This window comes from Hibiscus syriacus, unplaced genomic scaffold (assembly GCF_006381635.1).
Source record: "Hibiscus syriacus cultivar Baekdansim isolate YM2019G1 unplaced genomic scaffold, ASM638163v2 tig00001818_pilon, whole genome shotgun sequence".
NCBI classification, from domain to species: Eukaryota; Viridiplantae; Streptophyta; class Magnoliopsida; order Malvales; family Malvaceae; genus Hibiscus; species Hibiscus syriacus.
The window spans coordinates 1224412-1296500 of NW_024061892.1; the positions used below are offsets into that span (position 1 = coordinate 1224412).

The 72089-nt window shown below is 34.0% G+C and overlaps 4 protein-coding genes, 2 non-coding genes and 1 pseudogene across 6 annotated transcripts; 5 read left to right on the forward strand and 2 right to left on the reverse strand.

Annotated features, from left to right (window-relative positions):
- Positions 1 to 11895: 11895 nt before the first annotated feature.
- On the forward strand, positions 11896 to 13219 carry LOC120134548. Its single transcript, XM_039150982.1, has 4 exons — positions 11896 to 12350; positions 12466 to 12537; positions 12622 to 12775; positions 12884 to 13219. The coding sequence occupies exons 1-4, from the start codon at positions 11896 to 11898 to the stop codon at positions 13217 to 13219; spliced, it is 1017 nt and encodes a 338-aa protein (XP_039006913.1).
- An 8566-nt stretch (positions 13220 to 21785) lies between these two features.
- LOC120135060 lies at positions 21786 to 21873 on the reverse strand. Its single transcript, XR_005517220.1, has one exon. It is a non-coding gene; the product is annotated as a small nucleolar RNA snoR53Y (small nucleolar RNA).
- Positions 21874 to 22069: 196 nt separating this feature from the next.
- LOC120135052 lies at positions 22070 to 22173 on the reverse strand. Its single transcript, XR_005517219.1, has one exon. It is a non-coding gene; the product is annotated as a small nucleolar RNA snoR69Y (small nucleolar RNA).
- A 27123-nt stretch (positions 22174 to 49296) lies between these two features.
- On the forward strand, positions 49297 to 49908 carry LOC120134556 (putative pectinesterase/pectinesterase inhibitor 28). The gene has a single exon (XM_039150995.1). The coding sequence runs from the start codon at positions 49297 to 49299 to the stop codon at positions 49906 to 49908; it is 612 nt and encodes a 203-aa protein (XP_039006926.1).
- Positions 49909 to 49982: 74 nt separating this feature from the next.
- LOC120134564 (probable pectinesterase/pectinesterase inhibitor 23) lies at positions 49983 to 51166 on the forward strand. The gene is made up of 2 exons (XM_039151006.1): positions 49983 to 50092; positions 50560 to 51166. The coding sequence occupies exons 1-2, from the start codon at positions 49983 to 49985 to the stop codon at positions 51164 to 51166; spliced, it is 717 nt and encodes a 238-aa protein (XP_039006937.1).
- Positions 51167 to 63634: 12468 nt separating this feature from the next.
- On the forward strand, positions 63635 to 65629 carry LOC120134573 (annotated as a pseudogene).
- Positions 65630 to 68841: 3212 nt separating this feature from the next.
- LOC120134735 (rapid alkalinization factor-like) lies at positions 68842 to 69341 on the forward strand. The gene has a single exon (XM_039151174.1). It carries the CDS (start codon positions 68940 to 68942, stop codon positions 69306 to 69308), a length of 369 nt encoding a protein of 122 aa, XP_039007105.1. The 5' UTR covers positions 68842 to 68939; the 3' UTR covers positions 69309 to 69341.
- The last annotated feature ends 2748 nt before the right edge of the window (positions 69342 to 72089 follow it).

The following is a 72089-nucleotide window of genomic DNA, read 5'->3' on the forward strand; positions in this document are numbered from 1 at the left end:
TTATCAACTATATTCCTTCCCTTAATAAAAACAGTTTGATTAAATAAAACCATGCCAGAGAAAACAGTAGATAACCGAATAACAAGGATTTTAGTCACTGTCTTGTAGATAATCGAGCAGAGCGAAATAGGTCTAAAATCTGTGATAGAACTGGGATTAGGGATCTTAGGCACAAGGACTATAGCAGTAGCATTAAAAGAAGAGAGAATAAAGGATTTATTGAAACAAAACATAATTGTGTTCTTGAAGTCCTCACCAACAATTGACCATGCAGCCTTGAAGAAAAAGGGGTTGTAGCCGTCAGGGCCAGGGAATTTATCATTCCCTTGCCCCCAAATAGCATCCTTGATTTCCAAGTCAGAGACCTCACTGCAGAGAAAACCAGCAACCTCCAAAGGGAGCGAATAACCAAGAAGATTTCTAATGGTGCTGACACTTGAACCAATGACACATGAGTCTGCCATACCCAGCTGATTTTTAAAAAACCTAACCACCTCATTAGCCATGTCCTCGAAAGTATCCAGTCTGGTTCCATTTTGATCATAAAGCATTCTAATGGTGTTACTCTTCCTTCTACTAGACACCATGGAATGGAAGAATTTGGTTCCTGGGTCACCCTCCTTGAGCCAATTTACCTTTGTTTTCTGTTTGTAAAAGAGCAATTCAGCATTTTCAAGGGCTTTCAATTCTTTTTCAGTCTCCAATTCCAAACTAACATCCTGGCCAGAGGCACCAGGATCTAAATTGGCCAATTGAATATTTTGGAGTTATTCCCTCTTTTCCTTGACCAAACCAGAAATGTCACTGAAATGAGATCTATTAAGGTCTTTGAGACAGCGCTTCAATCTCTTGAGCTTCAAAAATAGAACCTGAGCTGGGTTTCCTGAAGAAGGAACCTGCCAAGATTCTTCAACAACATCCATAAACCGAGGGTGGAGAGTCCAAAAATTAAAAAACTTGAAGGGCTTCGGTCTAGAGAATGGTGCAGACTTATATACCAGGCAAAGGCAGGGCAGTGGTCAGAGTCTCCAGGAGCTAGAAATTCAACCTCCGAGTCAACAAAAGAACCAAACCAAACCGATTGATAAGGACACGATCGAGCTTCCGGGCTAAAAACGAACTCTGCTGCTTGTTAGACCATGTAAATAAGGGGCCATAAAAGGATGGTTAGAGAGGCCTAACACATCCACACAATTTTGAAAATCGGAGATGTCCCCTCTCGCAGCTGCATTAACAGGAATAGAGCTTTCATAGGAATTGAGAGTGACATTAAAGTCACCACCTATCAACCATGGCTCATTTCCAACTATACTTTCCATAAGCCTTAGCTGATCCCATAGGTGCTTTCGAAGACTACCTTCATCGAAACCGTAAACTGCAGTAATGCAAAAGGACTTACCCCCAAAGGTTGATCTAATGGAAACACTCTGATCATAACATGAAATGACAGAACAACTAATGCTTTTGTTCCATAGAACCCAAATACGACCATTGGTTGCATGGTTGTAGTTACATCAAAAATCCCAGTCTCAAAATTTTTAATTAATCTTTCTAAAACTTTTTCTTTAAATTTCGGCCATGAATGGTTTGAGTGAGAAAAATTATGGAAAAATTATATAGTTGGAAATGATGAAGGAAGTATTCTATATGCCTTAGAAAAATTTGGGGACCATTTCGTAAGTTTTGAAAATTTGGGGATAAATTCATAAATTTTGGAAAATTGATGAAGAACCTAGGGATGAAGTTAAAAGAAACAGTTAGATTCTGAATTTGGCAGTAGGTTCGAAAATTCACCAGAAATTATATAAAAATAATTTGGAGATTATTTTTATATATTTGTGTTTATATATCGATCTAGTTTTGTTTAAAATAAATGGGGATCAATTTCAAGGTGAATAAAAATGAATTTTTAACCAAGGAAAGGTCAGAAAAATCGGACAGCAGATTCTGCAAAACATATTATGTTGGTCAACTTTCAAAATTCATCATAAATTGTACAAGATGAATTAGAAGGAGTTCTTTATATGGATAGATTCGTATTCGAGTCTAGTTTTCAACGGAATAAACGGAATTGAATTAAAGTGTGTATATTAGTACAGAATATTGATTCTTTAAAGGTAGTGCAAGTTGTCAGAATATGGAAATTTTAGAAAGTTTGGTGATTGTAATAAAAATTTCAAATTGTTGGGAGTGTTATTGTAATTATTCCTTTGTGTACTTGGTTGATAATAATTTCAATACTGGAATTTTTGTATTGAAATTCTAAGTGATAAAATGGTGAAGGACCATTTTGTGTAAATTGAAAAAGTTGGTTCCAATGTTAAAAGGAAATTATTAAGTATTAAGTATTTTGATAGTTAATGAGTATCAAATATACTATGGAATTATTTTGGGATATTTTATGTTAATACAATATTAACATATGTATTGTTATAAATTTGTGATTTATACAGATCATGGTTGATTTGCAATCGAAGCAAGTCAAGTATAAAAAGGGTATATTGTGGACAATAGTGAGGCACAAATATTTTGTAAGATATAAAGTGTCAAGGTGAGTGCAATACATGCATGAAATTATACATGGATGTTTTATACATCATAAGGAAGACTTGCGATAAGTCGACCTTGTTTATATCGGCATGATTTTATATCATTTTTTATAAATTGACATTGATATGTCAGAGTATGAAATTAAAATGCATTGATCATGAAAAATATGATATTTTACCATGAATATTTTCGGGTATGAACTGCCCAATGTTAAATTTGATAATATACTTTGCCATGGATGGATCGAATAAAGTAGACTATATGCCCAAATAAGTCATTGAGGGACAGGGTTTAGTTGGCATGCCATAGAGTATAGCAGCTGCAGGTTTATAATACACTTCGGTGTATATGGTGGGCACGACCTTATGTGTAATACACTTCGGTGTATATGGTGGGCACGACCTTATGTGTAGCACTACGATGCAAATATTACTTGAATACCCAAGGTCCTTCAGGTTTAATATTGGGCTATTGGCTATGGATTATGTTTTATTGGTTAATAAATGGTAACCATGCAAATAAGCTTATGAGCTTACGGAATAATGGCAAGTATATTGGAAAAATAAACTTACGAGCTTATGGAATTTAAATGGTAAGTATTTTGGTAAAATAAGCTTACGAGCTTATGGGATAAATGGTAAGAGATTTTATATTATTTTGATCATGGTAAAATATTGGATATGTTAGTAAAATGATTTTATGGAAATTTGATTTTTGATATTGAAAATCATGCATGAATTGTATTGCACTGTTAAATGTTTTAATTGCCTCACTAAGTATATACTTAACGTGTGATGATTTTCACGCGTAGGTAAAAAGCGGAATAAAGAGTTCAAAGTGATATCAAGCATCGAGAGGTATATTTCAATATTAGTAAGACATCCTAAGATGGAATTTGATTTTAGATAGTGGCATGTAATTTGATAATGTTAAATTTATTTTGTTGAATAAATTTTGGAAATTGTTATAGTGATAAAGGTTAATTTTTATGAATTTATATGTATTTTCGGAAGTTAATGTAGCATGAACAGTAACAACATTTTAAAGCAAAATTTCCCGAATGATTTTGGGTACCGATTCCCCCCAACAGGGAACCGATTCCCCCACTGTTCATCGCCACTATTCACTATTCATAAAAAAATCTTTCGAATTAAATTGGTTACAACGAAATATGAGTTATATGATATGATATTTTTATAATATCATTTACCATTTTAAGAAAATAAATTTTAAATCGCGAACAAATTGAGAAATGGTTTTTAGAAATTTGGATAACATCTATAATCTATATAGGTAAAATTATACGGGTTATGGGTGTTACAAAAGTAAGACAAAACAAGGTTTTCATGATAAACGTAGTAGGTAGTACCATTTTTATGTCAACGGTTTAAGCTATCTTGTGAGAATATTCAAAAGTTTGTTTCTTTGTAATTTCTTCTTAAGAAACGTTGTACACTTGAGACTTTCGGGTATAAGTCTAAGTGTGTTGTAAGGTTACACCTTATCGTAAAAAGTTAGAACAAATTAGTGGACTTGTTGAAATCCTTAGTGTGGAATCTAAGGTAGTAGATGTAGACTTCATTGAAGAAGTTGAACCACTCTAAAATTACTTGTGTCAATTTTTATTTTCTTGCAAAAAACTTCCATCATTTTTTTAATTGCCAATTCACCCCTCTCATGACTATTCCATTGATTCGATTGACTTAACAATTGGTATCAGAGTCAGATTCATTGGAAAGTTTTAACACCTCTTGAGAAGATCCTAGAAGAGTCAAGTCATTATTCAAGTCATCCATGACCTTTACACCAAGCTTTGAAGACATCAATGATTCTCAACCTATCAGCAAGCCTTTTTTCTTCAATGGAGTCAACTATGCTTATTGGAAGAATAGGATGATGCTTTTCATCCAAGCTAGTGATTTGGGAGCCTAGAGCATCATCTTGAGTGGACATTCTACTCTAACTAGACCGATAACTTAATGGAGTGAGGAATAGAGAAGATTGTTCCAACTCAATGCAAAGACGATTTACATTCTATTTTGTTTACTTGGCCCGATGAATATTGGAGAGTTTCATCTTGTTCCAATGTTAAAGATATTTGAGACAAACTTGAAGTTTCTCATGAATGAACTAACGAGGTAAGAGAAATTAAGATTAGTCTTCTCAATCATAATTATGAAAACTTCAATATGAGATTGAATAAGGATATTAATATCATGTCCTGTCAATTTTTGGTTATTGTCAATGGTCTCAAAGGCCTTGGAGAAATCATTCCTAATGAGAACCTTCTTAGGAAGATGATCTATAGTCTTCCCATCCAAGAAGATCGATATTGTTGAAGAAAATAATCTAAAGAGTCTCAATCTAGATTAGCTCATTGGTCTTTGCTTACTCATGGGATGATGGTGAAGAAAAAAGAAGAACAAGAGAATAAAGACGAGGAAAAGAAGGAATTATAAAAGAAGAAAAATGTTAGTGTTGCTCTCAAATCTATAAAAGAAGAGAGTGACTCAAATGAAGATGAAGAAATAAAAATGTTTGCCAAAAGATTCAAGAGATTCATTAAGTCTAACAAAAGAATGACGGCTTCAAAAATAAATCCAAGGAGAATGATCCCATTATTTTCTATGAGTGCAAAAATCTCAGGCATGTCAAGTGTGAATGCCCACAATTTAATAAGAAAATATCCTCCAAGAAGAAACACAAGGCACATGTAGCTACATGGAGTGATGATAAGTCCTCTAATGATGAAGATGAAGAAGAAACCAACTTGTGTCTCATGGCCATAGAGGATGATTCTAAGGTGGAGCATTGCTACAAGGCACAAAAAAAGTTTAAATTCATGGTACCTTGATAGTGGATGCTCAAGATACATGATTGATGATAAGAGTCGGTTCTTGGAGCTTAAAGCTAAAAGTGGATGAGTAGTAATCTTTGGAGACAACTCAAAATGTCACGTTAAAGGAATTGGTTCTATTGGTAATAACTCTTTCATACTTATTGAAAATGTTTTGTATGTTAATGGGTTAAAACATAATCTACTTAGTATTAGTCAATTATATGATAAGGGATACAATGTCTTATTTGAGTCTAATGGTTGCAAAATTGTTGACATTGCATCTAATAAGATTATGTTTGTTGGTTATAGGATAGGAAATATCTACATAGTGAATTTAGATAATATTGATATTTCAAATGTTTGTTTGGTTGCTAAGGATGAGCATGATTGTTGGTTATGGCATAGGAAACTTGGACATGCTAGTATGAGTGTTTTACAAAAATATGTTCAAGGTAATCTAGTAAGAGGTTTGCCTAAGATAAAATTTGATCTTGATAAAATTTGTGATGCATGTGCTAAGGGAAAACACAAAAGAACTTCTTTTAAACCTATTAATGATGTATCATCTAGAAGGTCTTCCACGGAAGCTGCTCTCAGCCTGGCGTTGGGGGCTAGCCTACTATTCTACCTCACCCCATTACATATGGGAATAAGGTCAGCTAAATGATGTATCATCTAGTAGAGTTTACAATTGATCCATATAGATCTTTTTGGACCTATTAAAGCTACTAGCTTGGGTGGAAAACAATATGCATTTGTCTTGGTAGATGATTATTCTAGATACACATGGGTTATTTTCTTAAGTACAAAAGATGAAACTTTGGAAAATTTCATCACACTTTCTCTAAAACAAACCAAAATGAAAAAGGTTGCTCATTTTCAAGTGTTAGGAATGACCATGGAACCGAATTTGAAAATCTTGGTTTTGGTGAATTTTGTAATTCTAATGGAATTAGCCATAATTTTTCAGCCCCTAGAACCCCTCAAGAAAATGGAGTTGTTGAGAGGAAAAATAAAACTTTAGAAGAAATGGCGAGGACCATGCTTTGTGAAAACAATTTGCCAAAGTATTTTTGGGTGAAAGCCATAAATACCGCTTGTTATGGGATTAATAGAGTAATGATTAGGCATATTTTAAAGAAAATGCATATGAACTTTTCAAAAATAAAAAGCCTAACATTAGTTATTTTCATCCTTTTGGATGCAAGTGTTTTGTTTTAAATAATGGAAAATATAATTTTGGCAAATTTGATGCAAAAAGTGATAAACTAATTTTTCTTGGCTATTATTCAAATTCTAAAGCTTATCAAGTCTTTAATAAAAGAACTCTAGTAGTATAAGAGTCCATACATGTTGTTTTTTACGATAATCCCCTTCCGAAGAAAGATTCTTGTGTTGATGATGATGCATGTATCCTAAATTCAAATGAAGTTGGTGAATCATCATTAAAAGAAATAAAGAATGAGGAAACTCAAGAAGCCCTTAAGAATTTAACTCTAGAGGAAAGAGGGTCTCATATTCAAGGGAGTACAACTATGTCAAAGGTGGTGAAATTTTGGGTGATCCATCCAAAGGGGTAACAACTAGATCTTCTCTTGAAAATTTTGTAGTTTTGTTGCATTTATCTTATGCATAGAGCCTAAGAATGTTAAAGAAGCATTAAATGAAGAACATTGGATTATGACTATGCAAAAAGAGTTAAATCAATTTGAGAGAAGTAAATTATGGACATTAGTTAAAAGGCCTAGTAATAAGTCTACTATATATACTAAATGGGTTTATAGAAACAAACTAGATGAGAGTGGTAACATAGTGAGAAATAAAGCTAGACTAGTTGCTCAAGATTACATTCAAAAAGAGGGAAATGATTTTGATGAGCTATATGCTCCCGTAGCTAGAATGGAAGCCATTAGATTATTACTTACTTTTGCATGTTTTAATAATTTTAAGCTTTATCGAATAGATGTCAAATGTGATTTTCTAAATGGATTTATTAATGAAGAAGTGTATCTTAAACAACCTCCTAGTTTTGAAGATTCAAAATTTCCAAACCAAGTTTTCATACTTTCAAAAGCTTTATATGGTTTGAAACAAGCTCCTAGAGCTTGGTGTGAAAGACTATCAAATTTTTTAATTGAAAAAAGGTTCTTCTAAGGGGAATGTTGATACTACACTTTTCATTAAAATAACAAAGAATGACATGTTAGTAGTACAAATTTATGTTGATGATATTATATTTGGTGCTACTAATGATCTTCTTTGACAAGAATTTTCTACGTTGATGCAAGTTGAATTTGAGATGAGCATGATGGGGGAGCTCTCATTCTTCTTGGGACTCCAAATCAATCAAAGGATGGTATCTTCATCAATAAAGCTAAGTATATAAGGGACAAGCTCAAGAAGTTTGGCTTGGAGAATGTGAAACCTCAAGCCACTCCCCTGAGTCAACAAAGTTTAACAAAGATGAGGAAGGTAAATGTGTAGATGTTAAATTATCTAGGTCAATGATTGGTTCTTTGCGTTATCTTACCACAAATAGACAGAATGTTATGTTTAGTGTCTGATTGTGTGCTATATATCAATCTTGTCATAAGGAATCTCATTTACATGCCATTAAGAGAATCTTTAGATACCTTAAAAATACTCCTACTTTAGGACTTTGGTATCCTAGAGACTCTAACTTTAGCTTGCATGCCTTCTCAGATGCGGATTTTGGAAGTTTCAAATTGGACAGAAAAAGCACCTCTGGTGCATGTCAATTACTAGGAAATATGATAATTTCATGGTTTTCTAAGAAACAAAATAGCGTTGCATTATCAACCACTAAGGCAGAATACATTTCGGCCGGTAGTTGTTGTGCACAAGTTTTATGCATGAAACAACAACTTTTAGACTATGGAATTGATGTTGGTATCATTTCAATTAAGTGTGACAATACTAGTGCAATTTGTCTCACTAAAAATCCAATCCAACACTCTAGAACTAAACATATTGAAATTATGAATCATTTAATTAGAGATCATACACTTAAGGAAGATTTAGTTCTGGAATATGTTGATACTTTGTATCAAATAGTTGATATTTTCACCAATACTTTATATAAAGAAAGATTTTTGGAGACTTAGGAGAGAGCTAGGACTTTCTAGCATTCCCTAGGCCTTAGTTCAAGTTTTTGAGTTTTTATGATTTTAATTAAGTTTTTAGCTTAAAATTGCTTTTTATACATGTTTGAGTGATTTTATATGGTTATCCAATGCAAAAATTAAGGGGGAGATATATATGTCATTTCATGACCTTTTTAGGGTTGCTTTGTACTCCTTAAATTTGACTATGCATGCAAATTTGTGAGTTAATGTGTTCATGCATATGAAGATAGTGCTTAAATCTATGTCATATAGCTTCTATTGGGGTTCTATATGTTTTCTAACTTTTCAATGCTTTCATTTATGTTAGAATTATATTTTGGTTGAAATTAGGACTTTAAATTAGCAAAATTGCATTTTTTGCATGATTAGATTCAAAACTTATATTAAAGTATCAAAACTTTTCATAAAGTTTCAAAACTCCCGAAGAGTATCCAAACTGTCCAAAAAAGATTGCTAAAAAGTATCGAAACTTTTCATAAAGTTTCGAAACTCCTAAAGAGTATCAAAACTGTCCAAAAAAATTGCTAAAAAGTATCAAAACTTTTCAAAAGTTTCGAAACTACCTCCAAAGTATCGAAACTCCTTAAGAGTATCGAAACTTGTCACGCAACCTCGTTTTAAAATATTTTAAACCTATTTTTTCAAAACCCTTTATGTTTCTAACTCAAGTTTCTCGTCCCTCTCCTTCAAATCCCAAAAACCCTTCATCCCTGTCACTCGCCGTCGTTCCTAGTGGTCTCCGTCCGTTCGCCGGTAGTTGTGGTGTCTTCGGTAATCATCCATTGTCTTTCTTTTGTTTTATTTACCCTTTGAATCATATTTTTTTGCATGAACCCATTTTGTTCCAAAATATTTTCTTAAACCTTTTAAGTATAATTATTCTTTCACTCAAAATTAAGTTAGTTTATATTGATTATATGCCTTTCCCATAGATTATCTTGATTATTTCATGATTTTCGTCAAAATTTTTTAAAAAATGTGTAAAGTACGATTTCAAATTTTTTGAGTAAATATATGAAAATTACTTGAATTTTGCTGGAATTGGGTTGTTAATTGGTATTATATATATGTGTGTTTTACTTGCAGGAAGGCTATTAATTCATTTTTTTGTTAGAATCCTCGTTTTTAAGTGTGTCTACAACCTGTTTGACAAAATTCCTGAACAAAATCTACCTTCCTTACCCACTGTTTTTGTCTCCAAAAAATGGCTCCCAAAACTTCCCTTAAGCGCCCTAGAAGTTGTACTTCATCCTCTTCGCCGAACTACTTTTAGTCCTTTTACTTTGAATCCAATGAAAATCGTCGTAAGTTCCACCAACATTACCGTAAAAGACAAATTCGACCGGAACGTAAATTTGATGAAGAATTTCTCAAACATTTATAATTTTAGTTTTCTTCAGCCCTTTACTCTTGGTAATGCATGATCTTATGCATATTCTTAATGTCATCTATCATAATCTTGTTCAAGCCTTCTTCTATAAAGCTGCTCTTAGTCATGAAGAACCTAATCCAAATCTTCCTCCTCGATGTTAAACCCAAAAGTCATTACCATGCAATCCTATCTCATGGGTCAAATTATCGAGCTTATCGTTCAATCCATAGCCAATGATTTAGGAATTCCTTGTGATGATCCTTGCGATGAGAATGCTCACATCTACATTGCTCCTCTTCAAGGTCACAATCCCACTATTTTATCCTTTGAATAATGCCTCTTGCACCTTCTTGTCATTTGGTTTCTCCGCCTTCGGGTAGAAAAGCCACTCGTATGTGCAACTTAGACTATTGGTGGATTTATCATTTTCGTTCTCAAGCTTGTCCTCACCTCACTCATATCATTTTTACTGAGCTTGTCAATACCATCTCCAAAGGTCTATGGTCTAAATGATCCTTACCTTACGCTTGTATGCTTAGTCACACCATCACCAAGTGTCGGGTTAACCTTTCTTATGACACCGACTTTCGAGCAATATCAACTTTACCTCCGCTCATAAAATCATGTATGACTTTATCAGAGGTGAATGGGTTTGAATACGTCAAGATCAAGCCGGAGAAGACCCCAGAGTTGATGTCGCCCATGGGATTATTGCTCGTCCTCCCGTCATTATGGAGATGCTTTACGACTACATAGTCGATCAATTCGTTGATATCCGTCACCACTTTTATGACATGACTGCTCATCTTGGTGTCATGGATGCTCATCTTGGCGCCTTGGAGGCTCGTTTCCTGAATCTTCATCCCTTCCCGGTCCTTCTTCTTATCCAAAGAATGATGATGATGAGATTAGTGATGATGATGGGATTGATTATTTTACTTTATGTTGCGTTTAGGATAGTTGGTTTTCCTATTTTTGCATTTGGATGCTTATGATTATCTTGGATTATCTTGGATTTTCTTTTGGATTTCATATTTTGGGATGATTTGATTATGTCGGATACTCTAGTTATATTGGATATTTTGGATTTCATATTTATGCTTATACTGAATATTTTTGGTTATTTTTCAATGGATATATTTTGGCCTATTATGTTGGATATATGTTGGATCATTATTTCGTATATTTTGGCTTATTATGCTCTAATCTTCTCTTCTATTTTGTAGCTAAATGGTTCTATCTAACAAAAAAGGGGAGAATAATATCAAAAACTTGTCATTTTTTATATCAATTTTTGGTTAAAATTTTATATCCTCAAATTGTTTTTCAAAGGGGGAGTTAAATGAAAATTTGAATGATATATAATTTGAAAATTTTATGACAAATTTTGAATCAAGAAAATTTTTACAAAAATGTTTTGTTATATCAAAAAGGGGAGATTGATAAATATAAATGATTTTGATATAAAATTAAATATAATATTTTTTGTAAAATTAATTTTAAGTCCCTAAAATTTGTCAAATCTTTAAAATGAATCTTTTAAGTTCAAATTATATTAAAATACATTCAAATACTTTAGAATAATTTTCAAAGTCTTATATTTCTCAAAATGTCAAAAACTATCCATTTAAACAAGTATTGACCAAAAGTTTCAAAACTTCTACAAGAGTTTCAAAACTTTCCCAGACGCTCAAAAAGTTTCGAAACTTTCCTTAAATTTTCGATACTTTGAAAACATATTCAATATCTTCTTTTTCTAAATTTCAAATCATATTCAATATCTCAATTCAACCAACCCAATAAAAATTTGAAATATCTTCTTTTTCTTATTCTTGATAAAAAAAATATTTGACCTAAAGTTGTACTGATAACAATAATAAAAACATTTGTTAGGAAAATAACCAGTGATCAAATTTGTCCCTTTTATTGGTAATTAAAATAACCAGTAAACTTTTTTCGACAGTTGTTTGTTTCTGAGCCTCATCAGAATGCTACAGCAGAATTTCGTAGGGGGTTTTAAACAGTTTGCTGCGGATCACCTTAATGTGGTAACAAGCTCAGTTAGCTCCGAGGAAGTTCGTAGTACACTTTTCATGATGGACCCGTTGAAAGCTCCAGGGGTTGATGTTTACCAAGCAGGTTTCTTTCAGCAGAATTGGAGTACAATGGAAGAAGATGTCGTTCGCTTTGTTAAAGAGTTCTTCGAAAACGGAATTTTACCAGATGGGGCGAAAAGAACTCTTTTAGTGCTTATCCCTAAAATTGAGTTGCCTGAAAAATTTTCTCAGTTCCGCCCGATCAGTCTGTGCTTGGTCCCGTATAAGATTATCACCAAGATTCTGGTTAAACATTTGAAGCCCTTTTTGCCAGAGTGGGTGTCCGAGAATCAGGTCAGCTTTGTTCAGGGCAGGAATATAACTGATAACGTTATCTTGGCAAAGAAGTAATCCATTCTATGAACTGTAAGAATGATAGGCAGACATGGATGGCTATCAAGGTGGACCTCGAAAAAGCCTATGATAGACAGTGGAACTTAATGGAAACTCTTATGGATGCAGGATTGCCTATCCACTTTGTAAGATGGATTATGGCATGTGTTACTTCCATGTCTATGCAGTTGTTGTGGAATGGTAATGTTTCAGTCTTTCTCACCAACGAGAGGTACTCGCCAGGGGACCCCTCTCTCCTTATATTTTTGTTCTTTGTATGAAGAGGTTGTCTCATGCAATCAACCATCGAGTTGCTAATAGTTTGTGGAAGCAGATTCATCTGTCTAAAAATGGCCCTGGAATCTCTCACCTCTTCTTTTCAGATGACCTAGTGCTCTTTGCCGTAGCATCTTTAGATCAAGTAGTGGTTATTAAGGAGGTGATGGAATGATTTTGTGCTTTCTCGGGACATGGAGTTAGTATTGCTAAAACGTAAATTTACTTCTCTAAGAACTGTGAATCTAATATGAGAAGTATGATTGCTCAGGGATTTGGGTTTGAGGAGGTAACGAATCTTGGTAAGTACATTGGAGTTCCACTTTTGCATGGACGGATGACAAAGGAAACGCACAAATACTTGATTGAGAAAGTTGAGAAACGTTTAGTAGGTTGGGTGGCGAAGACTCTTTCTATTGCGGGCCGTATTACACTGGCTAAGGTAGTCCTTCAGGTAATACTGTACTATGCAATGCAATCAACTTGGCTGCTAGAAGGTGTTTTTAATGCTTTGGAGCATGGTTTTCAGAACAGGTTAGCGAACCGGTTCATTGGTTCAACCGGTCGAACCGGTCCTACCGGTCGGAAAAACCGGACGACGTCATAATTATTTAAAAAATTAAATAAAAATATAAAAAATATTTAATAAAAAATAATTTTTTATATTACAATTCATATTCAAAGCAAGTCATAACATATATAAATTAAAAATCATAAAATCAAGTGAAACAAAATGATTCAAATTAACTACAACATAATATTTAAGGTAAAACATATTAAATAATAAATATAATTATATAACTATAATTAAAAAATAAATTTGGGGCTAAAAAATCATAAAAAAATGATATTGTTTGGTTTAATTTTTTTTTTTAAACAATCACACGTGGCTAAGAAACATAGAAGATCATCCAACTAACTTCTATAAATAATAGAGATAATTTGACATTCAAAATCATGGAACCTTTTGGTAAGCATTGAGTAAACTATTCTTTCACTTCAATCAAGCTCGAATTTTAGGCTTCAATCGAGCTTCTAAATTTTTTTTGAGTTCAAGCCTTTTTGAGTTCAAGTTTCAATATTATATTTCGAGTTCGAGTTAAACTTCATAATTTTTAGCTCGTGAGTTTGAATCGAGTTGAGCTTACTTTTAAATTGGCGGTTGAAGTTGACTTGAACTTAAAGAGGGTCTCATATTCAAGGGAGTACAACTATGTCAAAGGTGGTGAAATTTTGGGTGATCCATCCAAAGGGGTAACAACTAGATCTTCTCTTGAAAATGTTTGTAGTTTTGTTGCATTTATCTTATGCATAGAGCCTAAGAATGTTAAAGAAGCATTAAATGAAGAACATTGGATTATGACTATGCAAAAAGAGTTAAATCAATTTGAGAAAAGTAAATTATGGACATTAGTTAAAAGGCCTAGTAATAAGTCTACTATATATACTAAATGGGTTTATAGAAACAAACTAGATGAGAGTGGTAACATAGTGAGAAATAAAGCTAGACTAGTTGCTCAAGATTACATTCAAGAAGAGGGAAATGATTTTGATGAGCTATATGCTCCCGTAGCTAGAATGGAAGCCATTAGATTATTACTTACTTTTGCATGTTTTAATAATTTTAAGTTTTATCGAATAGATGTCAAATGTGATTTTCTAAATGGATTTATTAATGAAGAAGTGTATCTTAAACAACCTCCTAGTTTTGAAGATTCAAAATTTCCAAACCAAGTTTTCATACTTTCAAAAGCTTTATATGGTTTGAAACAAGCTCTAGAGCTTGGTGTGAAAGACTATCAAATTTTTTAATTGAAAAAAGGTTCTTCTAAGGGGAATGTTGATACTACACTTTTCATTAAAATAACAAAGAATGACATGTTAGTAGTACAAATTTATGTTGATGATATTATATTTGGTGCTACTAATGATCTTCTTTGACAAGAATTTTCTACGTTGATGCAAGTTGAATTTAAGATGAGCATGATGGGGGAGCTCTCATTCTTCTTGGGACTCCAAATCAATCAAAGGATGGTATCTTCATCAATAAAGCTAAGTATATAAGGGACATGCTCAAGAAGTTTGGCTTGGAGAATGTGAAACCTCAAGCCACTCCTCTAAGAATGTTATGTTTAGTGTCTGATTGTGTGCTATATATCAATCTTGTCATAAGGAATCTCATTTACATGCCATTAAGAGAATCTTTAGATACCTTAAAAATACTCCTACTTTAGGACTTTGGTATCCTAGAGACTCTAACTTTAGCTTGCATGCCTTCTCAGATGCGGATTTTGGAAGTTTCAAATTGGACAGAAAAAGCACCTCTGGTGCATGTCAATTACTAGGAAATATGATAATTTCATGGTTTTCTAAGAAACAAAATAGCGTTGCATTATCAACCACTAAGGCAGAATACATTTCGGCCGGTAGTTGTTGTGGACAAGTTTTATGCATGAAACAACAACTTTTAGACTATGGAATTGATGTTGGTATCATTCAATTAAGTGTGACAATACTAGTGCAATTTGTCTCACTAAAAATCCAATCCAACACTCTAGAACTAAACATATTGAAATTATGAATCATTTAATTAGAGATCATACACTTAAGGAAGATTTAGTTCTGGAATATGTTGATACTTTGTATCAAATAGTTGATATTTTCACCAATACTTTATATAAAGAAAGATTTTTGGAGACTTAGGAGAGAGCTAGGGCTTTCTAGCATTCCCTAGGCCTTAGTTCAAGTTTTTGAGTTTTTATGATTTTAATTAAGTTTTTAGCTTAAAATTGCTTTTTATACATGTTTGAGTGATTTTATATGGTTATCCAATGCAAAAATTAAGGGGGAGTTATATATGTCATTTCATGACCTTTTTAGGGTTGCTTTGTACTCCTTAAATTTGACTATGCATGCAAATTTGTGAGTTAATGTGTTCATGCATATGAAGATAGTGCTTAAATCTATGTCATATAGCTTCTATTGGGGTTCTATATGTTTTCTAACTTTTCAATGCTTTCATTTATGTTAGAATTATATTTTGGTTGAAATTAGGACTTTAAATTAGCAAAATTGCATTTTTTGCATGATTAGATTCAAAACTTATATTAAAGTATCAAAACTTTTCATAAAGTTTTAAAACTCCCGAAGAGTATCGAAACTGTCTAAAACAGATTGCTAAAAAGTATCGAAACTTTTCATAAAGTTTCGAAACTCCTAAAGAGTATCAAAACTGTCCAAAAAATTGCTAAAAAGTATCAAAACTTTTCAAAAGTTTCGAAACTACCTCCAAAGTATCGAAACTCCTTAAGAGTATCGAAACTTGTCACGCAGCCTCGTTTTAAAATAGATTTTAAACCTATTTTTTCAAAACCCTTTATGTTTCTAACTCAAGTTTCTCATCCCTCTCCTTCAAATCCCGAAAACCCTTCATCCCTGTCACTCACCTGTCGTTCCTAGTGGTCTCCGTCCGTTCGCCGGTAATTGTGGTGTCTTCGGTAATCATCCATTGTCTTTCTTTTGTTTTATTTACCCTTTGAATCATATTTTTTTCGCATGAACCCATTTTGTTCCAAAATATTTTCTTAAACCTTTTAAGTATAATTATTCTTTCACTCAAAATCAAGTTAGTTTATATTGATTAAATGCCTTGCCCATAGATTATCTTGATTATTTCATGATTTTCGTCAAAATTTTTTAAAAAATGTGTAAAGTACGATTTCAAATTTTTTGAGTAAATATATGAAAATTACTTGAATTTTGCTGGAATTGGGTTGTTAATTGGTATTATATATATGTGTGTTTTACTTGCAGGAAGGCTATTAATTTGTATTTTTGTTAGAATCCTCGTTTTTAAGTGTGTCTATAACCTGTTTGACAAAATTCCTGAACAAAACTCTACCTTCCTTACCCACTGTTTTTGTCTCCAAAAAATGGCTCCCAAAACTTCCCTTAAGCGCCCTAGAAGTTGTACTTCATCCTCTTCGCCGAACTCCTTTTAGTCCTTTTGCTTTGAATCCAATGAAAATCGTCGTAAGTTCCACCAACATTACCGTAAAAGAAAAATTCGACCGGAACGTAAATTTGATGAAGAATTTCTCAAACATTTATAATTTTAGTTTTCTTCAGCCCTTTACTCTTGGTAATGGCATGATCTTATGCATATTCTTAATGTTCATCTATCATAATCTTGTTCGAGCCTTCTTCTATAAAGCTGCTCTTAGTCATGAAGAACCTAATCCAAATCTTCCTCCTCGATGTTAAACCCAAAAGTCATTACCATGCAATCCTATCTCATGGGTCAAATTATCGAGCTTATCGTTCAATCCATAGCCAATGATTTAGGAATTCCTTGTGATGATCCTTGCGATGAGAATGCTCACATCTACATTGCTCCTCTTCAAGGTCACAATCCCACTATTTTATCCTTTGAATAATGCCTCTTGCACCTTCTTGTCATTTGGTTTCTCCGCCTTCGGGTAGAAAAGCCACTCGTATGTGCAACTTAGACTATTGGTGGATTTATCATTTTCGTTCTCAAGCTTGTCCTCACCTCACTCATATCATTTTTACTGAGCTTGTCAATACCATCTCCAAAGGTCTATGGTCTAAATGATCCTTACCTTACGCTTGTATGCTTAGTCACACCATCACCAAGTGTCGGGTTAACCTTTCTTATGACACCGACTTTCGAGCAATATCAACTTTACCTCCGCTCATAAAATCATGTATGACTTTATCAGAGGTGAATGGGTTTGAATACGTCAAGATCAAGCCGGAGAAGACCCCAGAGTTGATGTCGCCCATGGGATTATTGCTCGTCCTCCCGTCATTATGGAGATGCTTTACGACTACATAGTCGATCAATTCGTTGATATCTGTCACCACTTTGATGACATGACTGCTCATCTTGGTGCATGGATGCTCATCTTGGTGCCTTGGAGGCTCGTTTCCTGAATCTTCATCCCTTCCCGGTCCTTCTTCTTATCCAAAGAATGATGATGATGAGACTAGTGATGATGATGAGGATTGATTATTTTACTTTATGTTGCGTTTAGGATAGTTGGTTTCCTATTTTTGCATTTGGATGCTTATGATTATCTTGGTTTTCTTTTGGATTTCATATTTTGGGATGATTTGATTATGTCGTATACTCTAGTTATATTGGATATTTTGGATTTCATATTTATGCTTATAATTAATATTTTTGGTTATTTTTCAATGGATATATTTTGGCCTATTATGTTGGATATATGTTGGATCATTATTTCGTATATTTTGGCTTATTATGCTCTAATCTTCTCTTCTATTTTGAAGCTAAATGGTTTATCTAACAAAAAAGGGGAGAATAATATCAAAAACTTGTCATTTTTTATATCAATTTTTGGTTAAAATTTTATATCCTCAAATTGTTTTTCAAAGGGGAGTTAAATGAAAATTTGAATGATATATAATGTGAAAATTTTATGACAAATTTTGAATCAAGAAAATTTTTACAAAAATGTTTTGTTATATCAAAAAGGGGGGATTGATAAATATAAATGATTTTGATATAAAATTAAATATAATATTTTTTGTAAAATTAATTTTAAGTCCCTAAAATTTGTCAAATCTTTAAAATGAATCTTTTAAGTTCAAATTATATTAAAATAGCATTCAAATACTTTAGAATAATTTTCAAAGTCTTATATTTCTCAAAATGTAAAAAACTATCCATTTAAACAAGTATTGACCAAAAGTTTCGAAACTTCTACAAGAGTTTCAAAACTTTCCCAAACGCTCAAAAAGTTTCGAAACTTTCCTTAAATTTTCGATACTTTGAAAACATATTCAATATCTTCTTTTTCTAAATTTCAAATCATATTCAATATCTCAATTCAACCAACCCAATAAAAATTTGAAATATCTTCTTTCTCTTATTCTTGATAAAAAAAAATATTTGACCTAAAGTTGTACTGATAACAATAATAAAAACATTTGTTAGGAAAATAACCAGTGATCAAATTTGTCCCTTTTATTGGTAATTAAAATAACCAGTAAACTTTTTTCGACAGTTGTTTGTTTCTGAGCCTCATCAGAATGCTACAGCAGAATTTCGTAGGGGGTTTTAAACAGTTTGCTGCGGATCACCTTAATGTGGTAACAAGCTCAGTTAGCTCCGAGGAAGTTCGTAGTACACTTTTCATGATGGACCCGTTGAAAGCTCCAGGGGTTGATGTTTACCAAGCAGGTTTCTTTCAGCAGAATTGGAGTACAATGGAAGAAGATGTCGTTCGCTTTGTTAAAGAGTTCTTCGGAAACGGAATTTTACCAGATGGGGCGAAAAGAACTCTTTTAGTGCTTATCCCTAAAATTGAGTTGCCTGAAAAATTTTCTCAGTTCCGCCCGATCAGTCTGTGCTTGGTCCCGTATAAGATTATCACCAAGATTCTGGTTAAACATTTGAAGCCCTTTTTGCCAGAGTGGGTGTCCGAGAATCAGGTCAGCTTTGTTCAGGGCAGGAATATAACTGATAACGTTATCTTGGCAAAGAAGTAATCCATTCTATGAACTGTAAGAATGATAGGCAGACATGGATGGCTATCAAGGTGGACCTCGAAAAAGCCTATGATAGACAGTGGAACTTAATGGAAACTCTTATGGATGCAGGATTGCCTATCCACTTTGTAAGATGGATTATGGCATGTGTTACTTCCATGTCTATGCAGTTGTTGTGGAATGGTAATGTTTCAGTCTTTCTCACCAACGAGAGGTACTCGCCAGGGGACCCCTCTCTCCTTATATTTTTGTTCTTTGTATGAAGAGGTTGTCTCATGCAATCAACCATCGAGTTGCTAATAGTTTGTGGAAGCAGATTCATCTGTCTAAAAATGGCCCTGGAATCTCTCACCTCTTCTTTTCAGATGACCTAGTGCTCTTTGCCGTAGCATCTTTAGATCAAGTAGTGGTTATTAAGGAGGTGATGGAATGATTTTGTGCTTTCTCGGGACATGGAGTTAGTATTTCTAAAACGTAAATTTACTTCTCTAAGAACTGTGAATCTAATATGAGAAGTATGATTGCTCAGGGATTTGGGTTTGAGGAGGTAACGAATCTTGGTAAGTACATTGGAGTTCCACTTTTGCATGGACGGATGACAAAGGAAACGCACAAATACTTGATTGAGAAAGTTGAGAAACGTTTAGTAGGTTGGGTGGCGAAGACTCTTTCTATTGCGGGCCGTATTACACTGGCTAAGGTAGTCCTTCAGGTAATACTGTACTATGCAATGCAATCAACTTGGCTGCTAGAAGGTGTTTTTAATGCTTTGGAGCATGGTTTTCAGAACAGGTTAGCGAACCGGCCATGCTACCGGTTTATTGGTTCAACCGGTCGGAAGAATCGGACGACGTCATAATTATTTAAAAAATTAAATAAAAATACTAAAAATATTTAATAAAAAATAATTTTTTATATCACAATTCATATTCAAAGCAAGTCATAACATATATAAGTTAAAAACAATAAAATCAAGTGAAACAAAATGATTCAAATTAACTACAACATAATATTTAAGGTAAAACATATTAAATAATAAATATAATTATATAACTATAATTAAAAAATAAATTTGGGGTTAAAAAATCAAACAAAATGATATTGTTTGGTTTAATTTTTTTTTTAAAAACAATCACACGTGGCTAAGAAACATAGAAGATCATCCCAACTAACTTCTATAAATAATAAGGTAATTTGACATTCAAAATCATGGAGCCTTTTGGTAAGCATTGAGTAAACTATTATTTCACTTCAATGAAGCTCGAATTTTAGGCTTGAATCGAGCTTCTAAATTTTTTTGAGTTCAGCCTTTTCGAGTTCAAGTTTCAATATTATATTTCGAGTTCGAGTTAAACTTCATAATTTTTAGCTCGTGAGTTTGAATCAAGTTGAGCTTACTTTTAAAGTTTTCAAGTTCGAGTCGAGCTCAACAATACTCGAGTTCGACTTGGCTCGTTTAACAAACAACATCGTTTGGTTTAATTTTAAAAAAAAAAACCAAAACAAAATTGACGGTTTTTCCCGGTTTTTTCTAGTTTTCAGCCGGTCCGATTTGAACGGTTCAACGGTTCCGACCGGTTTACTAATAGCGATTCAACCGGTCTAGATTAAATCAGATTAGGCAACGATTCCGGTTGAACCGGCCGGTCTGGTCCGGTTTTCAAAACAATGATTTGGAGAAATTGATTAGGCACTTTGTGTGGCTAAGAGATCGGGATGCAACTTGTGGGCGGGGAAAATAAATTATGGATTCGTGTTTTGAAAGTGAAGTAAACTCCAAAGGTTCCTGTCTACGCCTCATCGAGAGTGGATGATTCATTTAGGGCGTAGATTTATTCATGGCAGTAAACTCCAAAGGTTCTTGTCTATGCCTCATCGAGAGTGGTTGATCTAGAATTTAAATGGCCAGGGAGACTTCGCGATTGATTCTAGGAGCTGGGAAATTCTTTTTGCCATTGTTTGTTGGAACATATGGAAACACAGGTGCAATCTTATTTTCCAGCCGAATTATATGGACTATGAGGATGTGGTGGTGCGGAGCGTTCGTTTGAAAAAGGACTTGATGGCGAATGGGATTCATGAAGTGAACCGAAGTGGGGCTAATCGAAGTGAGAAGCTGTGGTGCAAACCGACCAGGGGCTGGGTAAAGGTAAATGCAGATGGAGCGCTAGGGGGATGCCGAGGATGGCTGCTGCAAGGGGGGGGGGGGTTTACAGGATAATCACGGCAGATGGATATTTGGTTTCGCTCGTAGTTTAGGCATTTGTTCGGCTAAAGGCAGAATTGTGGGCCATTCATGACTCTTGTTCACGCTTGGAAACTTGGGTACAGAAGAATTGTCTTGGAATCTGATTGTGCTAGAGCTTGGACGAGTAATGATAGTGTGGACCAAAGCTGGGCGGTTGTTAGTTTAATTCGTGATTTGCTGCAGCGAGAATGGGTGGTGAAAACATATCATGTTCCTCGTGAATCTAACTCTGTAGCTGATTGACTAGCGGCCTTTGCAAGAGGGAGAGATCTCGGAATCGTCACCTTCAACCATCCCCCGACGTAGATTGCTATGCTTGTTGACAGGGAAGCTATGCTCTCTGGTTAATTTTGGTTTTTCTCTGTATTATAAAAAAACAAAAAATTAAAGTTCCCTCAGAAGAAATCGAGGACACTGTATAATCACAGGATTATCAGCATTAGCATGGTTTAAAAATTTCAAGCATCATTGGGAACTTTTATCAAGCACAAATAATGATATCAATTAGAACTAAATTTATACGCGTTTTAAACAAAATAGAAAAAAAAATCGAAATTGCTGGGAGTTAATAGAAATGAAAACGGATGAGAATAACATATAATTCTTCACCAAAAGGGTAAAGTTTTAAGGATGTTGATTTTGGAGGTTGAAAAAACATAAAAAGAAAATCGAAGAGAGACTCAGATAAATGTTGGATTAAGAATCAATTCCCAGACCTTACAGAAAGGTCTCATAATGAGCTGGGATAAACATTTATCATCATCGGCAAATTTTCTATGACACAAAAAGTAGAAACACAAGGCAAGCCTATTCAGAAAAAAAATTGAAAGCTTCTTTGAGAAAGAAAAAACGGTAAGAAACAAAGAGGAGAAGCAGAGTATCGCATATCAGAGGGGCGAGTGAGAAAGGGCAGCCAGGGATTTTAAAGGAGACGATGAGAAGGCCTAGGGTTTTTGACTGGCCGAATAGTTTCCGTTTTCAAGAAATACCCTTTTTCTTTTATTTTAATTACATGTTTACCCGAAGATACGTGACAAAGGGAGATATCAATTTTTTTGGTACATAAATGATCATCCAACTATAAGATGTTTTTTTTGTTCTCTTACTATTAAAAGTTACAAAATGATCATTTGATTATAGGATGTTTTTTTAGTCCCTCGACTATTAAAAGTTATAAGATGATCACCTGACTATTATTATGTTCCAAATTCGTCTTTTTCATTAAAAGATTGATAGTAATCTGATATAAACATTAACATACTGACTGTGACATAATAAAATCTAATCTTAAAATCTCAAAGGACTATCATATCTCAATCAGCATGTTAATATCCAACTCAGAAAACTGTTAATTTTTATCAGAAAATAATAAGTTTGAAACATAATGATTAGTCAAATGATCATTTTGTAACTTTTAATAGTTGTGGACTCAACAAAGTAACATCTTATAGTCAAGGGATAATTTTGTAACTTTTAATAGTTGATAAATTCAACAAATTAACACCCTATAGTTAGGGACCATTGTGTACTTTACCTTTTTTTAAAATTCTAAATTTAAGCTTAATCTGACTTAGAGGGAAGGAAAAAGAGGAAACTATAGGAGAAGAAACTGAAACGTTCTTAGTAAGTTTAGAACATATGATTTAAGGAAATATGAGGAATAAAGATGAACAACTTGACCAATTAACCTAATTTATTTGTTCAATTTTAAACAATAAAATTAACCGACTATGTCACAAGTTACAACTAAATAAATTTGATGTATTTTCATAAATTTATAATCATAAAATATATATTTCTAATTTTATACTAATATAACAAATCTTTTTCCTTTAATAGCATAAAAACTTAATAACGTGTCAGATCGAGTCATATTTTTAGTATACTGGAATTTATTTAAAAATTGAAATCCTCCATCTATATCCTATCCAAATTGGTTGAAGAGAATCTTCACTAGACGAAATATTTTAGGTTAAAACTCATTTATCTTGACCTAAATATATACATATATAATTTATTTTTATCAAGTAAAATAAGAACTTAATTAAAAATATATAATTGAAAAAGATTTATTATAATTATTCTTAAATATATATAAAAGATAATTATAGTATATCATATCAATTTTTTTTTCATTTTAAAGTTAAATTCACCCCAATGTCAGCTTTAAATCAATTTAGTGTTGACTATAACATTATCCTTCTTTTATTATTATCTTTGAAAAAACACTTATTTGGCAAAAGTAAAAATGTTGAAACTTAGTTGCATGCAATAAAATATAGATCAAACTTAAGAAAATTTAGAGGGGGGAAAACACTGAGGCCAATTTTGTAATTTTAAAGACCTAACAATGATTCAACAGAATCATAAACAAGACAGAAAGAACAAGAACTCTTCCGCATATGAAGAAAAACTAACCATCTTGTATGATATAAAGCAAGAGATATAATCTCAACTGCTACTACATCAAAATCAGATAACAAATACGGTCTATCAGACACACCAGAAAATTTATGGAGAACTAACGAAGGAAACGAAAATCGAAAAACACAAAAGAGTTCGAGTTGACATACGCCAACAGAGTACCTTGGCAACAGCAACCAACATACTTTCACAATCTCAATCAAGCCCTCAAGATAAAGATTTTATGTTATGAGATATATACATATTAGGAGAGACAATTTATAAAAGTTTAGGGGTGAAAATATATTGTCAATAAAAAATAAAAAAAACCTAAAATATATGATACTTCAAAATTTTAGGGAGGTGACTGTCCCATCCACCCCTTTGATCCACCCATTATCATATCCATATTCCTAAGTCATCTTAATTTATTCATACTAATATTTTTACAATGTAATTAAAATAAAATCTCACTAAATGATTCAACAATATATTTAAGTGGTCCTATTGACATAGTTTTTCATAACCTCATTTGATTCTCGATTCTTAACATTACCTCATCTCCAAACATAACGTCGTCATTAAGATTCCACATGGGATTTCCTTTGGTGATTGCCTTACATGTTGCTTTAGACATGTCGGGCAATACACTAAATTGTATAACATTAGCCGCTACTTCACTAGAAGACCAAGCATCTTTGAAATAGATTTGTTTTCCATTTTTTCCATATACCGACAATGTATGTTCCAAAATCAATATCTACAATGCCAAAAAGAGCATATATAACGAGAGGAAAAGCAAGGTGGCTAGCCTTTGTCAAAGGATGTGTTGGTAATATTAACTGTAAAACCTAGGCGTTAATACTAAATGAAAATACTAAGAATAAAAACTCATGACACACAACTAATGCACGCATCACCGTCACCGGTATTGATACTACTAAATAGAGTAGTATCGGTACCCCTTTGTGTATCAGTATCATTTTGCATTCTGGAATTTGAGCAATGCTAGTAGTATCGATACTACTGAGTGAGTATCGATACTTCATTACTTTGGTATCAGTACCATATGAACAATATTGGTACTATTCATGAGGTATCGATAATGTAAGAACAATATCGATACTTCTTGTCCATAAAAAGCATTTTGTGCCAAGTTAAATGGACTTTGAATTATTTTTGAAAACTTTGAATAAATTCAATTCAAGTCCAAAAACATTTTGTCTTAATTGTTATATCAAAATATAGTTCAACAATCTCCCCCTTTTTGATATAAGAAAACATTTGAAAAAATTGTTTTTTGCAAGACTCCTCCTTAATAAAATATTTAATGAAAAAAGTATAAAAATGTTCAACTCCCCCTTTTTCATTAAGAAATTGAATTTTTCAAACCAAACTTCTCCCCCTTTTTGTTATATAAAAAATAATTCAACTTTAATGTTCAAAAAATAATATTGGAGAATAAGTGGTAAATTTGACATAAAAAATCATTTGAAAAATCAAAAGCTCCCCTCAAAAAGTGCATTCCAAACAAAAATTTGACTTTAAAAAGCTTGACACTTAAACAAAATTGAATTTCAACAAAGAATAACAAATATATTAGTAGCACATGAAATTAAATATATCCAAGTTTAAAATACTTTATGCAATATCAAATGTTGAAATTAAGTGCATATGCATAAAGCTTTCCAAAAATGTTATGCATTTGAAAAGTTTGATATCAATTGTTAGAGAGATATCATTTGCATTTTTAAATTACATTCATAAACATTTAAATTTAGGTCAAAAAAATTTAAAATCAAAGCATTTGGAAAATTGATATCAATTGTTAGATGGTATTGGTACTCCTAAAGGGAATATCGGTACTACCTTTGTTATTTTTAAATCAACTAGTCGTTACTAGCTGTTGGAGTCTGATGGTATCGATACTATGACTATGGTATTGATACTACTATGTAGAGTAGTATCGGTACCCCTTTGGGTATCGGTACATTTTTACATTCTGAAATTTGAGTAATGCTAGTAGTATCGATACTACCGAGTGAGTATCGATATTTCCCTTACCGTTGGTATCGGTACCATATGAACAATATCGGTAGTGTTCACGAGGTATCGATACTGTAAGAAGAATATCGGTACTTCTTGTCCAGAAAAACATTTTCTACTCAATTCCAAGTTAAATGGACTTTGAATTATTTTTGAAACTTTGAATAAATTCAATTCAAGTCCAAAAACATTTTTCCTTGATTTTATATCAAAATATAGTTCAACACTTTCTCACTAAGACTACCCTAAGATCTTGACTATTAATTTATTAAGAGAATAAAGTTCATCCTTGTACATGTACATCATTCGTCATAGGGATAAATAGATATAAATATACACTATAAGTCTTTCTATGGCTTTATTTGACCATATTGAACTTAGATAACTAATTTGAGTATTTATAATGAATTTCTCAACCAGTAGGCTTTAGGCCCATCCCCCTTGACGAATCAAGAACCAATTTTTGACTTAACCATTTGGTAAGTGGATCAACAAGGTTCCTCTCTGACTTCACATACTCTAAAGATAATACTCTACCTCTTATTAAATGTTTTACTAATTCATGTCTTATGTGAATGTGTCTCTTTTTACCATTGTAAACTTGGCTATGAGCCACATGTATCGCCACTTGTGAATCATATAAGAAGGATATTGGAAGAGTTAGTTTTCCCATAATGAAATTTTAACTAATAAATTCTTGAGCCACTCAACTTCTTACTCTTCTAGGTCGAGAGAAATAAACTTTAAGTTCATAGTAGAACGATCAATTCATGTTTTCTTGTCGAACTTCCACGAAATCACTACTCCACCTAACGTGCAGACATACCCACTCGTCGAGCTTACCTCATCAATATCAGTAACTCAGTTAGCGTCATAGTAACCCTATAATTTCTAATCCATTATACCTTTAAGGTACTTTAGTAAACTTAAATCCAACCCAATGTTCATGACTAGGATTATGAGTATATTTACTTAATATACTAATAGTGTAGGCAATACCAGGCTGAGTATAGTTCATTAAGAACATAAGGCTACCGATTATTTTTAGCATGCTCTACCTAGGAAACACTACTTCCTTTATTTCTAAAAAGATGTATGCTAGAGTCATAAGGAGTTCTCACAACGATGACATCAAAAATGTCAAATTTCTTAACAATTTCTTAATATAGTGTGTTTGATTTAAAGAAATTCTCATACTAGATTTCATAACTTTAACTCATATGATCATATCTACTTCTCTCAAATGGTTATTTCAAATTTGGTAGACAAGAAATGTTTTATTTTTATTAATGGCTTCTTTGTTTGGTACTTAATATTAGCATGTCATCCACATACGGACTAATAATAACACAATCAGAATCAAACATTTTTTAGTACATCCATATGTCAACCCTATTAAAAATAAACTCAAAATTAAGGATAATTTTATGAAATTTCTCGTACCATTATTTCAAAGCTTGCTTAAAGTCATAGAGTGACTTTTTCAGTCTACACACCTTGTCTTCCATGACACGAGCCTCAAATCCTAGTAGTTGCTCCATGTAGATCTCATCGTCTAGATCTCCATTCAAGAATGCAATCTTTACATCCATTTGATGTACTTGTAATTTGTGAATGAAAACTAACACAAACAAAGAACGAATCCTTGAAACCTTGGTTACAAGAGAGTATGTATCAAAGAAATCAATACCAAATTTCTGAGTAAAACCCTTGATTGTACCTTTAGATTGACCTATTTGATATAAGTTTTTTCCTAAACACTTACTTATTACTAATAGGTATAAATCCTCTAGGCAAGTCTACCAACTTCTATGTGTGATTAGACATTATTGATTCTATTTTATCATTAATAGCATTTCTCTAAAAACCATGGTTATCAAAACCGGACCGGACCGGCAGGTTCAACCGGTTGAACCGTGAACCGGTGGCCTGTCCGGTCCGGTTACCTCACAAAATCGGTCTGGCAATGAACCAGCTGAAAACCGGTTTGAACCGCTGGTTCATTTTTTTTCTTTTAAAAAAAATTAAACCAAACGACGTCGTTTTTCAACGAGCCAAGTCAAATTCGAGTATTGCTGAGCTCGACTCGAACTCGAAAACTTTAAAAGTAAGCTCAACTCGACTCAAAAACTCACGAGCTAAAAATTATCAAGTTCAACTTGAACTCGAAATATAATATTAAAACTTGAACTCGAAAAGTCTCGAACTCAAAAAAATTTAGAAGTTCGATTGAAGCCTAAAATTTGAGCTCAATTGAAGCGAAAGAATAGTTCGCTCTGTGCTCACCAAAAGGCTCTATGATTTTGAATGTCAAATTACCTCTATTATTTATAGAAGTAAGTTGGGATGCTCTTCTATGTTTCTTAGCCATGTGAGATTGTTTTGTTCTCATATTTTTACTCTTTAAACTTTTGGGATGCTCTTATATGTTTCTTAGCCACGTGGGATTGTTTTTTTTTTTAAAAGTAAACCAAATGACATCATTTGTTACGATTTTTTTAAGCCCCAATTTTTTTTATTATAGTTATATAATTATATTTATTATTTAATATGTTTACCTTAAATATTATGTTGTAATTGATTTAAATCATTTTGTTTCACTTGATTTTATGGTTTTTAATTTATATATGTTATGACTTGTGATATTTTTATACCTTTTAATATTGTAAACTTAAAAAAAATGTTACATATATATTAATATTGCTTTGAATATTATGTAAAATTGAAAAAAATATTATTTTATATAAAATCCGGTTCGATCGCAGTTGAACCCGTTTGAACCAGTGAACCAGTACCTTCATCGGTTCAATGTCCGGTCCGGTTTTAAAAACATTGCTAAAAACTAGCTTCAATTGATCGTACAGCTTCATTGTGTCTTAAGATCTTCATCTAATAGAAAAACATGAGTTATAGAATCAAAGATTGTGTCCAAATCACTAATTTTAGTAATAAATGAAGTTATAAAGTCTTGTCCAAAACTCGTTTCTACTCTTTGCCTTTTACTTCTTTTAGGCTCTATTTTTTCATTTATAGTCTCCCTAGTAATAGATGTATTAGAAAAAATAGAAACATGATCTTCTAATTGTGTATCAATCTTTAAGTTAGGTTTCTTAAGAGGAAAATATTCTCAAAGAAAACACCATCTTTGGATTCACAAATAGAGAAATCATTCAAAGACATAAATCTATATGCAACACTATTTGTAGTGTACCCAATAAACACAACGTAAATAGGTTTAGGACTGATAGTGGTTTTCCTGAAAGCATGTAATCTTACTTTAACTAGACACCCCCACACTTTCAGGTATTATAGATTAGAGGAATACCCCTTCCACATTTTGTATGGATTACAGTCTAATTTCTTATGAGATAGCCTTGAACTTATCAATAAAACATTCATCATGTCTTTTAAAGTTATAGTTTTCCTTTCAGCTACACCATTTTGTTGAGGAAAATAGGGTATGGAATATTCTTGTAATATTTCATTCTTTTCATAAACATTTATAAGAAAATTAGAACCCTATTCACCACTCCTATCAGATCCAAGCCATTTTATTCTCCTATCAAGTTGATTTTCTACTTCTGCTTTAGAATATAGGAAATAAACTTTTAATTCATCTTTTGTTCTTAGGATATAAACCTTTGTACACCTAGAGCAATCATCTACAAAGGCGATATAGCAGTGTTTTCCTCTTTTACTCTCTTAATTTTTAAAGTCTGCTAAATCGTTGTAAACTAATTCTAAAAGTTTAGTTTTTCTTTTTGTTACAAACATAAAGTCACATTTGTTAAAGCTTTTCTCGTCTAAATTAGGCAACAAATTCATTTAATAATCCTTTTTAGAGAATCAAAAATCACATGTCCTAATCTAGCATGCCACATATCAAAGGTTTCAACAATGTAAGCATAAGTAGTGGCATTATTATTTCTATTAAACATACTTTTGATAACAAATAAACCTCCATTCAAATATTATTTCCCCAAATAATTTCAATTTCGAGAAAGTACTAGTTTATTTGCTTCGAAAAAAAATTTAATGTTTTCCTTAGTTAGTAACCCACCACTTATTAAATTTCTACACAAGATAATTATAAAGAATATTATTTAAAGATAAAGTTTTACCAGAAGTTAGTTTATGTAAAACATTTCCTTTACATAGCACATCAGAGTTGCTAGAGTTCTTCATGTACACTTTTTCACCTTTGGTCATACTTTCAAATTCGACGAACAATTCTCGGTTAACTCAAAAATGTCTAGATGCACCAGTGTCCACGACCCATTCTACATTGTTCTTCACTTGATTGACTTCAGAAATCACTGTAACAATGATATGTCTTTGGTTCTCGGTAATGTTCACTTATGTTCGATTTTTATTCTAGCATTCAAAATGTTGTTGACATTGGTAGGCTTTATGTCCAACCCATCCACGCACATACAATTCAAGGAATTGATAAGCTTTCCTTGTGCCTTTTCTTTTACTGTTTCTTAAAGATTATAGCCTTTTTTTAGGTTTTGACCTTCTTCTCTAGTTATCTCGTCTCTTGGACTTATTAAACTTAGACCTTGAGGCAGATCCAAACTCAACTAAATTAGCCTTAAAAGACAAATTATTAGAGTAATTCAACTTATCCTTAAGTCAATTGACTTTTCTATCTTCATATGGCATGCCAACTCTTCAATTTTGAAAACATTCTTCTTGTTCTTAAGAGAGTTACAGTAGGTAGACCAGGACTTTGGTAACTTCTCAATGAGAACATTTCTTGATGAACTTTGAACATCTACATACCCTTAGTAACGATATCAAAGACCAATTTCTCGTGTCATGGACTTATTCCATGATTGGTTTATCGTCAAACAGTTGAAACTTAAGCCACTCACCGATAACGTACTTCTCTATTTCAGGATTATCAACTTTGTTCTTCTTTTTCAACGTGTCTCATGATTTTTACTTTTCTCCTTGAGAAATATGTTCAATAGTTCGTTCGACATGTGACTCAGCAGATAGCCTTAAAATTCTTGTTGTCCTTCTCGTATTTTCGAATAATGGCTAAGTAGAGGCTGAAGTGGAGACAACTATAGGCAGATGAACTTCACTAATCAGAGTAGTGGTGGCGTCACCAAAAACATCAATGGTATTATCTAAGGATAAAAGAATATGCTACTATTAAAGATGAAGCTTGAGCAATACGTAGTTAAGTTCGTACTACACAAATAATATGATTATCCTTTAAGACCACCTTCAATAATTCCTCCCATCGAATGCTTCAAGCTTGGTTATCATATTTGACATTTTGTTATATGAAATTTGCTTCTAAATTGTAGGTAATATAAACTGCAAAACCATGGTGTTAGCATTAACTTGGAATATAAAGAAATTAATAAATCATAACAAAAACGTGTCATGATAATCCATTGTTTTAGAAGAAAATTTACACCGATTAATGTAATCGCTGCAATGGACGAATGCCCCCTAAGGTTAGCATGATCTCTCTAATAAACCATACACTCGAGATATGAAGTGGATAAAGATGGTACTGCTATATAAATTAGTTGGCAAGCAATGAAGAAAAAAAACATAAAGTTGTAGAAATAAAGAGAATTGTAATAAGGAATTTGATTTTCAAGTCATTTGAAAATGCCAAAAACCCTTTGTATTTATAGGCTAAAAAATATGACACATAACGAAAAATAAGGCTGAAAATCCACATAATTAATCATAAAAAATTACATATGATAAATTAGTTGTTATCACAACTATAATTACAAATTGTAACAAATAGCAAAAAAAATTATACTTTAAAACCAAAGAAACGTTTGAAAATTTAACCTATAAATACAATTGAAAGTTTTCATTTTAGTTTTCCAAAAATTATTTTCTAGGAAAATTCTTATGAATTTTATCCAAAACGATTATAAATGTGTGATATGTATCGAATACACGTAGTTACACAAACCAAACTGAATCAAACCGAGTTAATCGGATGACGACGATGCGCATGCAATTGAATTGCCATGTGTAACACCCTAATCAAATAGGATCCAAAGTCTGTAGGATTAAAGTGTACATGAAAACACTGAAGTGGCTAACTAAAATTTTATTTTAAATCAACATTGAAATCATCTTTAAATATCAACATTCAAAATAAAGATGAAACCATATGCATAACAAGTTTTAAAAGGGGGAGTTCCTAAATACATCCCAATATATCAAATAAGTATTTCAAAAATAGAGTTACGACTTGAATACACAATGTCTATGAATAGTACATGCCCTCTAAATAAACTCAAGACATACTCTGATACCTCAGTGAATCTAGAACATGAACCGATAATAAGCTCCTCGAGAGATCTAATAAGAACCTGCACACGGAAACAAATTTCGAATGTTGAGCTCACAATCTTAGTGCTATAAAAATAACTCCACTATACTATGTGCACTCATTGTATGAGCATGCTAGCAGGTAGAGACATAAGCATACAAGAACACTAAACACACAAGCTCAGGTAGACATCATGATGTGGTAAGAGGGTTTACTACATCTCGAGACTCACACTCCTCTAGCCTACTTATGATACTATTGGGTATAAGAGGTGAGATTTGGAATTGTTGCATAAAACGTACACCAAACTAGCTTACCCCTTGAAGTACTTGGAATATCTACGTCCACTTTGCAAAGATAATTTCCTTGCCACTAGGTGATATATATTCGGATATTTCTAATCAAACAAGATGTCGACATACTTGCTAAAGTAACTTGGGTGTGTTTGTTATTTCCTGAGCATCATACAAAGGAATAAGATTTATGAAATCTTACTTCATAATATTATTATGCTTTTATTGTATTCAATTGTTGTTTTTTTCTTGTAAATTTATTAGAGAAGTCTTGATGATCCTAGATCCCTTCAGGAATCCTTAACCCAAAGTTAGAATTCTTACCCAATTTAGTACAATGATACTTATACTAATCTCAGTAATATCAATATCGACCTAGTAGCATCGATACCCTCATGTGGTGTCGATATTAGATCCACATTTGATGTTCTGAGAATACCTTATAGTATTGATGTAACATCCCAAACTATGAGTTAGTGACTTAATTATAAAGTTTCAGAATTTGATGATTTAAGTAGAAGAATGGATTAGTTCAATGATTTATCTGGAAATAAATCCTAAAAGTTGTTAGTAATTATTAAAGGAATTAAAGGGCAAAATGCTCTTTTTATCTAAAAGATAATTATCTTATCTCTTTATTAAGCAATAAGCATGTAGGGAGATATTTCTCTAGAAACTCTCTTATCTTCTTCTTCCTCTTCTCCCGTATCTCCAAGCTCAAAGGTGAGTCTTCTACTTAGTTAATTTCTGGTTAAATTTAAGGTTGAGTTTTGATCATTAGATGATAACTAAGCTTAGGGAAAGCTTAAGTTATCTTAAGATTGAAAGATAAAGAAGTTATGAAAGATTAAAGAGAAGGTGTTTCTAAATGAATTTCTAGAAAAGAGTTGATAAAGGAATTTTGATATGGAATTTGGCTTGTTATCAATCCAATTAAGACATACGAAGTTATATAATTGGATTTGAAACATGTTGCAAAATTGATGTAATTATTGAATTACATATGAAGGATAGGACTTTGAGGTTTAAGATGAAACAAATGAGTATAGATTGGTTTAAGTATGTGTACTAGAGTTAAGAATGAAAAAGGGGATGAAACATGAAGGTTTTAATCCAAAATAATCGATGCACATTCATAGTGCATCGATGCATCAAGGTTAAAACCCATAAATTGTTTGAAGGTGTATCGATGCACAGGTAATGCATCGATGCACTCTTTTAAAATAAAAACATCGAATGCAATTAGTGCATCGATGCATAAGGAGTGCATCGATGCATCCCAGTAATAATACAACATCGAATGCATTTTATGCACCGATGCATCAGTAGTGCATCGATGCATACCTTCATTAAAAGATGAAATTGCTCTCTTAGTCTAAAGAGTGAACCATTAGAATATATTAGTTATAATACTTATATAAATCCATGTGTGATTATGTAGATACTAAAAGTAAGCTTGTTCCGGAACAATCGAAGGATTAGAATCAAATCAAATCAAAGCTAAGGTGAATACAATTTAATTTGTAATTATGTTATCGAATCAACATTGGCTTACGATGAGCCAGTGATGGAGTTACTATGGTAGGAAGTGACTCCTAACATATTATTTGATTTGTGATTGATGTAATTTTTACGTGTGCATGATTACATGTATATGCGATATGTGGTATTGACATAAGTGACTATAGGATCACGAACTATGTAAAATAGCAAGGACTTATGTGATAGCAAGAGAAAATGATATAAACTAGGTGGAATAGATATAAATGATAAGTTAAACGACATGGACACATGTGATTATGAACATGTGATATAAGATATAAGCTAAAGAATTATAGGATATGAGATAAAACAGACATATGTGGTTATAAGAAACATGATATGAAAAATAGGAGAAAAGGAAATTGTAATATGTGATACATGTGATATGATATGAAATATATGGTCACACATACATGTGGTATGTGATAGAAGAGAAAGAACAAGTGATATGAAATGTTATAGATGATAATGCCCATGTTATGTGATATGAGAGCTAGGGGTATAGTTGGCATGCCAAGAGTCGAGGGTTTACCTATGTTCTACGGAACATATGGACAGTTTACCTAGGTTCTTTGGGACATATGGACAGTTGTCAAGGTTCTTTATGACCTCTGGATAGTTACTGGGGTCTTTGTGACCTCTGGATAGGTCTTTCTGGACATTTATATGAGCTGTGGTGACAGCATAGTGGTGCACAACCTCAATAGACTCACATATCTACAGTTCTCATAGGTGCACATGGGCTAATAAGAGATAACATTGAATGTAATGTACGTGATGTATATATATGTGTTTTGTGATATGAATTATATGATATGATATATGTGTGTTAGTGATTATTGTATATGCTATAAGATATATGATATGAACTTAATTGATCATATAAACAAGAGAATAGAAATATGAAAGGTGCATAGTAGGAATTATTATATGTATATGTGGGTGTGATGATTATTTGTGATATGTTAGTAGAAATTATTCAAGCATGACTACGAGTTGGAGTTTTATTATATGTTTTATGCCTCACTAAGTCATCGACTTAGCATGTGATTATTTCACACGTAGGTTCGAGAAGAATATAGAGAGCAATGTGGAGCAAGACAGGTCAGTATCTCCTTTACAAAGTTCAGATCAGAAAATATATGTATTTGGCATGTAAATAAAGATTTGAATTCGATATACTCGAATTGGTTTTGTAAAATCATATGATACTAATTTATGTAAATTAGTCAATTGTATTTAGTAAAATTTTTAAAATTATTCATTATTTTGTTCAAGTAAAGGTTTTGAAAAATCAATGTGACACCTCGGACTTGTATTCGGGTCGGGTATGGGTTGGGGGTGTTACATTTAATGGTATCAGAGCTACGGTTTAGCCGATTCTAGGCTTAAATCGAAGTCAGAAGTGTTTTAAAAAGTATACATGCCAACTCAAAGTTAAAAATTCTGATATGATAGTGTAAGGAGTATGTTGTCTTGCTAATAAAAATAGATTATTATAAGAAAATAGAAGTATGATAATAAGAGCTTCGAAAGAAGTGAAAAGTAATAAACCTGAAGGTAATAGCATTCACCTGCCCTGGCCAGGCAGGGAGAAGAGCGAACACCTCAGGAAGTGCCTGTATAAAATTTGGAAAATTATTCTTCATGTTGAAGAATGTTCTGATGTGTTTTCAATTTATACTTATTTAACTCATAGAATGAATGTATCAAATTAGTTGATAAAGTTGCGAGCACCCAAGTTCAAGGGTGGATTTGAGGAAGGTTTTATTGTTATAGACCTTTGGTTGAATGATATGATAGAAGGTTTTCATTTCTTCAAAGTGGAGATGTTGAATTGAGTAGTTTTATTACTACTTTGGTAAGTTAGAGTATGGTGGATAATTGTCACCATAAGAACGTTAAAGGATTAAATGATGTGATTAGAATTGTATAAGAGTTCAAGAATAAGTGCATTGATGACCAGTTTATAAGACAGATGAAACTGGAATACACGAGCTTGAAATAAGGGAATTACACCTTGTATGAGTATGATTATAAGTTTAATAAGCTAAGCAGAATTGCTGCTGAGTTAATTTCGACTGAAAATGATACATGTGATTTGTTGTTTAGGACTTGCGCCTTAAATTAAAAGAGTGTTACTGGTTTTGAATTTGTTCTTGTTTCAAGAAATGGTTAATTGTGTTAAAGATTTAAAGAGAAAGAGCTCAGAATGAAAAGTTTGGAGAATAAAAATATCATATGATTAAGAGAATTGGTGCTTCATAGAGTTCAGTACCATCAAAGAGAGGTAGAGATTCTGGTTTTTAACTTCAGATAAGGTATGAATTAGTTGTATTCTCTGCCAGAGAATCAAATCTGATGAGAGTCAGACAGACTCAAATAGTATGGTCTGGTACTGAAAGATTAAACAATGATTTAATTGATAATAAACCAAGGTTAAAAACAACCTTTGTGAATTAGATTAAAAGTTTTGTTAGAGTAATAAAAATTGAAGCGGGAAAAGTATTATAAAAGGGTGAGATGAGTATTGAGTTTTGGTAATTGTTGAAATAATTCCAATTGCAAAGAATGTATATGAATGGTTAGATGAAGGTTTTCTCTTTAGATTGGAAGAATCGATGTTGATTAACAGAGTTATGAAGTTAGAGTATATTAAGTTAAAGGATTAGAAGTTGATGAAGGAAAATACAATTATAAGAGATAGTAAAGAATGAGGTTATGTATAAGTGAAGTTGGTTATTAACATTATAAAGAGGTGATAAAGATATGATTTGTATATAAGAAGATTTTGATAATGAAAGGATAAATGGATAAAGAAATGAAAAGATGGTGTTTAAAGGATTAAATATGATAAAGGGTTATAAGGAAGTGCAGATTATAAGTTTATTAGAAGTAAGAAAAGTATGTAAGGTTATATGAAGAGATTATGTGTATCGTAATACAGACAAGGATGAAAGAATGAGTAAAAGTTTGGATTGTGGTGAATTAATTAGAAAATGAGGAAAGAAATCAATTGATTGATTTTTGATTTTGAGTGATAAGAATTGATGTTACTGTCTACAGGATAAGTAATATTATATGAATTTTAGAAAGGTCAAAGGAAAAATGCATAATCAAATGAGAGAAAAGACAACAATGGATTGATATTACTGGTTTTTGTTTATATGATAAGCAACAGAAGATGAATGTATAAACGAAAAAGATAGTTGGAAAACTAAAGGATTGAAAAGTAAGTTTCTGATGATGACAAGAAAGAATAAGTCAGGGAAGCAACATAAGAACATTAGAAGATATGTTCTTATTAAGATGTGCAGTGAAAATTTGAGGACGAATTTTGTTATAAGGAGGGGAGAGTTGTAACATCCCAAACTATGGGTTAGTGACTTAATTATAAAGTTTCAGAATTTGATGATTTAAGTAGAAGAATGGATTAGTTCAATGATTTATCTGGAAATAAATCCTAAAAGTTGTTAGTAATTATTAAAGGAATTAAAGGGCAAAATGATCTTTTTATCTAAAAGATAATTATCTTATCTCTTTATTAAGAGATAAGCATGTAGGGAGATATTTCTCTAGAAACTCTCTTATCTTCTTCTTCCTCTTCTCCCGTATCTCCAAGCTCAAAGGTGAGTCTTCTACTTAGTTAATTTCTGGTTAAATTTAAGGTTGGGTTTTGATCATTAGATGATAACTAAGCTTAGGGAAAGCTTAAGTTATCTTAAGATTGAAAGATAAAGAAGTTATGACAGATTAAAGAGAATGTGTTTCTAAATGAATTTCTAGAAAAGAGTTGATAAAGGAATTTTGATATGGAATTTGACTTGTTATCAATCCAATTAAGACATACGAAGTTATATAATTGGATTTAAAACATGTTGCAAAATTGATGTAATTATTGAATTATATATGAAGGATAGGACTTTGAGGTTTAAGATGAAACAAATGAGTATAGATTGGTTTAAGTATGTGTACTAGAGTTAAGAATGAAAAAGGGGATGAAACATGAAGGTTTTAATCCAAAATAAATGAATTTTTGGGTTCAAAAAGAGGATTTTGGGCATAGTGCATCGATGCACATTCATAGTGCATCGATGCATCAAGGTTAAAACCCATAAATTGTTTGAAGGTGTATCGATGCACAGGTAATGCATCGATGCACTCTTTTAAAATAAAAACATCGAATGCAATTAGTGCATCAATGCATAAGGAGTGCATCGATGCATCCCAGTAATAATACAACATCGAATGCATTTTATGCACCGATGCATTAGTAGTGCATCGATGCATACCTTCATTTTAGTCTAAAGAGTGAACCATTAGAATATATTAGTTATAATACTTATATAAATCCATGTGTGATTATGTAGATACTGAAAGTAAGCTTGTTCCGGAACAATCGAAGGATTAGAATCGAATCAAAGCAAAGCTAAGGTGAGTGCAATTTAATTTGTAATTATGTTATCGAATAAACATTGGTTTGTGATGAGCCAGTGATGGAGTTACTATGGTAGGAAGTGACTCTTAACATATTATTTGATTTGTGATTGATGTAATTTTTACGTGTACATGATTACATGTATATGCCATATGTGGTATTGACATAAGTGACTATAGGATCACGAACTATTTAGAATAGCAAGGACTTATGTGATAGCAAGAGAAAATGATATAAACTAGGTGGAATAGATATAAATGATAAGTTAAACGACATGGACATATGTGATTATGAACATGTGATATAAGATATAAGCTAAAGAATTATAGGATATGAGATAAGACAGACATATGTGGTTATAAGAAACGTGATATGAAAAATAGGAGAAAAAGAAATTGTAATATGTGATACATGTGATATGCTATGAAATATATGGTTACACATACATGTGGTATGTGATAGAAGAGAAAGAACAAGTGATATGAAATGTTATAGATGATAATGTCCATGTTATGTGATATGAGAGCTAGGGGTATAGTTGGCATGCCAAGATTCTAGGGTTTACCTATGTTCTACGGAACATATGGACAGTTTACCTAGGTTCTCGGGACCTATGGACAGTTGTCGAGGTTCTTTATGACCTTTGGATAGTTTCCGGGGTCTTTGTGACCTCTAGATAGGTCCTTCGGGACATTTATATGAGTTGTGGTGACAGCATAGTGGTGCACAACCTCAATAGACTCACATATCTACAGTTCTCATAGGTGCACATGGGCTAATAAGAGATAACATTGAATGTAATGTATGATGTATATATGTGTTTTGTGATATGAATTATATGATATGATATATGTGTGTTAGTGATTATTGTATATGCTATAAGATATATGATATGAACTTAATTGATCATATAAACAAGAGAATAGAAATATGAAAGGTGCATAGTAGGAATTATTATATGTATATGTGGGTGTGATGATTGTATGTGATATGTTAGTAGAAATTGTTCAAGCATGATTACGAGTTGGAGTTTTATTATATGTTTTATGCCTCACTAAGTCATCGACTTAGCGTGTGATTGTTTCACACGTAGGTTCGAGAAGAATATAGAGAGCAATGTGGAGCAAGACGGGTCAGTATCTCCTTTGCAAAGTTCATAACAGAAAATATATGTATTTGGCATGTAAATAAAGATTTGAATTCGATATACTCGAATTGGTTTTGTAAAATCATATAATACTAATTTATGTAAATTAGTCGATTGTATTTAGTAAAAGTTTTAAAATTATTCATTATTTTATTCAGGTAAAGGTTTTGAAAAATCAATGTGACACCTCAGACTTGTATTCGGGTCGGGTACAGGTTGGGGGTGTTACAATTGATACCCTTATGTGGAGTATTAATACTTCTATATTAGGGTACCGGTACCATATTGGGCACCGATACAAATTTTGGATTCGATGTTTGGGAAAATAAGTTAGCATTGATAGCCTTACTTACTGTATCAGTACTTCTACTTTGCGTGGTATTGATCCTCCCCGAGTGCCGACGCAAAATCCAATTATTGGAATTTGTAACTTAATGATGGTACCACCTTTGATATTGATACTCGAAGAATAATATCGATACCCTATGAACAGGGTACCAATACTATTTAACCAAAACCCCTTATTTGGCTATCTAAAGAACAATATCAATACGATTCATTCAATGTTATTACTAAAACTTAGAAATAATCTGTTTTACCTAAGAATGACACCCTAACTTCACTCTTAAACCTCTATCAGGTTATTTAAATTTTATGTAAGTTAAAAGGGGTCATAATAAGTCATTTTTCATGTTGTATAACATCCAAAACATCATAAGCCATGCTTAACAACAAATGAACTTCCATGCTCTATGAACTTATACTAGCTAACCAAACACACATAGTGACTTACAAGTTGCATAAATGAGTTAGAAGTGTGTTACCTTAGTCCTAGATGTTGAGAAATAACTCCAAGCTTACTCAAGTGCAAGATTTTTCTTAACCCTCCTTTGGAGCTTTCTACAACCTCTTTCACTAATCAAAAGACAATTAAATGAATTACTAACTCACTTAGGAACTTGGAAATAAGTTTTGAATACTTTCTAAGGTTTAAATCCACAAAAAATGAACTGATTTGCTAAGTGTTTCCACCCCCACTAAATCCCTCATATGGCCACCATGATCAAACTTTGATGTTGAAGGGTTGAATAGAAGCTCTAGGGGAGGTGATTAATATTCTTACCTTGGTATTTTCATACTAAGGGTGCAACACAATAAAGACGTTTCCATTAAGTTTCTTTATTATGAAGGGTGAGGAGTAATAGAAGGAAGAAGAAAATAGAAGAGTGAAGAAAATGAAAAGGAAATGCTCAGCTTTGGTTTCCCTTTTCCGAGTCGTGACCTTATTTCCAATTAAAGAGATTCAATCTTTTAAATTCTAAAAGATATAGTTGCTTCCTTAGTCCTTCTTGCTTCTTGCTTTAAACACAATTCAAAGACACTTTTTTTATCTTAATTTGGGCTTAACCCTAGTCTAAATTAACTCAAGTTGGATCAAGGCTTCCTACAAGACTAATGGGTTTGTCCAAAATCCTCTCGACTTAGCCCGAGCTACTAACCTGATATTTGGGGCGTTACACCATGTCAGACTCAACAAGGGGGGGAAAGGAAACCTACTATATTAAATTTTAACTGTAACACCTTATATCAAACTATATATGTTACGGTTAAATCTAAGATGTCACAGAAAAATCCAATTACCTCTTTCAAAGTCAAGTTTCTGAAGTCCAAAGTAAGTCTTAAAAGTCCAGTAAGATATTTAAGAAATCACGAACTGAAATAACATACAATACTTTGAAAGCAGAAATAATTTAAACACAAAAATCTTCATTTAATATTGAGTCTAAGATTTGATGTACCGAGTCAGTTGAAAGGAAAGAAAATGGGAAATGAGTTATAAAACAGGAAGTAACCAAGGGTCGTACTTGTTATATAATTTAACCATATAAAATGCTATATACAAGAATTATCTCACATAGAAAAAGATCATGAAAAATACATACACATGCTAATAAGCTTCTAGCTATCCATCCATCCACTAATCACCACAGGCAATGTTCTCCGAACTCAATTTCACCCTAGTTCTCCAAATAATGGAACAAAATAAGAGCTGAAGTTCAGTAATATTGTGAGTCAAAATTCAAAACAGTACTAAGTAAGGAAGTAGTATGATAAATATTACAGAATAAATAACTTTCTCCTTATAAATTATTCTCATGAAAAATGCAATATTTCATATAAATATATTCAAGATTATAAAATTGTCCGCAGGCTATCCATGTGGCATATACAGGCGATTTTCCGATATATCACCGGTGACTGGTAATATTACCGATCTAACACCGGTCAGACTATATTTCCGATCTAACACCCTTAGCAGTAAAGCGCGTCCCCTGCACGCGCTATACGATGATTTGACGCCACGTGGGGTATAGCGCGCCCCTTAAACCGCGCTATACGGTGAGCTGACGTCACGTGGGTATAGCGCGGCCCCTGCAGTGCACTATACTGTATATCTGACACGTGGGGTATAGCGCGGTGCAGGGGGTGCGCTATACCCCTAATTCATGTCCCCAACCTCCCTATAAATACCCCCATCCTCGATCACTTTTATCACACCAAAATTTCTCAAATTCTCTAAATTTCTCTCAAATACTCTCTTTTTAAGGTATATTTTATAATATTTTTACTATTATGTTTATACTTTATTTAATATTTTACTAATATAATTCTTTTGCAGATATATAATGGAAGGCAGTCTACTTCGCTCGGATAGAAATCATATATATCTACACTTTGTTGATACGGTAACATTTTAACGTTTTAATTTAATTTAAATTATTAGTAATATTTAGTTGATTCATTTAATGCATGATTATTAGATTAAGAATTAATTTTTGTAATTATTTATTTTTAGGAGAAGGACCGTGTATTAGATCCTTTTCTTAGGAATCTTAAGTTAGTGATACCCAGCCGTGTCTTGCCGTATTTAGTAGAGGCTGGATTCGGTTACATAGGTAGATATCAGGGTCACTGTAAGATAGAGCAGGACCTGATTTCTGCTTTAGTAGAGCGGTGGAGGCCAGAGACCCACACATTCCATCTTCCATGCGGAGAGTGTACGATCACGCTTGAGAATGTTTCTATGCACCTGGGGCTTCCGGTGGATGGAGATGTGATATCGGGGATAGCTTCCGGTTCTTGGACTGCTTTGTGTCGAGATAGTTTAGGACGTGTCCCGGAAAATTTTATCGGAGGTAGGATACAGTTAAATTGGTTAGATGCCAATTTTCGGGAGTTGAGCGCAGACGCCTCTAAGGATGAGGTTAAGATGTATGCACGGGCATGCATACTGCAGCTGATAGGAGGGTTGCTGATGCCGGAAAATCGCGCAACCTAGTTCATTGCATGTGGTTGCGACATCTTAGCGACTTTCTTCTCGTCGGATCATTCAGTTGGGGCTCGGTAGTTTTGGGTTTGCTGTACAGGGAGATGTGTGGAGCCACTGACTACAGGTGTAATGCTATCGGTGGATGTCTCCTGCTACTGCAGTCTTGGGCATGGTATCAATTACCCTTTTTATGTCCCGTTGTGAAGAACCCATTCGTATTTCCACTACTTCTGAGGTAATTATAAAACTGATTTTGTATATTAATAATTTTATACAGCGTATAATAATTTTTTTCCTTGAATAGGTGGTCTACTGATAGGAAAAATCATCAGGAGCTACCTGATGATTTAGAAAAGATAAGGGTGCTAATCGATCAGAAGGCTGACACACAGGTATGAATTTTAATGTTTAAAAATCGATTTTAGATTATAGTTATATAATTAGATTATTATTTTGATAAAAATTATATATTATTTGTTTTAGTTTGAATGGGTGCCATATTCTACTGATGATGTGAGGGCGGTGATCCCACCTGAGTTGAGGGGTCCATTAGATTTTTGGATGGCGATGGTCCCTCTGATCTGTAATGCGACTGTTGAGTGGCACTCCACTGATCGCCTGCTCCGGCAGTTTGGTTGTTTTCAACCAATTCCAGAAGCACCTCGCAATATGGACAAGTTGCATAGCTTAGATAGACGCAGCAAGACAGATATAGATTGGCTGGTGAGGCATCATGGGTGGGTCATGTTGTGGGAGGATCGACATCGGCGTCTTCCACGTAGAGAGCCCATTTTTACTGACTTCCTGATGTATGCTGAGGATTATTATGAGTGGTTCAACAGTAACGGGAAACTGTTTCTACTTCCCGAGGATGCACAAGGGTAGATATTTCCACGACGTCGACAGAGACGTTCACCGACACAGCACCATCATCCCCCGACTCGTGGACGGAGAGCGGGTGCTTCCGGTTCATCCTCAACAGCACAAGCAGGACCTTCCCAGCAGCCACCGCAGCCATATATGATGCCGCAGCCATATATGATACCGCCATCGCCTTTCCATTACCATATGCCACCGCCGCCTTCACCCGATTTTACGACCCCGCCACCGCCACCGTCACAGATGACCCCTCTGGAGGCTATTATGGGTACTTGGGGTTCATATGCTGGATATTTGGCAGGTTCAGCCTCATCACCCATGGCCGTAGCACAGACACCGCCTCCTGTACAGTTTTCACACTCAGCGATGTCTGGGTTTTATGAGTTTTCCCAGTTTTCACAGGCCTGTGGGATGGTCAGTCATACACCTCCAGGGTCCTTATTCTACGGAGGTGCTTCATCGTCATCAGCTCCTCATGTACCTGTGCAAGATGACGACGACGACGACGACGATGACGGTGATGATGATGACAATGAGGAGTCAGAACCAGTGATACGAAGAAATCCTCCTCGAGACCGACAGCCACCGCCCTGCGGAACATTCGCGTCGCAGGCATCGATAGATTTTGTTTTTTATTATATTTGTATTTACTTTATTTTGTTAAATTGTAATTTTTTTATTATTTCTCATTTAATACTTACTTTATTTTATTAAATTTGTTTGACTTTTTTATTGTATTTCAATTCGTTTTTTTTATTACCATTTAATATCAGTTATTGTAATTTGGTTATCATTTACCATTTAATACTTATTGTTATTAGTTTGTTAAAATTTAATGATTGTGTTTGTTTTTTAATCTTCATCGATGATTATCAAATGACATTAACTTGAAGTAAATGAAAATTAAAGTAGAAGAATTATTATTTAACAATAAAATACAACATTTCCTCATCAATTGTTACTTGATGACAACAGAAGTGGACATTTTTTTTCTAGTGTGTCCTGGTTTCTACAATGTCCACATCTTCTGTCTTGTCTAGATCTTTCTCTAATATCCATATCGCAATGAATTCGATTGGATTTTGGACAACCACACTCCCTCAATAAACTCGGATTTGGTATAATCGGAAGCCAATCTTGAACCTCACCAGGGTCTTTGTCATTACCTATGGGGGGAAACTCAAATTCGTATACCTTAAAAACTTCAGATAGTAGGTATACGGGATCCACAAAATGGTTATAGTCTTGACGTGTATGCGAGCAAGCTGCTATCACATGAGAGCATGGATACTTCAGAGCCTGAAAAAACCCGCAGTCGCACGTTCTGTCCCTTAGATTTACTCTTAACGACACAACTTCAATCCCTTGAAGAGGTCGCGGCAACTCTGTGACATGAAACATTTCATGCCTTCTAGAGAAGCTTGTTACAGACATTCCATTTGATGTAGCAATTTTTTTTTGTAGATCTGCAACTAATTTAGGGTGATAGACATGACCGTCTTGCATCCAGGTTTGAGCTTGTCCCCGAGCTTCGCAAAAAGTGCCCCCAAATGAAAATATGTAGTCTTTACCAAAGTCGCTACTGGTAAGTGACGTGCACCCTTTAAGGTTGAATTGAATTGCCTCTGCCAAGTTGGTCGTCATGTTTCCATATCGATATCCACCATCATATGCTTCGTCCATATTTCTTTATCGATGAGGCTGATATAATCATATCCTTCCTCGTTCTTCGCCCGCAACTCTTGAAACATTGATTCAAACGTTCGAGGAAGTAGTTCGTAACCTGAACAAAAAATGTATAACTTACTAACTTGTTGTCTTTGCAAAATTAAAACGATCGAAAGAAAACAAACTTGCTAAGTTTCACTTACCCATGCGCACAATTAATTGCTCACGTACCTTCCATGGTAGTTCGCGGCAATGTGTCGAAGACAATACCTATGTTGGACAAAGGGTGGTACCACATTGGACCCAAAGACTCAATTACTGCTTTGATCCCAGCTCCGCGATCTAAAATGACACAAATGTTTTCCCTCGTGATAACATGTGCCCATAAATTTCGGAGGAAAAAAGCTCAAGAAGCTGTATCTTCTCCTTCGACAATAGAAAAAGCAACTGGAAGAATGTTCCGATTGCCATCTTGGACAACTGCCAATAATAAAACTTGTATTTTACATACAAGAAAGTCTCGTCGATCTGGACCACAGGCTTGCAGTATTTGACAGCATTAACGCATTGTGGGTAACTCCAAAAACCCGGTAAATTGGCATCGATCACGAAGAACTCGATCATTATGGTATGCATAGTAGGTTTTGACACAATTGTCCCAGGATTCAACGTTCGCACCAGCCTAAACCAACCTGGAAGTTCGTTGTAAGATGCATCCCATTTGCCATGAAGTTTGACAATGGCATTTTGTTTTGCCAACCAAGCTTTTTTATAGGAGACAGTGTACCCATACTGCGATTGTATAGCTGAAATCAACACTGCAACAGCTATATGAGAGCTTGCTTTGACCATGGGCATGATGGCTTGGAATATCACTTCAGAGTCCAAGTTGGGATGATCTTGGTTGACCCCTCCAGCACAACATGTGTGAGGACTGTTAGTTCCCATCTGTTGTTTTTCCTCTTCCTCTTCGATACGCGAACCATCCAATTGCATCCGTTTTCGCGCTGGGCACAGTAGCATACATATTTTTCGGTCGTGGAGCGGTCTACTCTGGACTGAACAGAATTACGGATATTGTAATTTTTTATAGCCACCATCGCTTCTTCTTTGCTTGAAAACTCCATGCATAAAGATAACTCACCATTATTTATTAATGAGTAATACCCATAGTCACCGAGATGAGGCATATCCGCAAATTCTGGCCCGTACATTGCACCATAATCAGCTTCATACATGTGTTTAGGAGGGTCAGTTTGTGCCACATTTCCTGGAACTTCATCATCATCGGAGTTGAATTGCGGTGATTCTGGGTCAATGAATAGTCCAGTCTCAACACCATCCGCACCAGGCTCACGAAGCGATTCTTCTGGTGGAGATGATGGTTCCTCCATGCTCTCCACATTTAGGTCGAAGAACCTACTACTTGCACGCCTTCCCCTTGAACTGGAAGGCATATCGACATTGAGATCGAAAAAGCTCGTAGTCGAATGCCTCCCCCTAGAGCTTGAAGCCATCGTGTCAAATGGAAACTACACAGATGGTTGCGTCGATGGCATCTCCATATTAAGGTCAAAGGGATTTGCAGATGAATGCCTTCCCCTTGAACTGGACGCGATGTTGCCATACGGATTGTTCGTGAACCTACCTCGGTACATATCGTAAGGAGTTGCGGATGAATGTCTCCCCATTATGGCATTAAAATCATTACACATTACTGTCGTCGGGCTGTCAACTTGATCAACTTGTTCAGTCAGCCCATAGTGGGAGCTTAATGATTGACCCCGAACAGCACGCACTTGAACAAAATGTGCATACATCTCAATAGCAGTGTCTGAATAATTACTTTAAGCTTCAACCATCATTTCAACATCATCATTGTTCGAAAGTTCAAACGTTGTATAAGTTAATGGCAACAATGATGTTTGAAATCTATACTGCAACGACGACTCTTCTATTACTTCCAACATGAATCTTCCTCGAAATCTTCGTTATCAGCTCCTCAAGAGTTATGTTTATCTTGAATGATATTTTAACACGCTCATTTGATACGAAAACATCGCCGGTTTCATCTTCTCGAATTTCACCATCATAATAAACAATAACTGAAAGTCGCGCCATTATTTGAGTTTAAAAGTGTGGCACTATTAAATCTGCAAAAAAATAAATGAAACAAACCTGATTTAATAAATTATATATAAACGAACATATAACACAATAAAATTTTTACACATCAACGTAAATAAATTAAATAATATAATTTAATATTATTACATGCACTGCAAAACTATTTCGATGTATGCTCCCGCTTTCCAATTTTACAAACACAAAAATTAATTGAAAATAATTAGTATAATATTTTTTTCAAATAATCATAATAAACAATAAATATAATAAAAAATTATAACAAAATTACCTTATAACAAAAAAATCGCACGAACTTCTAAATAAAATATGAGAAGATTGCCAGAATTATTGACTGGTTGACGGAATTGTTGTATTAATTTATAAGTTGAGAGGAGAGATGTGAGAAATTAACCGGCGGAGAATGGTATTTATAGCGAGGAAAGTTATACAAAACGTGGTACCTGATCCGCGCTATATAAAATTATGTCAGAGTAAAGGTATGTCACGGTACCTGCCCCGCGCTATATAAAATTATGTCGGGAGTAAAGGTATAGCGCGGTTCCTGATCCGCGCTATACCCCTACGTGGCGTATAGCGCGCTGCAGGGGCCGCGCTATACCCACGTGGCGCCAGCTCACCGTATAGCGCGGTTCAGGGGGCGCGCTATACCCCACGTGGCGCCAAATCATCGTATAGCGCGGTACAGAGGGCGCGCTTTACTGCTAAGGGTGTTAAATCGGGAAATATAGTCTGACCGGTGTTAGATCGATAATATTACCGGTCACCGGTGATATATCAGGAAAATCTCCGCATATACAAGGATGCATAACAATATGTATTAAGCAGATAACCCTATGAGATGTACAATCAATCAAATTTCCAAGTCAGATTCAAGCATGCAAAGGTATTTTTAAACTCCGACCAAATGCATTTACCATCTCCAGTTCAAACCATTGACAGCGGGATGTAAATGCTACTTAACCATTAGAACAATGAGATTATTATTTAATGTATTTTTTTTATAACTACCGATATCCGATTTATTGATCGATTAATCTAGATTGGGTACTGCAGAGACAAGGATATCCCTCCCAAACATATTACTCCATTCTCAATCGTCAGGATTCGAATCCCTAACCTTGCTAGGGATCTAGTGCCTCATCCCACTAAACCAACTTATTGTTGGTATTTATTATTCAATGTAATTATTTTTTAAAATTTTATTTAAATTAAAATTATGTAGCTTATTATACTATGGACGTGACATTAGAAATTTAAAATTATATATATAACTGCATAGCTACATTTTTTTTACAAACTGTTGCATGAAGGTTTTAATTTGTTTAAACTATAAATTCTTTAACTTACAAATCTATCTGAAACCAATTACAATTTACAAGTGCAAGACCAATTCAGTGATTTGATTGTTTTTTAAATGGATAGCTAAAAATAATTTGTGGCCGATGATTTCGACCACATTTTCGACTAAAATCATTTTGACTTGCGAATTGGTTGCCGAAGCTCCAGTTTTATGACGTTAAAAATAACCCTAACCCATAATGGATCATGTTATTTTAACTAAGAAAATCGGCTTTCAATCACCTTCGAAGGAGTTATACAAAATAGATATATATTTGCTGCTCCTCTATTATTGCTTTTTTTTTTCCAATAAAAGTTATATATTCCAACATTGGCTGACCCTGAGGATGTCTCAGAAGACGAGGAGTATCGCAATCATCTCCGTCAGTTCTTGCCTCTTTGTGGCTGTGGTGGTTGGGGTCGGCGGAAAGAAAGAAACCGAGTTAGACGAAGAAACCACGAATGGGAATAAAAATGCAATGGTCTCTTCCTCCAAGAAGGCGGTCCAGTTGATTTGTGAACCAACGGAGTTCAAGGATACATGTGAAGAACAACTCTCGGAAGAAGCCGGAAATAGGACGGACGTTAGAGACCTGGTTCGAGCAGCGTTTAAGGCAACGATGAAGCATGTGAATCAAGCAGTGGAGAACTCAACGTACCTGAGGGAACTTGAGGAAGATGAAGGGACCAAAAGTGCTTTTGATGCATGCAAAATTCTATTGCATGACACTGTACGCGAACTTGAAAAATCATTTGATGTGGTTGAGGATGTAGATGTCATCAACGTTCATAAACTATTGGGTTATTTGAAGATTTGGTTGAGTGCTACCATTGCTTACCAACAAGCTTGTTTAGATGGGTTCGAAAAAACGAAATCCAAAACCCATGCTTCACGCAAAATGAAGAAGCTTCTCAATATCACGATGCAACTCGGTAGAAATGGACTTGCAATCGCGTGAGTTAGAAGACCAGCTTCAGCAATTGCAGGTTGAGGGACTCTTCGAACGCCGCCGCCGCTGTCGTCTACTCGGAGATGAGGATCGACTCCCGGTTCTCCGCCATTTTGATTGGACTTCGTTTTGAGAAAGGAATGGGAACCGGAATCGCCGTCGTCCACTACTACAAGATGAGGATAGACTTCCGGTTCTCGGCCATTCTGATTGGACTTCGTTTAGAGAAAAGAATCAAGGATGGAATCGTCGTCGGCTACTCCAAGATATTGGGCTAAATATACCAGAAAGAGCTCGGAGACTGTTGTAGGCTGATTTGAAGCCCGATCTTGTCGTGGCCTAGGACGGCAGTGTAGACTGCAAAACCCTAAATGAAGCCAAACAAAAAAATCCCCCCGTAATCCACCAAGGCCTTATTGATACACGTCAAGGAAGGAGTTTGCGCCGAGCATATGGAAATCCCTGCTGAAATGGCGTACGTGGTACTAGTATCGGATATGGTAAAGACAAAAACCCTGATCACGGGAAGTATCAACTCCGGTCCGGATGGAAATCCCACCACCTACTTCACCGCAACATTCGGTAATTATATATATTTATACAAATGCATAGTTTATGATTATGAATATGGGAATGATAATCTTATATATTGGGTTGTAGCTGTGGATGCAAACAACTTCATTGCCAAAAACATAGCTTTCGAGAACTCAGCAGGGCCGATGAAAAAGCAAGCGGTGGCGTTGAACGACAATTCTATGGGGACAGCACCATCTCCGGAACAATCGATTTCATATTCGGTGATGCGTCGGTGATTTTCCAGAATTGCACGTTCCTCGTCCGGAAGCCACAAAAGGGAAAGCAAAACGTTATTACGGCACAAAAGAGAAATGATAGTAAAGAGCCGACGGGGATTGTTATTCATGGCGGCCAAATCATTCCTGCTCCTGAGTTTTCTCCGGTGAAGAAACAGTTCCCGGTATACCTTGATCGCTCGTGGGGGACTCTGTCAACAACGATTATAATGGAAACTTACATCGATGATATGGTGCACCCAGACGGTTGGACAGACATGGCATCGGCTTTGGGAACCAAAAACTGCAAGTACCTCGAGTTCAAAAACAGTTGGCCTGGTGCTGCCACATCCAAGCGAGTTAAATTACCTGGAGTTAAGATGATGACGGAGGGGAACGCTGCTCAATACCTTCCTCCTAAGTTCTTCGACGCCGGTGATGTCTGGATCAAGCGTTCTGGGGTTCCCTGCACTTAAACATTAGGCGGAACCAAAGGAGGAAAGACTTGATGTCGGCTTGGAGAAGCCATAAAATATAAATACATAAAAACTGCAAAGGGAAGGAAGATATCATGAGAAACAGCGTTAAGAAAACTATCAGTTAGATACGAAGCTGATTTATGTTAGATGGGTTAGTTAGTTCGTTACTTACAACTGCTCGTTAGTTAGTTTCATCTTTGGGTTATACATTAGTATGTGCTAATTTGTTATTTCAGTATGTATGATTGTTCTGTCCAAAAGATAATAAAGTTTAATAATTAACCTTCTCTCCATCTCATCTTATTGGTGATTACACACGTCATTATCAAGCTTAGTTCTTCACTTTTTTGGTGTCCTCCTGCCCAAACCCAGATGCAACCTTACCCAAACCCAGATACAACCTTACCATAGTTACCGTTGAATAAAAAGTTTAGTACTAATAAAATTGACTGTTGTGCTACATGTCAGGTAGACAAGATAATAGAAGATAGCAACAGAATTTTTAGCATTGTACTTTGTTAAAGAATTCAAGAATAAGGTTCTAAACTCTGTAAAAAAAAAGCTCAGGCGCAAAGTGACTTAATCGAAATTAGGGTTTTTGGTCGAAAAGTCTGATCACCATCAAAATCTCCAACTTTAATCTTGATCGTGAAAACTCTTCCATTGATTACTATGCTAACTCTGTCTGGGATAATGAAAACTCTTTAAACTGACATTAAAATTCTGGCTTCATTAAACCTATTACGGTTGACCGTGTCATCATCAGTTCTAATAATAGAACCCCATCTGCTTCCAAGCTCTGAGAAGAATCTATCACTCTAAACTTCCAATGGAACATCTTGTAAAACCATCCATACTTTCACCTTCATCTTCCCCTCATAGCCTTCTAATCTCTCTAATTTCACAAACTAAGTACGCATTAACCTTTCTCGCCTACGCCATACCCTGGTTAGCTCCTCCGTACTCGTGAATTGAATGATCGTCAATAGCCTGTGCCATGGACTAACCTTCACATCGAAACCATCCGATCTTAATGCGTCCTAAACGATTTCTGGGTTATACATCCCCATAATCTGGCCAACAAGACATCGACTTCTCCATTCTAATTCAGTTTTTAAAACGCACATGTGTCTTGATCCCGCTTCGCCCTGGAGCTCATCAATATTGTGTAGCTCGTCCACTAACCTCACTTGAATATCATCTATAGGAGTAGCACCACTTCTGGTCTGATGCTTCATGTTAGGACTTACTGTACCTAGGGTCGTAGAGCTTCTTTGAATGTTCTCGAGTCTTTAAGCGTTGAAGTTCTCCTATCCTTGATATCTTTACCTTTATCTTTCGATGGTTTATTATCCACATTCGATGCAATAAACGCTCATGATTAGGTATATTATTTTCAAATGCACCAATTACTACTGTAAATTCATTTGAAATCATGTACATTGCTATGTATTTTCCACTTCGTGTAGGGACTTTATTGCCTTTATTGCATACCTTGATGCAACGTATACTTGCAAAATTATATACCTAATCACATACCACTTAATAACTCACGTAAGGTGCATTCAAAATTGGGATCAATTCATGTTCATCGTGCTAGAACTTTCTCTCAGACACATATTTTTAAATATATACACTATAAATTAAATCAAGGTAAGGTGCAAATCTCTTACTAAAGAACTTAGAACATGAGTTTATCTCATTTCAACTTTCCTAAATAATACTACGAATCATGAAAACTCATAATAATACCTAGCTTCATCGATACAACTACTACTCTGCGCCTAAAATTCAAATGACCTCCTTCTCTTTCGACTTGCTTGAAGAAGTCACCAGCGGATCCAGTGCTTCAATCAAATGACCTTCTCCTTTTCTTTTGACTTTCTTGCTCGAATTTTAATTTCAGCTATTAAGACAACATATAGTTGTGTTGGTAATGATTCCGAACACTACAATGGTGTTCATCCTTCCTCACACGTGATCGAATCTTGAATCAATCCTAACTAATATATGTTAGATGAAAATATGGCAAAAAAGTAATTTTAGATATCTGAATCTATCTAATCCAAAAGGTCGGCATCGACTCCAAAAATGTTAATCGTTCACTTAGGTCAAGATTTGATTCGGGCTTCCGAAGGGTTGTTTTGGCAATTGAAATCAACTAATAAAATCAAATTAAAACTAAAATAAAAAGGGTAGGAGGGAGGAAGCATGATAGGTGAACCTTCCGGAGAAAATAACGATAATTTTGGATGGTGGTTGACGGTGATGACGACAATAAGGTTAAGGCTTGAATTAGGGAGTTACTAAAATGATATAATTTTGAATATTAAAAATTAAGTTTATTAAATTATTTTATATTCATATAAATTTTAAATATTATAACTATTATTATATTATATCATGTTACCATTTATATTAAATTAATGATCGAAATTAACATCTAATGACTAAAATAAGGGGGAAAACGTGATATTAATAACCAATTATAGAAAACAGAATATTATGACTAAAATAAGAGATAGTGTCATGGTGATTAATAATATTAGTTTATCCTAAATAATAAGTAACAATATATTTTTTTCAAAAAAAAATTGAATTTTTTTATTAATTTAATTAAGTATAAGATATTATGTGTTTAAAGATAAATTCTCGACCTTTTGACATTAAAAATTTACACCTTTAATATTTATAATATTTAAATCCAAATTATTAAGAAATAACAACTATTCTTTCCGGATAGAAATCACTTACTTGTGCGAAACTATTTCATTAATCAACTCAATTTGGGGACGAGAGAGAGAGAGAGAGAGAGAGATTCTATTCTATATGTAAGAGGCAGCTGGTACGAACGAGTTGGCTTTTGGGACGCGCAAACACCGCCTTGGTGATCTGTGTTATGGCCCCACGTCTTAAACGGCTACCTGCTCTTCTCAACACCGCTAACGAGGTTTTAATTTATATTTAACTTCTAATATATATATATATGTGAAATTATTGTAGCATTTGTTCGTTCGATCATTTGAAAACCCTTTGGCGCGTGATATAAATGTGAATGTGGCTTCATGTTTTGATTAAGAGTATGTAAAAGATTATTATGTTTTCTAAAAAGAGACCTTCTGTAATTAAATTTTTATTTTCATAAAATTATTTTTCTAGAAGAGGAAAATTCAATTATATTAATATTAATTTAATTAGATATTTTAAAGACTAAATATTAATGTTTTTAAAATCGGACCGGACATTAAACCGGTGAAGGTACTGGTTTACTGGTTCAACCGGGTTCAACCGCGGTTAAACTAAATTTTATATAAAATATTTTTTTTTTAATTTTATATAATATTCAAAAAAATATTAATATATATAACACTTTTTTTAAGTTTACAATATTAAAATGTATAAAAACATCACAAGTCATAACATGTATAAATTAAAAACCATAAAATCAAGTGAAACAAAATGATTCAAATCAACTACAACATAATATTTAAGGTAAAATAAATTAAATAATAAATATAATTATATAACTATAATCAAAAAAATAAAATTGGGACTTAAAAATATAACAAATGATGTCATTTGGTTTAATTTTTTTTTTATAAAAAAACAATCTCACATTGCTAAGAAACATAGAAGAGCATCCCAAAAGTTTAAAGAGTAAAATATGAGAACAAAACAATCCCACATGGCTAAGAAACATATAAGAGCATCCCAACTTACTTCTATAAATAATAGAGGTAATTTGATATTCAAAATCATGGAGCCTTTTGGTGAGCACGGAGCGAACTATTCTTTCGCTACAATTGAGCTCAAATTTTAAGCTTTAATCGAACTTCTAATTTTTTTTTGAGTTCGAGCCTTTTCGAGTTCAAGTTTTAATATTATATTTTGAACCGGTTTTCAGCCAGTTCATTGTCAGCCCGATTTTGTGAGGTAACCGGACCGAATAGGCCACCGGTTCACGGTTCAACCGATTGAATCGGTCGGTCCGTCCGATTTTGATAACCATGCTAAATATAATACTTGCAAATCACTCATTATATAAAATTTTTATTGACAAAAGTATTTATCCAATCGAACTGTTGTTATTTATATATTATTCTTATTTAACATAATTCAATAAATTAAAAGGTAAATTACATCGTTGTTCGTTAAACTTTACAGATTAAATTATTTTGTTCATTCTGTCGTTACCTCTTTAAAGTTGTAATGACATGTCATTATATTTAATATAAAATAACTGAAAATATAAAGGGTAAATAATATCGTTCCTCACTGAACTTTACTCTCTCTCATATTTTGCTCACCCAATTATAAATTAAAAACAGAAGGTGGTCGATGCCACCTTCTGCCACCGTCGACCTTCGTAGATGGTCGTCGTTCGATCCCAAATTTCATTGGTTGATTCGTCTTGACATCTTGAGTCTGAATCCGACCTTCATTTTGTCAGAATTTGCTCCCAAGTCACAAATCAGAGTTTGAAAGTGGAAGTCAAAACGTTTCAGTGGAAATTCAAGGATTTTGGAACATTTTCGTGAAACAACTACCTGCTTCGGACTCAAGGGGTCGAGAAAAATTGACCCATTAATTTTGGGACCGAACGGCCACCATCACAACTGTCGACGGTGGCTAGAATGAAAAATAATGTGGTGATCGACGACGGTAATTAGGGGAAATAATAGGATTCAAAACGACAACATTTTGGTGTATATTTGCGTTTTTCAAAATGACATCATTTGAGTCTTGTGTCATGTCATAACACGGTAAAATGTTAACAGTAGGGTGAGCAAAATGATTTAATTTGTAATGTTCAGTGAGCAAAATAGAAAAATTAAAAGTATGATGAGTAAAATAGGAGAGGAAATAAAATTCAGTGAGAAACAATGTAAATTACCCAATATAGAAGAAAATGGAAGGAAAACTATCACATCGTTAGAGAATGTTTTGCAGTACTTTCAATTAGTGGATTTCACGATTGATTTTTATAAACACACGATACAACTATTTTGTATTTTTAGTCGAATTATGTATAATTATAATATATATATAAATATAATTAAATATAAAATAATATAATTGTGATTACACTATGTAAAATTAATAAATTTTACGTTAATATATAGTCATTAGATTTAAATAAATAAATCATTTATATTTAATTAGAATTTATAACATATAAATAAATATTTCATTCGTACCATAAAAGATTTCTCCTATTAAATTTTAAGAAGTTAAAATTTTTTGACCTCGATAATTTTAAATATTTTAAATAATTAAATTTTATAAAATATATATTTGAAAACTACTTGATTGAAGTTTTTTAAAATATATTTTTATATATTTTTATCAATAATAAATTTTAAATAATAACTAGTCAAATTAAAAAAAAATTGACCAAGAAAATCAATAATGTACATTTTTTATGGGGCAGAAGGAGTGTCTTCTAACTCACAGTAAATCTAATGGCTATATTTATAACCCATAAACTAATATTAGTTTTATATAGTGTAAGTGGATCATAACGCATATATGTATAAACAATATATTTTATAACTGATATCGAATGTATTTGTACATGTTGTAAATATTATATATTTTATGGTGAACTACATGTTTAGTACATTAACTATTATTTTTATTCTGTTTTGGTTATTGAACTGTTGATAAATCGGGCAAAGTAAACGAAAGAACACAAGAATTTTAACGAGGTTCGGCAATGTGCTTACGTCCTCGGTGCCTAGGCGGCGCTAGAAAATTTTTATTCAATTCTCATAGGTTTAGGTTACATCTCTATTTATAATAGAAAACCCTGGTACATAATTACAAAATTAACCCTGTACCGTACCGCGGGGCCGCAACCCCCGTACCCCCAACCCACATAATCGTAACCCCCTCTACGCAACTTTCTTTGTAAGGACAGTTGATGTTTGCTGCGTTCTTCGCTCAATCCGCTCCATCCCCTGTCCTCTTTACCGGTATATTTATGAGTCATATCTTACAAATCTCCACCTTGGCGAATATCCTGCCCCTTAGGAAACATTCAATGTGGGTTGGGTTACCTTAGTTCTTTAAACAACTTGAAACATTCAACAAGTCCAAGCAATGCTGAACTTGTCTGTCGTAATGGCTTGGTGAACATATCAGCGGCATTCTCATCAGTGTGTACCTTCTGAAACAAAATCTCTTCACATGCAACCAACTCTCTGATCTTGTGAAAACGTACATCAATGTGCTTAGTTCTAGCACGATATACCTGATTCGTAGCTAAGTGAATAGCACTTTGATTGTCGCAAAGCAGCTGAACTCCATCTTGTTGAACACCCAACTTCTTCACTAAACCAGTGAGCCATAAAGCTTCTTTTACAGCTTCAGCCGCTGCCATGTACTCAGCTTCAGTTGTAGATAGTACCACTACAGATTGAACAGTAGACTTCCAATAAATAGGTCCTCCACCAAGAGTAAAAACATACTCTTTCGTAGATCTTCTATTATCCAAGTCACCTGCATAGTCTGAATCCACATATCCTACAACCAAAGGATTATCTCGTTGACTACCAAAAACAATTTCATGTCCCACAGTACCCTTTAAGTATCGAAAGATCCACTTGAATGCTTCCTAATGTTGCTTACCAGGTTTAGACATGTACTTACAAACTTGACTAACAACATGAGCTAAATCAGGACGAGTACATACCATTGCATACATCAAGCAGCCAACAGCATTAGAATACGGAGCCTTTGCCATATCTTCAGCTTTCTTATCTGTCTTAGGGCACTGTTCTGATGAGAGCTTAAAGTGGATCGCCAATGGAGTGCTAACTGGTTTTGCGCTGCTCATCGCAAACCTTTCTAGCATTTTTTCAACATAACCCCGTTGAGATAGCCACAGTCTCCTTGAGTCTCTGTCCCTGCAAATTTCCATTCCAAGAATTTTCTTTGCAGCACCTAAATCTTTCATATCAAATTCTTGACTCAATAAAGTTTTCAAACCGATAACATCATCCATGTTCTTCGCAGCAATCAAACATCAACATACAGTAATAGAAAAAAAAAACCATCATCAAGGCTCTTAACATAGACACAACAATCATACTCACATCGGTTGTAGCCAATCTTGATCATATAGGAGTCAAACCGTTTATACCACTGTCTCGGAGACTGTTTCAACCCGTACAAAGATTTCTTCAATCTGCAAACTAAATGCTCGTTTCCAGGTTGAGTGAAACATTCAGGTTGCCGCATGTAGATCTGCTCCTCTAAATCACCATGCAAAAAAGCAGTTTTAACATCCATCTGCTCTAAATGAAAATCCCAACTGGCCACCAATGCAAGTACTGCTCGGATTGAAGTGTGCCTGACCACAGGAGAAAAAATTTCATCATAATCAACTCCTTTCTGCTGTGAAAAACCCTTTACTACCAAACGAGCCTTGAACTTGAACTTCTCCCCCTCTTTTTCTGTTACTGCTGGTTTCTTCTTATACACCCATTTGCAACCAATCGGCTTTTTACCTCAGGAAGGCGAACCAACTCCCATGTACGATTGTGATTCAAAGACTCCATCTCCTCAACCATGGGCTGTCATCCACTTGGTTTTCCTGACTAGTAACAGCATCATGAAAATTAACCGGATCATCACTGCTAACAATAAGTGCAAAAGAGACCAAGTCTTCAAAACCCAATCTACTCGGAGGCTTTATATTCGTCCTTCTCACCCTATCTCTAGCGAGACTATAATCCTACAAATCATCCGTAGTGGAACCACCAGAAGTTGGTTGAGAAGTTTCTGGTTTCTCAACTGGAAACTGCTCGAAATCCACCACTGTCGTGTCTTTTTCTGTTGCAACATGGATTGTTCATCAAAAACACCTCTACTGATCAAAATTTTCTTCGCAACTGGATCCCAGAACTTGAATCCTTTGACACCTTTCTTGTAACCCAGAAAAATGCACTCCTTCGATTTTGCATCAAGTTTGGATCTCTCATCAGCATGTACATGCACATAAGCAGGACAACCAAAAATCCGTAAGTTATCAAAACTAACATCATGACCAGTCCATACCTCTTCTGCAACTTTCCCAGCCAATGATGCCCTTGGCAATCTGTTGATAATATAACACGCCATGTTAACAGCCTCGGCCCAGAAGTGTTTGGGAAGCCCCGCATTCAACCGCAAACATCTGGTTCTTTCATTCAACGACCTGTTCATCCGTTCCACAACACCATTCTGTTGTGGTGTCTTGCGCACTGTAAAATGTCTCTTAATCCCGTGCTCCTTATAAAAGTGTAAGAACTGTGAATCTGTGTACTCCGTACCATTGTCAGACCGCAAACACTTGATTTTTCGTCCTGTTTCGTTTTCTACCTCAGCTTTCCACAGCTTGAACTTCTCAAAACTTCAGATTTCTGTTTCAAAAAATACACCCAAAACTATCCGTGAAAAATCATCAATAAAAGTAACATAATACCTAGATCCACCCAAGACGATCGTGGAAGGCCCCCATACATCAGAATGCACATAATCAAGAATCCCTTGAGTTGTGTGCCTCGCAGTCTTGAAACGGACTTTAGTCTGTTTACCAAGAACACAATACTTGAAAAAATCGAGCTTACAGCTTTTGACACCATGCAACAGATTTCTTTTGTGTAATTATGTCATACCACGTTCACTAAGATGAGCAGACACATATGCCCAGTTTTGTAGTATCATCACAGGACTCACAGAATGAACTCCACCTACAACGGTACTCCCTAACAATCTATAAATATTTCCTGCAGTCATCTTTCCTTTCATCACAGTCAAAGCACCTTAACAATCCGAATGGTTTCCTATCCTCATCAGCCTTAGGGATAAAACCATTCTTGGCAAAGTGCCCAAAGAAATCAATTCTTCTTCAAATCTGAGATATGTCGAACACCACTCAACGTCCGAACAGAGCCATCATACATCTTAATTCTGACATCACCAATACCAACAATATTGCAACATCGATCATCACCCAAGTAAATAGAACCAAAATTAACCGACATGTATGTCGAAAACCATTCCCTATTTGGCGTGATGTGATAAGAACATCCAGAATCAAGAATCCACGCATCCGTCAATTGAGTCGTTGAATAGAAAGCGTATCACCTCACTGTAATCATAATTGTCATCCTCGACCACGTTCACAGACTTGGATGAAACATCACGCTTCTCATCAGTCTGCTTTTTCAACTTCGGACAGTCTCGCTTCATATGTCCCGCCTCCTTGTACTTGTAACAGTGAATTGTCTTCTTATCCCTAGATTTGGATCTGGAATTCCGTTTGCCAGACCCTGCCTTCTCTGGCTTCCGTCCACGGTCTCGATTACCCTTGACATATAAGCTATCGGCTTGAGAGTTTTCCCCTGTATTCTGCTTTCGCTGGTTGTGAGCCAACAAGGCTGCAGTAATCTCCTCAACGTTGATAGTCTCTTTCCCATATGTAAGAGTAGTCACCATGTGTTCGTAAGAGGGAGGCAACGAACACAACAAAATCATCGCTCTGTCTTCATCCTCAATTTTTACATCAAGCCGAGCCAAATCAGAAACGATTTGATTGAAGACATTCACGTGTTGCGCCAAATTATGATCATCCTGCATCTTCAGCCCATACAGAAGTTGCTTTAGATACAGTTTTGTCGTTAAGGATTTGGACATAAACTGACTTTCCAACTTCCTCCAAATTTCGTCTGGAGACAATAGATGCATGACGTGATACATAACCTCGTCTGCCAAGCATAATCGTATGGTTCCTGCCGCTCATTGTTGCAATTCTTCCCAATCTTCCTCCTCCATCGACGCCGGCTTTGTAGGTCGCAAAGCCTTCAGGATCCCCTGCTGTGCCAACAGATCCTTCACCCACGTTTTCCATAATCCAAAGTTACCCAGACCATCAAATTTCACGACTTCAAATTTTGCTCCTGACATCTGATACAAATTATTGATAAATCGGGCAAAGTAAACCAAAGAACACAAGAATTTTAACGAGGTTTGGCAATGTGCTTACGTCCTCGGTGCCTAGGCGGCGCTAGAAAATTTTTATTCAATTCTCATAGGTTTAGGTTACATCTCTATTTATAATAGAAAACCCTGGTACATAATTACAAAATTAACCCTGTACCGTACAGCGGGGCACAGCCCCCGCACTCCCAACCCACATATTCGTAACCCCCTCTACGAGACTTTCTTTGAAAGGACAGTTGATGTTCGCTTCGCTCACTCCGCTCCATCCCCTGTCCTCTTTACCGGTATATTTATGAGCCATACCTTACATGAACATTCTTTTTTTTCAAAATCATACATTTACGTTATGTTTTAGTTTTTTTTTGTTAACCATCATTTAAAATTTAACAGAACTATTGGTGTGGCTTTTTTATTTTCTATCCAATAATGATGTGACATCATCTTACTATGACATTTCAATATCCATGTTAATTTTTTAACGATAGGTGATCAAAATAAAACTAAAACTAAATGTTAAGTATATTTAAAAAATAATTAAATAACCAAACTGTAAAACAAATTGAGATATTAACCATGTAGTTGACATATTACTTCTCATTCTATCTTTTTATTTTATTTGGTATGATCTAAAAGGGGAATAAAAGTATGCCATAACAAAAAAATATTTGTTGCACGAATTAAGCTATTTTAGTGGTTAATGTATGATTGTTATTAGACTCGTAAATGAATCGAACGTTCAACGAATCATTCGTGAATCTTTCGTGGGAACATGTATGTTCGTTTATTTATTAAAAGAACGAACATGAACAAGATTTTATGTGCGCTTATTTATTAAATGAACGAACATGAATGTAACACCCTAAACTAGTATGACTCACAGTCGATAGATTAGGATGCTACACAGGCTAACCCAAATTTTTCTCCATTTATTTTAATTTAAAACGACCATTTTCATAAGAAAATCAACCATAAAATATAATCAAAATAAATATTTACATTCAAAACATATACAAACCGACTTTTATCTGAATTTACGACTCAACTTTACAACTAGGTTTATAAGTATACGTGCCATTCAAAAACTTGAAACGTACTTTGATCTATTCTTGATCTGGACCTCGGTTTCTCTAAGGCTCCTCAAATGCTCCCCCTCATCTGCGCAAGGAAACAAATTCCAAACGCTGAGCTAACTAGCTCAGTGTTATACTAACAACTAGATCATACTCAAAGTGTACTAATGAAATGCTCAAGCTATCAAGTCTACTGCTTTAGTGAGTATACTTGTATACTCACTCTCTACTCTATGGTAGACATCATGGTATTGGCTGAGGGGTTCTGCATCTCGGAGCTCACACTCCCCTTTAGTCTACCGAGGATGGTTGCTCGGAATCTCTGCATCAGTCAACACCCTCGACTAATCCACCCCTTGCGAATGTCGGGCCTAGGCCCTATTTAGTCATTTTAAAGTGTCTTGCACACTCCCTAAGGATATTTGGACCAATTTTATACATTCAAAACCCTTACTAAAGGAACTCAGGTGTCCTGATCGTTTCTCGAACATCAAGTAAGGCTAGTTTTATGTCACCCTAATTGATCTCGTTTCTAAGTGTAATTAAACATTATTATTGTTTCCACTTATAATATTATTTGAGAGTAATCATAGAGTTCTTAGGAACCTTATTTCCCTCTTACAATCCTTTAAAATTATTGCCCCAAAATATACGTTGGTACCGATACTAAACCCTCGATATCAGTAATGTTCCCTTAGTAGCGATACCTCCACTTGGGCATCGATACTGATTTCAAGTTTGATGTTTTGAAAAAATATACTCGGTATCGATACTCCTATGGAGAGTATCGATACTACTACCCTGGGTATCGATACTCTTATGAGTATCGATACCAAATTTAGCTTCGATGTTTTCAAAAATACTCCTGTATCGATACCTACCCTCATAGTATTGATACTAGACCCCGAGTATCGATACTACCCTTTCAAATTGAATCATTTTTAAACTGATTGAAGAACATAATTGTCTTATGTGGTCGATAAGGATCATAAATAAGGCTTGAGACATGCTATAATACCATTACAAAGAATCTACCATAAAACTTGCTTATCATGCTTTAATATCATTTTTCTAGCTAGAATACATTTTCTAATGACCCACAAAGGGTATGAGGAAGTTGTGAGTGTGTTACCTGATTTCTTTAGCTGCTAAAACCTCACTCAAATCAATTAGGAGGAACTTTTTCTTTCCCCTTTCTTTAGAACTTTCTCTCACTTCCTTAGCTAAACAAAGTAAGGAAAGGATTACTAACTTGTCTAGGACTTGAAACTGATTTAGGAACACTCTGAACAACTTAAATTTACTAAAAACAAGCTTAAATCCCTTGATTCCTCCTAACATCTCAAAAACCCATTTTGAAAACCATAACCAACACTTAAGATTAAGGGCTTAAATTGAAGCTTGAGGGATGAAGATTAAGGTTTTTACCTTGGTTGAATCAGATAAAACCAGAAATTCCAAAAGCTTATACCTTTATATTACTCTTGGGGAGGAAAAACAAGAGAGGAAGGAAGAGGAAATGGAAGAGAGTTTTGGTGAGTATGATTAACGTGAAAAACACCCAATATAAGGGGTTTTTATCCTTTAACTTAAACAATGGGTAAACTATACTTTTGGTCCCTCTCCTCATTAACCCATATTAAAATCATCACTTAACTCTTGGGCCAAACTTAAGCCCAATACCATCATAAACTAGTTTAGGAAATCTAATGGCTTCGACTTATGGGTCTCGAGTTGACCCAAACTACTGACCCGGGATTCGGTGTATTACAATGAACAAGATTTTTTATGTTTGTTTATATTCAGTCCAATCTCCAGACCCCAATTAAAATATTAAGACTTAATAAATTTTAATCTTAAAGTCATTACTATTTTAAAACACGGTTACTTTTAAACTCAAATAAAAAATATTCAAATCAATTAAAGAAAATATAAACCCTACAATTATTTGAAAAGAAAATATCTTCCCAAATATAAACCTAATTAATTTTATGTTTGCTCGTTTATGTTCGTTTATCATTTTAACGAACGATCATGAACAAGTTAATTTTTTAATAAAAAAACACAAACAAGAAATTTCGTTGTTAGTTGTTTGTGTTCGTTCATTTTTCAATTAAATTTAAACAAACGAACATGAATATACCCTCATTTGTGTTCGTTTGATTTGTTTACAGCCTAATTATTATCCCTAGAGATCCCGAGTTTGAATACTAACGATTAAAAGATATTTGAATGTTCATTTTCAATAAATGAAATTTTTTAGAACAAATACTACCACTTATAACTACCTTTAATTATTAATAAAGAAAAGAATAATGCTTGTTCAAAAGTGGCGTACATGTCGTGAAACCACAGCAATTGTCAAACAATCATTAGTCAAAATGATGGTTTTGTTGAACTGTCAGTTAGGTTGTTTTGATTAGTTAGAAATTAGTTAGTTTGTTAGCATCTTATCAAGGGCTATATATGCCTATTGAATATTGAGCTAAGAAACATCTTTTGTAATCTTTTCTATCAGTTTAGTAAAACCTATTTCTCTTTCATTTGTATTTTTCACACTCTCTAATTACTGGTTTCTCTTCCACTGTTGGTTGCCGCCGTTCGGCGGCTTCCGGCCATCGTGTTGGACCTGCAACACTTCATCATGGTATCATTCACCAAAGATCCTGACGTCATCTTTCTTCCGCTGTTTCCATTCTGTTCTTTGATCGGGTTCCTCAATTGCTTCTAAGATTCCTTTGTCGCCTCATTCTCAGTCGGAAAACACTTTTCTGGGTTTCTACAGCAGCGAGAGAGGCAAAGGAGATCCAATACTGAATCAACAGTAGCAGTAATTACTAGACAAGCCTCACAACTCATCCGATCTTTGTCTTCTCAGATATCCCCACTCAGTTCCCTCTCCTCCTCTTCTTAATTTCTGACCCAGTCAAGGGCTGTCTCGACGGCTCCAGCGTCTCTGTCCGTGGTTTTCGTAGACAAGAATACTCGTGTTATTTGTCAAGGCATTACGGGAAAGAATGGAACTTTCCACACCGAGCAAGCCATCAAATATGATACTAAGATGGTTGGTGGAGTTACACCGAAGAAGGGTGGCACAGAGCAGTTAGGACTTCCTGTTTTCAATTCAGTAGCGGAAGCAAAAGCTAAAACCAAGGCCAATGCCTCTGTCTTTTATGTTCCTCCACCTTGTGTTGCAGCTGATATCATGGAGGCTATGGAAGCTGAACTGGATCTGGTTGTTTGCATCACGGAAGGAATTCCTCAACATGACATGGTCCGTATGAAGGCTGCCCTGAATCAGTAATCAAAAACCAGGTTAATTGGTCTAAACTGCCCTGGCATCATTAAACCCGGGGAATGTAAGATTGGAATTTCCTGCAAAGATTGGTGCAGCAATGCATGAGCGATTTCTACTGATATTGATTCATGGTTCTTCATATTTGGATTTGATCATCTGAGTTCCAAGTTGGGTTACTGCTGGTAGATGTGATAATTGTTCATCACTACTGTTAGTGTGTTGTTGATGGTGATGCTTCTCAAATACAGACGTATGTTGTATGTTGCATTTTGATTTGGTTCTAAGTGGTGTTGCTGTTGATTTATTGACATTACTATACAGATTCGGTGCTCAGTTATCTCAGTTGTGTTTCTTTGTTACTTGTTTGCTTCTCTCGCAAGGTGAATATGAGACTTTGAGGCTTAACATCTAAGGTTTCATGGAAAGAAAAATTATCTGGGGAGGGTTGAGAGTTTAACAACCTTGCATTCCTTAACCAGACAAAATAGGGTGTTTTCTTGGCCCAAGAGAGGCTTCAGATTGCATATGGGAGCTTGTAGCTTAACCGCCTTACTTCCAACAAAAAGAAAGTCCCAATAGGTGAAGAGGAAGAACAGTTAAGATGAAGAAACAACTCTTGAAAAGAAGAAGAAGAAAAGCCGAGGAAAGTTGAAGAAAGTCCGAATAAGTGAGGGAGGACAATGAATTTTTTTTAAGAAGAAGATCAAGAAAATTGAAGAAGCAGGAAGAATGTTGAACTGTCAGTTAGGTTGTTTTGATTAGTTAGAAATTAGTTAGTTTGTTAGCATCTTATTAAGGGCTATATATGCCTATTGAATATTGAGCTAAGAAATATGCTTTTGTAATCTTTTCTATCAGTTTAGTAAAACCCTATTTCTCTTTCATTTGTATTTTTCACACTCTCTAATTACTGGTTTCTCTTCCATTGTTGGTTGCCACCGTTTGACGGCTTGCGGCCATCGTACCTACAACACTTCATCAATTTTGTAATTAATTAATTAATTAATTAAAAAATTTGTGGTTAAAAGGAAACAAACGGTGGGTTAACGGCTACGAGCTAAGGAATAAACAAGGATTAGGAATAGGGATGGACATTGAATCCGAATTCGACGGGTTTCGACTCGATCAGATCAGGTCGGATTTTAAAAAAAATTCAGATTCGGTTCTGGTCGGGTTGAGTTTTTAATTGTGATGTTCGGGTCGGATCAGATTTGGGTTTAAGATGAAAAATACCCGATCCGACCAAAAAAAATAATAATTTTACTTTATATATTTAAGAATAATTACAATAATATCTATCTATATAATATTTTTTAAATTAAGTCACTGTTTTTTATTGAATAAAAGTAATATATTTTATTATTTAGGGTTGAGTCAGACAGATTTTTAAGTTATATATTAGATCAGGTGAAATCTTATTTTGATCGAATCGGATCGGATCTCGGATAATGATTCCTTGTTCTCGGGTGGGTCGGGGATCCAAAACCGACCCATGTCCATCATCCCTAATTAGGAAATATATAACGTGTTTCAGTTAACAGCTTATTCGAAATGGAATAGATGCCGTCTCTCCTCTCCTCTCCTCTCCTCTCCTCTCCTCTCCTCTCCTCTATTTATTTATTTCTATATTTTCTTTTGTTTGTTTTTTATTCAGTGGAAACAAGTAGAGAGATAATCATCAATTAAGGGGCGGGCTTTGCCTCTTTTGCCCATTGCTTTCACTTAAATATCCGGACTGCCGTTTGTTAATCTTTTTCCACCTCACTAAAGTCAATGTTAATAAACTTTCGAGACAGAGGATATTACATTATTCTCCATCACTAACTGTATTATGTAAATTTTAAAATATTTATACCGTATTTGTGTTTAAATTTACTGAATTTAAATATAATTTATACAAAATTATTTGACGCAACATATTCATAAACATATCTAGGGGCGGATGCACTAAATCTCATAAGGATTAAGTGCATCCCATTATTTAAAAAAATTAAATTTTTAATGTGTTAAAAAAAGAGAAAAAAATACATACTCGTTATTTAAAAAAATTATAATTTTAGATCCACATTTTAAAATTTTAGATCTTCCACACAACATATTGTCATGCTTAAATCTCAATTTATTCATTAGATAACAAATCTCCCATTTTAAACATTTTTAACTTAAAACTAAGATCAAATTTCTAGGAACATATAAAAATAAAGAATTTGTCCTGCATGTTTCAATTGTCAAAACCTTGACAAATCTAATTTTCTATAATTAGAAATTTCTTTATTTCCTAATCATGTCATTTTCAAAGTTATATAATTATTTTTTTTGTCCAAAATTTCATCTGAAACGAAAAACTATTCCCGAATAATTCGTTTTCAACTAAAATTTCATTTTTTAAATATGATTACTGACTTAAAACACGAAACTTTTTCATTAGAAAAACTCATGGAAGGAACATTCTCAAACGAAGTATAATAATTAGCTGACCTATTCCCATATGTAATTGGATAAGGGAGGTAGGGTAGTAGGCTGTCCCCAACGTCAGGTTGAGAGCAACTTCCGTGGAAGAGCTCCGTTATGAATTGCCCTCAGTGGGACTCGATCCCACAACCACAAGGTTAAAGACCCTATTCTCAAACGAAGTATAATCTTCTATATAAACGAGCACCTAAAATTATGATTGAAAAAAAGACACATCAAATAATTATATCTTTACAAGTATAATATTTTATTATAATTAAATTAGTGTCACGAATTATCTAATCATTTATTCAATTATAAAAAGATTAAAAATTAAAAGAATTAATTTTTTTAAAAATTATTAGTTTAAAATTTTATAATAATTTTATAAACATATTCGTTTATACGAAAAAAAACATATTCACCCCTCTAAAACTACCATATAAATTATCTTTAATAACTTGCTATTTCATTTTTTAAAAATAAAAATTTATACATAATCTTTTTCCACCCGAATTAATTAATTAAGCCTTGGTTTTTATTCAAAATCACGCGCAATGGCATATCTGTAATAACCATCCAAATGAGTGTCATTTTAAAGTAACCATCCAACCAGCTCTTCCGTCTTTATTTTAAAAACTCAAAAACGGAGAGAAAAGAAATAAAAACAAGTCCACTAATCTTTTTCCACCCGAATTATTATTAATTAAGCCTTGGTTTTTATTCAAAATCACGCGCAATGGCATATCTGTAATAACCATCCAAATGAGTGTCATTTTAAAGTAACCATCCAACCAGCTCTTCCGTCTTTATTTTAAAAACTCAAAAACGGAGAGAAAAGAAATAAAAACAAGTCCACCAAACATAAAGCAAAGAAGAAACCAACTCACATTACAAAGGGGAAGGAATCAAGAAACAAATTCAAAGCCAAACAGAGGAAAAGAATATTTTTTTTTAAATTGCAATGGCAGTAGTTACAAATTCTTGTAAGCTTGTTTTGATCTTCGCTACGGTGATGATGATGATGACCGTCGATGCGATTGGGGACAGCCAAAGCCAGCAGGCGATCCTGGGTTGGATGTCAACCGCCGCCTCCAGATCGGCATGCAAGGGTTCCATAGGCGAATGCTTAGAAGAGGAAGAAGAGTTTGAGGTGGATTCGGAGATCAACCGCCGTATTTTACAAACCACGAGGTACATCAGCTACGGCGCGCTCCAGAGGAACACCGTCCCTTGCTCCCGCCGTGGTGCTTCCTATTACAATTGCCAGCCTGGAGCTCAGGCCAACCCTTACAACCGTGGATGCAGCCGTATCACAAGGTGCAGGAGCTGAGCTTTCTCTTTCCTTTCTTTTGAAAATGAATAACAATTTCCTTTTTCAGACTTTCTTTTACTTTTTTCACGGTTTTTATTGGGGTTTGATTGTTATACATTAAGAAAAAAAATTGAGATGTGGAGAGGTTGATGATAATCATGTTATTAGTATTTTTTTTAATTTTAACTTTAATGTCTCTGTAAAGGATTATTGTTATTTTTGGATTCTTCTTACGCACAAGATCTCTAGCTTTCTTTTTCTTTTCCATTTTTGATGTTTTGGGCGATTTTCCATTTTTTAAGAAAACGTAATTTTAAATTTCCAAACAGAAGATATGTGTTGTTAGGTGTGATTATTATTATTATTATTGAATTCTCTCACAATTATTTCGTGAAGGAACGAACAACAAAAATCAATTCAATAAATAAGTTCAACAAAGTAGAAATGAATTGTATACATAGAAATAACCTTAATTTTTATTTAAATTACATATAAAAGTATTAAAATAAGAAAATATTTTTAAATAATATTAAATAAAAATAAGGATAGACTATTCAAGTGATCATTTAATTATGAGGTTAGTGTTGATATAATTACCCTACTTTCAATTGATCAATTTAACTACTCCATAATTATTTAAATAGTTTCAATCTAGTCTTTTATCATTAAAAATCAAACGACAAAGCTGATGTGAATTTTTCTGCTATTTATTCCACATTGGATATATACACGTCTACGTCAGAATGTCAGAATCATTGCTATTTAAGTAGTTTCAATCTAGTATTTTATCATTAATCTAGTATTTTACGGAATGTAAGATTACCAATTAGAATAAAAGATTACCAGGGAATAGGATTACTGAGAATGTTGTATTTTGTGTTTGGTTGGTTAAGCAGGAATGTAAGATTACCGTGTTTGGTTAAAGAAATAAAAGATTATTGGAATGTATATTTGACCAAATTATCCTTATTATATATTTGTATAATATTACAAATTGTAAAAATATTTATATATTTTCTTTAAAAAATTAAATTCATAATATTTATATAATTTTTTTTTACAAAATTAAAAATATAAAAAAGGTTTAATGAAAGGGTAAAAAAATTTTAATCCCTGAACTTCATATAAAATTTTAATTATAGATTTTTTTTTTGTAAATCTAAAATAATTTAAGGATACATTTATAATTTAACCTTCGTAGAATTTTTATTATTCAATTACAGAAGAAGAATATTTTTGAAAAAAATAAAAATTTAAGGGTATTTTAGTCCAAAACGCCGGTAATGTTACAATACCTAAGGGAAGGGAGATAATGACATTCCCGGTAATATAGCCCAAAAAATATACTATTGGTAATAAAACATTACCGGGAATGAGATTCCCGGCCAACCAAACATGGGAATGTAAGATTCCCATCCCATGAGAATCCCACAATCCTTGAACCAAACACCCCCTTAAAGTATGTGAAAATAACACGTAGAAAAATTTGTATATTAAGAGGAACCCTAAACCATATTTTTAATAATTTCTCCATTCTTTCTTATCATTTTTTCGAGAAGAAAAAAAATCATTGGAGGTTGTAGACGATAATGGATACAAAGATGAATCGTAAGTGCCTTCTAGAGATCTTTCTATGCTAACAACAGAATGAATTAATAAAAATTAAGGTAGGAGGTTTTGGGCTGTGAAAATTATGAAAAAAAGACAAGAGGTTGCTAGTTTTTTTTTACTATAGTCTACCCGTGAACACTAAGTCGAAAGTGATTATTGTTAGTCTTCTTAAAAGGGTTGTTGCTATGGAACAAGAAAGAAAGAAAAAAAAGACTTCTAAGAATTTTTCTTTCTTGATGTTTTTGGTGAGTTTTATTTTGGGAAGAATCTTCTCCTAATTTACTGAAAAATTGCTTCTTAATGTTGGTCAAAAGTGATTTTCTAACAAATTTAGGGATGTCAATGTTGGAATTATCGGTACACCCCATGATGCAACGAAAAAATTATTTGACGATCCAAACTAATGATTCAAGTATGATTAATCAAATCTAAAAGGAAAGATGCATATATTACTTTTATTAGTCTCGATCGAAGATGCAGTAAACGGAGATGCAATCACAATCACATAATTCAAATCCAAAAATCACAACGAAAACGTCCCGACCACTACATAGTTCCCCTAATACCAACAAATATTTTTTGTCTAAATTGTTCAAAAAAATTTCACAGTAGTCATAAAAACGGTTGTTAGACCTTTATGTTCTTTTTATAGTTTCTGTAACCCTCATTTGGATTCACACTATAATTCAAATTATATTTTTTTAAATACATATTAAAAGAATTATAATAACAATAATTATTTTCTTTTAATATTTATTAGATACTATAATTATAATGTTTTTGGTATAATTAAAATCCTATATATATATATATATGCAACAAATTTACCCATATATAATTCGTTTATTATTTGCTCGGTTCAATCATAGGGTTTGACCTTGTACATTCTTGTAACATTAGTAGTAAATATTAGAACAATTCTAATGTACAAATACTAGCGATGTATCATTGTCACCTAGAAATCATGATTCAATATAACCTATTTGTGACTAACTCTTTTTTTATATATTACATCATTTTATCCTTTATATTTCGATCAAACATAAGTAATGGAACAATTACACTTGTATAGTTCATATAATGTTTCTTGATATCTTGAACAAACTATAATAAACAAATAATTTATGATATCTCATATCAAAATATTTGAGCATGGCCATGCGTTTCTTGTAACACCCTAAATTTCGG

Coding starts and splice junctions, on each gene's coding strand:
- LOC120134548 (XM_039150982.1), top strand. CDS start 11,896: ATGCTACAGCAGAATTTCGTAGGGGGTTTTAAACAGTTTGCTGCGGAT. Junction 12,351..12,465: donor AACGTTATCTTGGCAAAGAA/GTAATCCATTCT, acceptor TTATGGATGCAG/GATTGCCTATCCACTTTGTA. Junction 12,538..12,621: donor TATGCAGTTGTTGTGGAATG/GTAATGTTTCAG, acceptor TTGTATGAAGAG/GTTGTCTCATGCAATCAACC.
- LOC120134556 (XM_039150995.1), top strand. CDS start 49,297: ATGTCTCAGAAGACGAGGAGTATCGCAATCATCTCCGTCAGTTCTTGC.
- LOC120134564 (XM_039151006.1), top strand. CDS start 49,983: ATGAGGATCGACTCCCGGTTCTCCGCCATTTTGATTGGACTTCGTTTT. Junction 50,093..50,559: donor AAGATGAGGATAGACTTCCG/GTTCTCGGCCAT, acceptor ATTGGGTTGTAG/CTGTGGATGCAAACAACTTC.
- LOC120134735 (XM_039151174.1), top strand. CDS start 68,940: ATGGCAGTAGTTACAAATTCTTGTAAGCTTGTTTTGATCTTCGCTACG.